The sequence below is a fragment of the Scyliorhinus canicula genome, chromosome 13 (assembly GCF_902713615.1).
Source record: "Scyliorhinus canicula chromosome 13, sScyCan1.1, whole genome shotgun sequence".
Classification (NCBI taxonomy): Eukaryota; Metazoa; Chordata; class Chondrichthyes; order Carcharhiniformes; family Scyliorhinidae; genus Scyliorhinus; species Scyliorhinus canicula.
The window spans coordinates 149,099,566-149,171,654 of NC_052158.1; the positions used below are offsets into that span (position 1 = coordinate 149,099,566).

At 46.3% G+C, this 72,089-nt stretch overlaps 1 protein-coding gene and 1 long non-coding RNA gene across 2 annotated transcripts in view; both read left to right on the forward strand.

Moving 5' to 3' along the window:
* Positions 1 to 27,550: 27,550 nt before the first annotated feature.
* On the forward strand, positions 27,551 to 54,173 carry LOC119976308 (P2Y purinoceptor 1-like). Its single transcript, XM_038816749.1, has 2 exons — positions 27,551 to 28,375; positions 52,135 to 54,173. Exon 2 carries the CDS (start codon positions 52,180 to 52,182, stop codon positions 53,191 to 53,193), a length of 1,014 nt encoding a protein of 337 aa, XP_038672677.1. The 5' UTR covers positions 27,551 to 28,375; positions 52,135 to 52,179; the 3' UTR covers positions 53,194 to 54,173.
* Positions 54,174 to 68,651: 14,478 nt separating this feature from the next.
* The window catches only part of LOC119976309, a 7,508-nt gene continuing 4,070 nt past the window's right edge, over positions 68,652 to 72,089 (forward strand). Inside the window, exon 1 of the long non-coding RNA XR_005462907.1 lies at positions 68,652 to 68,824. This is a non-coding gene — a long non-coding RNA (uncharacterized LOC119976309). The remainder of the gene's footprint in view (positions 68,825 to 72,089) is intronic.

Here is a 72,089-nt window from a genome sequence, read left to right on the forward strand (position 1 = left end):
TTATCCCATTCCCTTTGGAAAATTATGATTGAATCTCCTTCCAGCATCCTTTCACGCACCACATTCCAGATCATCAAAAATAGCTGCTTTTTAAAAAAAAGTCTACACATTTCCCCTGCGGCTTTTTGCCAGTTTGTTACCAGCAGTACAAGATGCACTGCAACAACTCAACAACTTCTGTTCAGCCTGTTTGTGTTGACACAGTTGCCAGATAGTTTAATCCGATTAGATTTCGATTTATTGTCATGTGTACCGAGGTACAGTGTAGAGTATTGTTCTGCATGCAGTCCAGGCAGATCGTTCCATATGTGAAAATGCAGGATGTAGGATAAATACACGATGTATAGACACAGACTTCAGGTGAAACACACAGAATATAGTGCTATAACTGTAGAAAAGATGCATGGAGAGATCAGTTCAGTCGATAAGTGGAGTCTGGTAACAGCGGGGAAAGGCTGTTTTTGAATCTGTGAGTGCATGTTCTCAGACTTTGGTATCTTCTGCCTGATGGAAGAGATTGGAGGAAAGAATAACCCGGGTGGGAGGGGTCTTTGATTATGCTGCCTGCTTTCCCAAGGCAGCAGGAGGTGCAGACAGAGTCAATGATTGGGAGGTGGGCTTGCGTGATGGACAGGGCTGTGTTTACGACTCTAGTTTCTTACGGTCTTGGGCCGAGCAGTTGCCATACCAGGCTATGATGCAGCCCGATAGGGGCCGGGATTCTTCCTTTTGGGAACTAAGTCCCCGTGCTCACCGGAAAAGGGCGAGAATCACTCTGGACTTTTTCCTCGAATGTCCGGGGTGATTCTCCGTTTTCAAGGGGGCTAGTAGGGCCCCGGCATGCGTCCCGCAGCTCTGGCTGCCGGTCGGGCCCTGCTGTCCAGACCGCGCTGCCGCGCATATGCATGGCAGCCGCAAGGGGATGCGCGCGGAGGTCCACCTCAGCACGGGCACCGGCAACATGGTGGAGCCACATAGCAGGCCTGCTTGGAGGAAGGTCGGTCTGCCCCAGATCGCGATGTCAGGCGATGGGTGGCCCCCAATCGCGGGCCTGGCTACCGCTGAAGCCCCCCGGGAGTCAGATTCCCTCCCCCCCCCCCCCCCCCAACCAGGACTACCACCGCGGCCGCAGGTCCAAGCTCCCGCCAGGTGGTACCAGATGTAAACCATGCTGGCAGGAGTTCGGTCGGTCGCCTGCGGAAAATTGCCGAAGGAGCCTATTTCAGCGGCCTTGGAGCGGTGTGGCGGGAATTTCCCACGCCCCCGGCAATTCTCCGATCCGGTATGGGCGAGGAGAATCCCGGCCAGGATATTTTCTATGGTGCATCTGTAAAAATTGGTTAGAGTCAATGTGGACGTGCTGAATTTCCTTAGTTTCCTGTTGTACTTTCTTGGTCGCAGCGTTGATGTATGGTTATAAATTCCTGCTGATCGCCAAATAAATTCCTGCTAATGCACTTAAATCTCAAAATGTAATGTTTATCTAACCAAGTAAAAGTAAGTCATAGATAATAACCTTTATTAGTGTCACAAGTAGGCTTACATTAACAAGGCAATGAAGTTACTGTGAAAAGCCCCGAGTCACCACACTCCGGCGCCTGTTCGGGTACACGGAGAATTCAGAATGTCCAATTCACCTAACAAGCACATCTTTCGGGACTTGTAGGAGGAAACCGGAGCACCCGGAGGAAACCCACACAGACACAGGGAGAACATGGAGACTACACACAGACAGTGACCCAAGCCGGAAATCGAACCCGGGTCCTTGGCGCTGTGAAGCAACAGTGCTAACCACTGTGCTACTAACCATAATGTGGAGATTCACCTGAAGAACGAGCCGTGCTCCGAAAGCTCGTGTTTGAAACAAACCTGTTGGACTTTAACCTGGTGTTGTAAGACTTCTTACTCTACTAACCATAGGCTGCTTTCCCCTTTGAGGGGGCGAGCTGATTGATGGTAATTTAACATGAGGATCACCACACCTCAAACAAGGAGTAAGGTTGAGAAGGTGTGGCCTTCATAAATAACCCCGCTGTTGTCCTCGCTCTGCATCACAAACCAGCTGCCCCTTGTCGGACTTGCTGCTGGCTCATTTCCTCTGTGCACAGTGGATATTGGGAGAGTTGATATGGAGGATGCATTGGGGATACGAAGGGTCGTATAAGCTGGGGGGGGGGAGGGGCATGAGGAGAGTAAGACTTTGGGGTCTGACATTCACTCCAACTGGGTCAGTATCCCAGTAAATGGAGATGGGTGCTTCAAGTGACCCAGCGGGAATCGAACTTCACTACGTGCCCACTTCCATTGTCTTCTTGAGCTTTCACTAGAGACACTTGGCCTAATTCCATCCAGCCGCCACCTCCCCAGAACAAAAATATGTTCCATGGTGGGGTTCAGTTTAAAGAAGAGCCGTCTGCAGAGTCAACAAGTTTCCCGACTCAACATCCTCACCAGCACCACAAACCCTTAGCCCTACATTGTTCTTCCTTCACAGTAGCTGAATCAAAACCAGCAACCTATGGAAAAGCACTGTGTGGGTGGAACTATACCACATGGACTGCACGCGGTTCAAGTAGGTAGCACATCACCTTCTCAAGGGCAATTAAGGATGGGCAATAAATGCTAGTGTTATAACTCCAATGGGTCATACAGAGTAGGGATGATTAACTACCCTATGGGTCTTGCAGAATATGAGCTCCTCCGTCAAGGGGCAGTGGACCATTAACAATCTCTGGCTATGTATATATAGTTAGCCAGTAAGACATCAACTAGAGAAGACCCAGTAGCGAGCTACTGGAGCTGTACATAATAGTAGTTGTGAAGTCAAATAAGTTTTTGTTTCAACAAACTCGGTGTGGATTCTTCGAGGCCTTTGCAAAAACTGGATTAGCCACTGACGTCCACGTTGCATGAATGAAAAAAAATAACGAGAGCCAATTTTCAACCGGCAAAGTCCCGCTAACAGTAATGTAAATAACCTGCTTCTGTGAATTTGTTCAAAGGATAAATAATAGCCAAGGCTTCAAGTAGAGCTCACCTGCCTTTCCTCCAATAGTGGCCGTGAGATCTCAGATGTCTACCTGAGAGCAGATTGGCCTCAATACCTGATCTGAGAGTCGGCAGTGCTCCAATCTCTCAGTGCACAGGAGCATCTGTATTGATTTTGCGTTCATGCCTCCGCAGGGGGATCTGATGCCGAAAGCATTCGGTTAATAGGCTGGTGTGTCGGCAGCTGAACCACAGGCAGCAGCTAATGCAGCCTAGCGCCTGGTTCATCAATGATAGTGAAGAATAACGGTGGCTTTGAAGCAATTGTTAATCCAGCCTTTATCCCACATTCCAGGCTGGATGAGGAATTGTGGTGGGAGTGGAGGTGAGGGAGAATGGGGAGGGGGCACAGAGGCGTGTGGGCAGCAAGAGAGGGTATGGAGGAGGGGAACAGCAGTGTAGGCTTGGATTGGCTTCCACCTGTACCCCGTTTGGATTGGACGAACTGGACTTTTGAGATACTTACCTCTGTGCCTCCTGCTGTGGAGATATCTGTCAGTAAGAGTTTCAATTAATATTTGCCGCAGAGAAACCAAACACTAGGAGTTCAACCTGTAATTCCATCTCTATCATACTCAGGCACCCTCCCAGTTCATGAAATAAATTGGCAAAAATATGACAGCCCGAGCAGAAGAAAGACACAATTTATATCGTCTGTGTAGGTTGCTGGCGTTTAAGCAGAGGGACGGTTAAATAGAAAATTGCTGACTTAACAGAGAGTTTAAGGGGTGGGGGGATTCCCTGGGGCTGCCAGCCAGTGGAGGGTATCCCAATGGCCCGATGTCAGGCAAAAAACAGCTTTCATGCCAGTCCTGAGACCCCAACCCCAGATCTTCTGAGTCCCCACCCTTACCCCAAGTAGGGGGGGGGGGGGGGGGGGTGACGCTGAAACGAGAAAGCAGCAGCTGTGTTTAAACCCTTCAGATCCTTGAGCAACAAACCATTCATTCATTTCCCTTACTATGCTGTGATTGACAGCTACCACACACGCACACACAGCTGTCAGCCTTGATTCATTCATCTTCCTTCATGGTTGAGAAACTCTCAAGTGTTCTCCCACAATGTTTATTAACACCAACCACTACAAAGAGGGTTACGTGCTGTCAGTCTCCACATGATTACTTCAAAAACACTCGAGCGTAAAGTAGGGTGATTGGAAAGCACTTAACTCTCTTTGAATGATTAATATTTATAAACATTGCGGTTAGAGCAGGTGAGTATCGGGAGGGTGGCGGAGCTATTGATTGCAGCATTCCTGATCACAGGGGCAGTGGCCAACACCCCAAACCATAAGCGGCGGAAGAGAGCAGGTCACACGCCCATTACTACACTGATATCCTTTGCCTCGTACGTCCGTGCTTTTGGCGCAAAATCACAAAGGAGAGATTCCTCCAATTTTCTAGCTGCCAGCAAGCAAGGCAACAGGACTGTGCAGAACTGAAAATTGATTGTTTTGTTATAAGGAACAGGGGGCCAGAGACCGTCAAGGATCTCACAACTGAATCTGTTGGAGAGAGCTGCTACAGGAGAGTCCATGGCAGGACAAAGCAATGTTGATGTGAGCTATATACAGAGAACTAGGGCCTCTGCTGAACAACCTGTTTAGAAGAAACTGAAATCAGGAACAAAGAAGTAGAAAGATGATTTCTTGAGGTATGGCTTTGTTAATTGTGCCAATGCAAAGCATGATGCAAAGCCCATGTGTGTTACATGCAGGGAAGTGCTTGCAAATGAGAGTTGAATGCTATCTATGTCTATACCTTGCAGACATCTTTTCAACATCTAAACAACAACACCTCCTCCACGATAGTCCTCAATACCGGGGCCCCACAAGGCTGCGTACTTAGCCCCCTACTATACTCCCTATACACACACGATTGCGTGGCAAAATTTGGTTCCAAGTCCATCTTCAAGTTTGCTGACGACACGACCATAGTGGGTCGGATCTCGAACAATGACCAGTCAGAATACAGGAGGGAGATAGAGAACCTAGTGGAGTGGTGCAATGATAACAATCTCTCCCTCAATGTCAGAAAAACTAAAGAGCTGGTCATTGACTTCAGGAAGCTAAATACTGTACACACCCCTGTCTGCATAACGGGGCCGAAGTGGAGATGGTTGACAGCTTCAAATTCCACATCACCAAAAATCTGTCCTTGTTCACCCACATCGACGCTACCACCAAGAAGGCACAACAGCACCTATACTTCCTCGGGAAACTAAGGAAATTCAGCATGTCCACACTGCATCACAGCCTGATATGGCAGCTGCTCGACCCAAGACCACAAGAAATTTCAGAGAGTCATGAACACAGCCCAGTCCATCACACGGACCTGCCTCCCATCCACTAAATCTATCTACACCTCCCGCTGTCTGGGAAAAGCAGGCATCATAATCAAAGTCCCTCCCACCCGGCTTACTCACTCTTCCAACTTCTCCTATCAGGCAGGAGATACAAAAGTCTGAGAACACGCCCGAACAGATTCAAAAACATCCTCTTCCCCGCTGTTACCAGACTCCTAAACAACCCTCTTATGGACTGACCTGATTAATACTACACTCCTGTATACTTCACCCGATGCCGGTGTCTATGTATTTACATTGTGTTGCCCTATTATGTATTTTATTTTCATTTTATTTTCATGTACTTAATGATCTATTGAGCTGCTCGCAGAAAAATACTTTTCACTGTACCTCGGTACACGTGACAATAAACAAACAAACAAACAAACTCTAAGCAAACTGATCCTTAAATTGCAAGGAAAGGATGATGATTGCTTTTGGTCCTGTGAAGAAATACATGCTTTCCAAAAGCCATTGAAAGTTTGGCAAGTACGAGTACAAAGCCAAAACTATTACATATCCCACACGACGCTAAGGCACATCAAAGCAAATAGTGTTCGAAAAGTAACATCAATAGACCTTATTCAGTTGCAACTGGCTGCGTTGATCAACAGTTTTTGTCACTACTAAGACCATAATGTACAGGAGCAGTATTCGGCCATTCAACCCATCGAGTCTGGTCCACTATTCAATCATGGCTGATATATTCCTCATCCTCATTATTACTCCAGAAACCTTCTTTTTAATCAAGAGCACCAGGGGCAAAATTCTCTCCTACCCGATGGGGCGGGGGATCCCGGCGTAGTGGAGTGGCGCCAACCCCTCCGGCGTCAGGCCTCCTCAAAGGACTGGAATACTCCGCACCTTTAGGGGCTAGTCCCGTGCCGGAGTGTCTCCCGCTCCGCCGACTGGCGCCAACTGCCTTTGGCGCCACGCCGCCCAGCATCTGGGCTGGCCGAAAGGCCTTCACCGGTTGGCGTGAGTCCGCGCATGCGCCGAAGCGTCAGCGGCCGCTGACGTCACCACTGGCGCATGCGCAGTGGAGGGGGTCTCTTCCGCCTCCGCCATGGTGGAGGCCGTGGCGGCGGCGGAAGAAAAAGAGTGCCCCCATGGCTCAGGCCCGCCCGCCGATCGGTGGGCCCTGATTGTGGGCCAGGCCACCGTGGGGGCACTCCCCGGTGTCCGATCGCCCTGCGACCCCCACCCCCACCCCCCCAGGACCCCAAGGGCCTGCTCGCGCCACCTGCTTCCGCCGGCACAGAGGTGGTTTAAACCATGTCGGCGGGAGAGGCCTGACAGCGGCGGGACTTCAGCCCATTGCGGGCCGGAGAACCGCCGCGGGGGGGCCCGATGATCCCACCCCTGCCGATTCCCGGGTGGCGGAGAATTCCGGCCACGGCGGGGGCGAGATTTACGCCGGCCCCGGGCGATTCCCCGACCCTGCGGGGGGTCGGAGAATTCAGCCCCAGATTTGAGCTCGAGGTGCTGTTATCTACAGGACTACAGACCGAGAGCTGGAAGGTGGAATTAGACAGAATCATTATTTTTATGAACATAAGAACTAGGAGCAGAAGTTGCAATTTAGCCTCTCGAGCCTGCTCCACTGTTCAGTATGATCATGGCTGATCTCATCATGGCCTCACCTCCAACTTCCTACCCGTTCTCCATAACCCTTTAACCCATTACTAATTAAAAATCTGTCGAACTACTTTCTAGAGAAGTTTCAGATGTTGAAATAGAAGAGATGGGTTAAAATTCCTTTTGGGTTTCAGGCTCCAGGGTAAATTTGGGGCAGCATGGTAGCATTGTGTATAGCACAATTGCTTCACAGCTCCAGGGTCCCAGGTTCGATTCCGGCTTGGGTCACTGTCTGTGCGGAGTCTGCACATCCACCCCATGTGCGTGGCGGGACTCGCCCGGCGCCCCCGGGATTCTCCCACCCGGCGTGGGGGGGAGAACTGCGCCCCTGATATACGCATTGCCCTCTGCTCCTGTGAAACTAATTGGAGTGAGAACATGAGGACCAAGCAGGTTCACCTGTCACAGTAAAGGTCAGCGAAAATGGTGCATTGCAAAGGACGGCTGACCTGGGTCGCAAAGCTTGGCAGGTGGGTCCTGGGATTAAAAAGCTTGAAAAACACTCGTGTAGAGGAAACAACAGACACCAAGATGCCACCGGCAGCTGTTTTTGGGTCTTTGACAAAGTGTCTTGGGGCCACTCTGTCCCAGTCCGGACGGAGCTGGTTCTGATCAAAAGTGATGTTTCCATGGTTACAAAGTTGATTGGCACATGACATTGATGTGTGACAATTGTAACACATTTTACAAATATCTGAACAGTTATATGTTTGTGATGCTGGACGATCAATGCTTTTACGATTTACTTTTCTCTCCAAAATTTCCCATCTGTTCTGACACCTTCCTCGGCCAGGAACTTGCTCGACCAGATGTCCATGTCCGAAGTTCCAGCCAACATTGTGCACTTACCCTTGGAATGCGTCCATACAGAACTGTATGGGTCACCTGGCTGCTTGCCAAGGAACAAGGACCTCCAGGGAGCTCCTCCTCCTCAATTTCTCCTATCAATGGTGGAGTGGTGTTCAAAAAATGAGCCTTTCGAGAGCTTCAGGGTAAAGCGTGGACAAAAGACCCATTGTTCATTCTGGCAGACTACCCTGCCCAATTTAAACGTACTATCATCCAACACTCAAAGTTGACGATGACATGGACTCAGTGAGATATCAATCATTTTGTAATACCTGCACGATTCATTAATGATACAATAATTCCAGCTCAATTGGGTGTTTTATGTGAGTTTTACCTTTGCAGAAACTGTAAGCAATAGAAAATGAATATTGTGCATGAATCAGCTTGGATTTTACATTAATTGCAGCTTTCAAGATTAAAATCAGCAGATTGTGTTGTAACTGGGGCTGCAAGCCAGAGAAATTAAGTTGAGATGCGGGTCACAGAAATAATACAGTGCAGAAGAGGCCCTTTGGCTCATTGAGTCAGAACCGCCACATGACAAACACCTGACCTGCCTACCTCATCCCATTTCATAGAACCACTGCAGTGCAAAAAGAGGCAATTTAGCCCATCGCATGTGCACCGGCCCTCTGAAAGAGCCCCCTACCCAGGCTCCCGCCCTATCCCTGCTACCCCTTACCCCACCTAACCCGCACATCCCTAGACACTAAGGACAATTTAGCATGGCCAATCCACCTAACCTGCACATCTTTGCCAGCACTTGGCCCATAGCCTTGAATGTCAATCTGTAATAGGATGGCCCTAATGGGCTGATCCAATCTCTACATCAGGGGAGGCAGTGGCGTAGTGGTATTGTTAGTGGACTGGTGAACCAGAGACCCAGGGTCATGCTCTGGGTTCAGCATTCAAATCCCAGCAGGGCAGATGGTTAAATTTGAATTCAGTAAAAATCTGGAATCCAAAGTCTAATGATGACCATGATTGCCATAAAAACCCATCTGGTTCACTAATGTCCCTCAGGAAAGGAAATCTGCCGCCCTAACCTGGTCTGGCCTACATGTGACTCCAGACCCACACAGTGATGCGGTTGACTCTTAACTGCCCCCCACTGAACCAGCCCAGCAGGTCACTCAGTTTCAGGGCAATTAGGGGCAGCTCAGCCAATGATGTCCACACCCCAAGAACGACTTTTTAAAAAAAATGGGGTTATCACCCCACTGACTGACATTTATCCCTGATTTACAACTTGGAGAGGATATTTGAACTATTTTCAACATTTACTGGGAGCTGTAGTTCAGGACCAGAGATCGTTATTTGTGAGAGAATGACGGTCTCTACGAAAGGATGACATCTCATTTCCGTTCCCTCCAGGAATTAACAGGCAACATGTACAGACTGGGTCAGAACTTGAAGACCTGTTCAGTTCAGGATTAGGCCGGCTGATGTGAACTATTCTTCCTCATGTCTCCTCTGCCATTTAATGAGAGCATAACTGGTCTGTACTTTTACTCCATCTGCTCACCTTCGACTTATAATCCTTAAAACGCCTACTAAACAAAAGCTATCAGTTTCAGCTTGTAAATTCCCTGTTAACCCCCAGCTTTGGCAGTTGTTTGCAGGAGGGAGTTCAATATTTCCACCATCCCACTCGAATGGCAGGGCATTGGGAACCTAAGCAGGGGTACTGGGAAAGACAAACAAGGGCAGGAATAAAAGTAAGAACAGTAAAATGCCAAAACGGTAGACTCGGTAATTGAGGACAAGAGGCAAAGAGGGCCACAGTGCAGAGAAAAGTTAGGACGATTGAAAATGGCAAAGCCTAAAAGTTTGTATCTTTTTTTAAATTCATTTATGGGATGTGGATGTGACTGGCTCAGCCAGCATTCATTGCCCACCCCTAGTGGCCCTTCAGAAGGTGACGGTGAGCTGCCTTCTTGCACTGCTGCCATCCCTGATGTGTAGGAACTCCCACATTGCTGTTAGAGAGGGAATTCTAGGATTTTGCCCCAGTGACAGCGAAGGAACGGCGATATATTTCCAAGTCAAGGTGATGAGTGACTTGATGGGGAATCTCCAGGTGGTGGGGTTTCCAGGTATCTACTGCTCTTGTCCTTCTAGATGGTAGTGGTCATGGGTTTGTAAGGTGGTGCCTAAGGAATCTTGGCGAATTCATTCAGTGGATGGTTCACACAGCTGCCATTGTTCATCGCTGGTGGAGGATTGAATATTTGTGGAAGGGATATCAATGAAGCTGGCTGCTTTGCCCTGGATGGTGTCGAGGTTCTTAAGTGTTGGTGGAGCTGCACTCATCCAGGCAAGTGAAGAGTGTTCCATTCCACGACTGACTTGTGCCTTGTGGTTGGTGGACAGGCTTTGGGAGGTCAGGAGGTAAGTTATTCATCGTAGGATTCCTAGCCTTTGACCTGCTCTGGCAGCCACAGTATTAATATGGTTGGTCCAGTTCAGTTTCTCATCAATAGTAACCCCCAGGATGTTGATTGTGGGGGACTTAGCGATGGTAACGCCATTGAACGCCATTTGATGGTAACGCAGCACGGTAGCATAGTGGTTAGCATAAATGCTTCACAGCTCCAGGGTCCCAGGTTCGATTCCCGGCTGGGTCACTGTCTGTGCGGAGTCTGCACGTCCTCCCCGTGTGTGCGTGGGTTTCCTCCGGGTGCTCCGGTTTCCTCCCACAGTCCAAAGATGTGCGGGTTAGGTGGATTGGCCATGCTAAATTGTCCGTAGTGTCCTAAAAAGTAAGGTTAAGGGGGGGTTGGTGGGTTACGGGTATAGGGTGGATACGTGGGTTTGAGTAGGGTGATCATGGCTCGGCACAACATCGAGGGCCGAAGGGCCTGTTATGTGCTGTACTGTTCTATGTTCTATGTTCTATGTTCTATGAATGTCAAGGGGAGATGGTTAGATCCTCCGTTGTAAGAGATGGTCATTGCCTGGCACTTGTGTAGCATGAATGTAATCTCAATGCACAAAGCATTCAGGCTAAGGTGAGTACCAAAGATCAGCCGATTAGAGGTCTCAAAGGTTTGCCAGTTGGCATAGGTGGGTCCCAGAAAGATAAGTTTGAAAAATACTGTCCTAGGGGATCTTTACTCTCAGATTGTTCATTAAACCTGCTTCCTTACACCTTACCAGATCTAAAATAACCTGATCCTTAGTTGGATCCATAACCTATTTCTCTGGGAAACCGTCCAAATACATTCTCTGAATTCTTCCTCATCACTACCTCTGATTTTCCCAATCCATATGAAGATTAAAGTCACACATGATTAATATATTGCCTTTTTACAGGCCCTCATTACCTCTTGATGTATTCTGCGTCGTACAGTACAGCTATTGTTTTAGATTACCTACACCAGTGTCTTCTACCCCTTGTTATTTTACCTCCATCCATATGAAGTCTATACCTTCCTTTCCAAGATTATTTCCTAGATAACAAAGACACCTATGTCAGATTCCTATTTATCGACTACAGCTCAGCCTTCAACACCATCATTCCTATGAAACTCATCTCCAAACTCCGTTGCCTTGTCCTCGGCTCCTCCCTCTGCGACTGGATCCTGAACTTTCTAACCTATAGGCCACAATCAGTAAGGATAGGCGACAATACATCCTCTGCAATCATCCTCAACACCGGTGCCCCACAAGGCTGTGTCCTCAGCCCCCTACTATACTCCTTATACACCTATGACTGTGTGGCCAAATTCCCCTCCAACTCGATTTCAAATTTGCTGATGAAACCACCCTAGTGGGTTGGATTTCAAACAATGATGAGACAGAGTACAGGAATGAGATAGAGAATCTGGTGAACTGGTGCGACGACAATAATCTCTCCCTCGATGTCAACAAAACGAAGGAGATTGTCATCCACTTCAGGCAGCATAGTGGAGAACATGCCCCTGTCTACATCAATGGGAACAAAGTAGAAAGGGTCGAGAGCTTCAAGTTTTTACGTGTACAGATTACCAACAACCTGGCCTGGACCCCCCACCCCCCCCCTCATGACGACACTATAGTTAAGAAAGCCCACCAATGACTCTACATTCTCAGAAGACTTCTTTCTGGTTGTATTACAGCTTGGTATGGATCCTGCTCTGCCCAAGACCGCAGGAAACTACAAAAGGTCGTGAATGTAGCTCAAACCTTCACGCAAACCAGCTTCCCATCCATTGACTCTGTCTATAATTCCCGCTGCCTCGGAAAGACAGCCAGCATAATTAAGGACCCCACGCACCCCGGACATACTCTCTTGCACCTTCTTCCAGGAAGAAAAGTGTCAGGAAAAAGATACCAAAGTTTGAGGTCACGTACTATCCGACTCAAGAACCGCTTCTTCCCTACTGCCATCAGACTTTTGAATGGACCTACCTCGTATTAAGTTGATCTTTTCTTTACACCTTGTTATAACTGTAACATTATATTCTGCAGTCTCTCCTTCCTTCCCTATGTGCAGCATGCATTGTTTGTACAGCATGCAAGAAACAATACTTTTCACTGAAACTAATACATGTGACAATAATAAATCAAATAAGCAAATATAAAAAATAAAAATTCTTGCTATTGTACTTATTCCATCTCATGATGTGCAAAGCATGCCCACGTTAAAAGATGTCCCACACCAGGTGTCTACCTAGATGAAACCAGCACCCCTCCCTCCCCTCCACACACACACACACACACACACACACATGCAGGCAAGCCTTGTGGCGATCGGCAAGAGGTGACGTAGACAGGACTGTGATGAGATCTGGAAGTCCTTAACTTCGGACCGACAAATAGGCAGTGGAGCTTCATTCAGTCATCACACTCTTGGAATAGGAATGAGAGAGCATTTCAGCAGCTTTCCCCATGCATGAGCAGCCCTGTTCAGGATTAACTCTGCTCACCCCTCATAAGGAAAAGGCCAGAAAAGGTGCCCTTAAAATAGCGTGTTCCATCCTGACAGGAAAACATCCCGTAGGCTCATCTACCTGTGGTCAGAAAAACAAAGTTAAACTCAATCTCGGAAGCGGGAATGTACGAACACTCATGGATATTGAGCACAACCAGAATGGTGCACTTCCCTTGTTGCCAGTGAACTCAGGCACTTCAGCATTGACATTGATGCCCTGCAAGAAACCCAAAGAACAGGTGAAAGGCAGCTGAGGCAAGATGGTGGTGGTTACACCTTCTTCTGAAGAGGAAAACCCACGGATCAGCCCAGTGTGCATGGAATTGGCTTTGACATCAAGAACAAACCGGCCAGGCGAGAAACGGGTTTGTGGACGACGTTAAACCCATTGCTGTGGTCCGATCCGCCGTTGGCGGCGGCAGCACAGTACATGCCCCGCACCGATGGGAACATGTAAATCAATATTCATGCATATTCATGGCTTGAACCTGAGCCTCCCCCACTGTGATGCTCCGACCCCCTTCATTGGGCTTTTGTTCGAGGTTGGCTAATTGCAACCCTGTTGGGGTGGAACCTGAGAGGGTCATATTGAGTTCAGGACTCTGATGAAATGTCCCTCTGCCACTGCCAGGCTGCAGAGCCGTGGACCCCAAAAGGTCCTGGAGTTTGGGTTCCCGCTCCCCCCAACCCTTCAATCAGACATCTCCATCAGAGCTGTTAGAAAGCCAAAACACACCACAAGGCTTTAATCAACCTCAGATGCCGTGACCTGCAGGGCTTTTATTCACTCTCAAAGAGAAATAGGCTGTAATTGACAGGGTTATAGCTACCAGACATCCGGGTCTCTGTTTACTTTCTTTCCTTTCACACTTGAATGCATCTCACTTTGACCCTAACCACAATGTTTATAAACATTTAGGAGTGTGTTGTGACTTCTGTGTGAATGTGCTGAACACTCAATTTGGCTCTGTTTCTTTTCTAAGCTCTGGAGTCGCCAGGTGTCGTTAAGACACCGCCACAAGCTTCAAGGTGAAGTTCAAAGCAATAAAACCGTACACCAATTAGTAAGTCCAAACAACTGAGTTTATTATAAAACAATTATAATAACTACCCATGCACACGCTAAAAGGATTAAACTTAATCCTACCGCTAAATAACTAATACTTATCTCGAAGGAACTGCTGGGTCAGGGAACAAGGCCTCTTGCTCTGCTCTGGTCTGCAAACTTCAGGTTGGTATCAATTAAAAAGGGGGTCAGGAGTGCCTATCTCTGGTAGCGGTCGTTGGGAGGCACTTACTTGTTGGTGGCTGCTGTCCGAAGGCTGGAGCAAGAGACTGAACCATGTATGGGACCTGCCTTTTATAGGTCCCAGGGGATCTGCACCCCTTTGGGCGGACTCCTTTACCTGCTTGGAATCGATTGGGTCTCTTTCCAATCGATATGTTTGAACCCCCCAATCATGGGGCAGTTCCTCGGTCACTGGGGCGGTTCTTGGGACTTATTGTTTTGGGCTTCTCTGGCGCCTAAAGTCTGGCCTTCCATTGAATGTATCGATTTGTGTCTAACTTGTTTCCACTGTATCTGGGGATCGGCCAGTATCGCCTCATTAGTATGTTAACTGGCTTCTTTTCACAGTGCTGTCTGGTTTCTGCAATAGTCAAAACTGGTTTCTGCAGCCGTCCCAATATACGATCGCTTTGCAAGCTGCTTGCTTTACAACATGCCCATTTTCCCTGCATTCCTTGCAATCTTCCATTTTGTGTTGGGCAGTGGCCACCCCCGGTGGCTACAAGTGAAGTTTAACTTCCTCTTTTTCTCAGCAGAAAGTACTTAACTGCTTTTTGTGTGGTCAGGAACTGTCAAGCATAGCTAGATGTTTATAAACATTGTGGTTTTATCTCTGATATGGGAAGGTCTTAGATATGGGTGGTCTCCTACGGGGGTCTCTGATATTGTGGATCTCTGACGGGATCGCTGATACGGGTGGTCTCTGATGGAGGAATCTCACATAAGGGGGATCTCTAATGAGGTTCACTGATATGAGAGTCTCTTATGGGGGGGTCTCTGATATCGTGGTCCAATGGGGGACTGATGGGGGGAATCGCTGGTGGGGGGGGTCTGATTGGGGTCTCTGATGGAGGTCTGGTGCGGTGTTATGGGTGCAGTGGGGATGACCCAGCAATTCTTATGGTGGGGGGGAGGGGGGGGGTGGGGTATGATTTATATATCATGGGCGGGAGTGAGGTCAGCCACTGGACCTCAGTATCATGCCGCCCATGCAAAACGGCGGGCTGATAGCGGGCTTTGGAATGGAAACACTTGAGCTGTCCGCAATGTATAATTATGCATGGAAAGGGGAAGGGCATCGCTCCAGGGTGCCGCTCCAACACCTAGTTTGAAACATCATGTAGAAATGTCATTGAAAAGGCCAAGATATTGATATCTGGACCCCCATTATAGAAATGAGGGTTCAGAGATATGGGCCTGACTATCTGTGATGGACCAGTAGGGGTTTGATTAATGCAAGGCCCTAGGGGCTTTTCACAGTAACTTCATTTGAAGCCCACTTGTGACAATAAGTGATTTTCATTTTCATTTCATTTCATATTCTGCTTTGTAAATCTTATTGTGGTCAGGAAATGTTGTTCCATCTTGACTGAAGGCTCTAGCAATAGTGCACCCCGCGGGGTGTTTGAGTACTTTGTTGGGAGGGAGGGTGGGTTGCAGTCTCTGGGCATTAAGTCTCATATTCCGGTATTGTGCTTTACACAATAGGTAAATGCTCAGTTGGACCCTTAGAGGGCAGCAGTCACCGTCTGTTACAGAAACTTGTTTCGCAGCTTGATTACTGTTATTCCCGACACAAACCACACGCAGTGTCATGATTTTCAATTAGAAAATCTGCATTTTTAAATCTTTGGTGATTTACATGCTGAAGTGCCTACCCCAAACCCCACCCCCCCCTCCCCACCCCCTCCCATTCTTTCATCAGAATCTCAATCAGCTCAATCAACACTTTCTAATCATTTCTGGCCATCTCTCCAATAACAGCATATTCATACAAAATATTGTACTTTGCTGGCTAGATCAGCATTGATTACCCGTCCCTAATTGCCCTTGAGAAGATGACGGTGAGCTGCCTTCTTGAGCCGCTGCAGTCCCTGTGGTGTAGGTACCCCCACAGTGCTCTTAGCGAGGAGTTTTGATCCAGCGATACTGGAGAAAAACTATTCCAAGTCAGGATGGTGCGTCTTGGTGGGGTACTTGCAGGTTGGTGTAGCGTGAGGCGATCGACAAGGCATATTCAAACATAACAGAGGTTTATTGAACAAAGAAGACTGGCATACACCGGACAGCACAACTACTACACAGGTCTTGTTCCGTGGATCCGGGACTATCTCGGGCCAGCCCTCACCAGCCAGGTCCATGCCTAAACACTTGATAGGCCAACGTTCACGTGCTCTATCTCCATTGGGTCAAGGCCCATCACGCAGTCCATGAAATACTATCCCTTAAAGGGGCCACACTACCGCATTCCCCCCTCCCCCCCCATAAGTTCCCTTACAGATCCTTGAAATACAAAAACAGAAAAACTCTTATTTACAGTTATATTCAGACCAAGAGAATTGCAGCAAGGGAGTTCAAAACAAAGTCAATAAGGTAAGTCTATCAGCTGACGTCTTATCGACTTAGCCGGGGTAACTCGAGTGGTGGTATGCAGGGTGGAATTGTACGAGAGTGAGAAGGCTGCTTAGCAAAGCAGTAATGGCCTATTAGCTTGTTTCTTCATTGATGCCTTGAAGGTTTCGTCAGCTCTTTCGGCCAGCCTGTGCTGGTGGTGTGGTTAGGGGATGGGGGTTCGGGGGAGTGGGGGGGGGTGTCCTGCCTTACATGCTGGATCCTGCTGCTTAATCAAGAGTTGGAATTCTTCAGCTGTGAAGTCAGTGATGTACCATCAATTGTACGCGAGGCGAGTGATTTACCAAAGTCCGGCTTTAATAGACTAGAACACAGCTCTGCGATCGTCTACAATGGAAAGGACGATCGTCAGACGTCTGACCATTTATACCTCGTTAATAGAGGCGTGGTTAACTCAGCCTCTTGGCCAATTGGTCGAGAGGCACATGACCGACCAGGGCCAATGGTAAGCCGACGTTCTGGCCCAATGGCAGACAGGTATGCAGATCATATCACCACAGGCAGTAATGTTGCCTGAGGCAATCACTTTGGGTAGGCCGTAAATGGCAAAGGTTTGACCCAGCTTGTCCACTATGCTGCTGCCGTAGTCGAATGCATAGGCTGGACATCTAGCCACTTCGAGTGGCCATCTGCGACAATCAAAAACATTGTGCTGAAAAAGCGACCCGCAAAGACTATGTGGAGTCTTGTCCACGGACGCTCTGGTCACACCCAAGGTTGCAAACTTGTTACAGGCAGAAGGTTGTGATCACACCGATTAACCATACTTTCCAAGTCACCGTCAATCACTGGTCACCATATGCAAACCCAACCTTCATTTTACATTGCCCTGGGTGAACACTGCAATTCTGGAAGAAGAGACCGCCACTCCGGGGGCTGGCACTATCATTCTGCACTCCTACAGGAGAACCCCGTTCTCATAAGTTATATCGTCCCTTCATTGCATATAGGGACTGATCTGTTCTGACTCCTCAAAATGTCAGCCTGTAAAAACCATCCTTTTAACTGTTAACAAAACAGGGACAGCGAGTCAACGGAAAACTTTGGGCCCCGTATCTAAGGAAGGATGTGCTGGTCTTGGAAAGGGTCCAGAGGAGGTTCACAAGAATGATCCCCGGAATGAAGAGCTTGTCATATGAGGTACGGTTGAAGACTCTGGGTCTGTTCTTGTTGGAGTTTGGAAGAATGAGGGGGAATCTTATTGAAACTTACAGGATACTGCGAGGCCTGGATAGAGTGGACGTGGAGAGGACCCTTTAATACAGAAATGAGGAATAATTTCTACAGCCAGAGGGTGATGAATCTGTAGAATCTGTAGAACTCTTTGAAATGAAACTGAAAATGAAATGAAAATCGCTTATTTTCACAAATAGGCTTCAAATGAAGTTACTGTGAAAAGCCCCTAGGCGCCACATTCCGGCGCCTGTTCGGGGAGGCTGGTATGGGAATTGAACCGTACTGCTGGCCTGCCTTCAAAGCCAGCAATTTAGCCCAGTGTGCTAAACCAGATTCTTTGCTGCAGAAGGCTGTGGAGGCCAAGTCACTGAATGTCTTTCAGACAGGTTCTTGATTAATAAAGGGATCAGGGGTTATGGGGAGAAGGCAGGAGAATGGGGATGAGAAAAATATCAGCCATGATTGAATGGTGGAGCAGACTCAATGGCATAATTCTGCTCCTATGTCTTATGGTCCATGAAAAAATTTCAAAGTGTTATTTTGGGCGCATTTGGCCAGGTGTTTTGCGACGGCTGCAATGTCGAGATGGAGATCACTATTCAGCGGCACTTTTCCCATTTTTGTGGGCCTTTCGGAGTTTCTCCCCTGTGGTGGCCACATTTCAAATCTTTCTGGCACTGATTTCATCTTATCTTCAAGCAGGTGTAAGCCCTTCACGTCAACTCTGAAACCTAAATACGTGACTTCACCAGCCTGAAACTTGCTCAATTTTTCCATTTAACCGATTACCGGTATGATGAATGTGAGACATTGGTTTATATATATTTTATTATATGTACCTGGGGCAGTAACGTTTTAAAAAGCCTATGTTAGGATGTCTAAGTATGTGCTGCAGTAACTGTTTTATTAAAACCCTGGCTTGAAAGACAGACAGACTTTGTGGCTGGAAAAGGTGCAATTAAAATGTTGTAAAAAGGAGATCATCTTTCTTTTCAACCTGTGCTTGTTTACAAAGGGAAGTCTAATGGGTTTTTGATATGATTTCTGGGGATTCCCCGGGAGTAGATAATTAGAGACATTACGTTTAAACTTAAGGAAGTGGGTCAAGGGGCTAGAGTGGAATGGAGATGATGTAATTAATGAGAGAAGCCAGGGCATTAACAGGCAGAGTTTGAGTTTAGATTTGACTATAAGCTGAACATCAGCTACTGCAGAAGGCTGTCAGTGGTTCAACATTAATCTGTCAGGACCTCGCTCTCTTTAATCAGCCTCTCAAAATATACCTCTATCCAAAAGATTGGCAAGAAATCCTGCATTGCTAACTCTAGATAAAAGGGTTTTTTGACATCTGATGGGTTTTGCTTGATTGGAGATAAAGAAGATATCAGTTAGAAGTGTTTCTTTTGATTGATTATCATTGTTTATTGATAATTAAAAGCTATGTTTCTGTGATCTTAACATAGTTTAATACTGTTAAGAACAAAGTTTGTTTTTATATACAATACCACTATGTTTGCATGGAATCACTTCTGGAGGGAAGTATCCTTTCTTTATAGGTTTACAAATTTTTAAAAAGCATTGGCGTTCCTGTCCGGTATCCAAGCAAATGTTGGGATCTGGTCCAGGATCATAATACCTGCTCCTTTAAAACTCTTGTGGTCTTCTTCCAAATTTACTCTGTGTTCCACTGGTGTTGCCCCCCCCACCCCACCCCCCCCTCCCACTCCCCCTCGTAAACTCCCCCTCCATCCCCTCACCAGGACATAATCAGAATTCCCTGCAAAAAGCTTTCCATTGTGCTTTGGAATATCGCACATGACGACAAAATGCCAAAAAGGCAATCTTGCATTTGGAACATGCCTTTATGAGTCTTTATGGTAACAAACTTCTTTGGACCATAAGACACAGGAGCAGAATTAGGCTACTCGGCCCATCGAGTCTGCTCCGCGATTCAATCATGGCTGATATTTTTCTCATCCCCATTCTCCTGCCTTCTCCCCATAACCCCTGATCCCCTTATTAATCAAGAACCTATCTATCTCTGTCTCAAAGACATTCAGTTTTTTGGCCTCCACAGCCTTCTGCGGCAAAGAGTTCCACAGATTCACCACGCTCTGGCTGAAGAAATTCCTCCTCACCTCTGTTTTAAAAGATCATCCCTTTTGTCTGAGATGGTGTCCTCTGGTTCTAGTTTTTCCTACAAGTGGAAACATCTCTCCACGTCCACTCTATCCAAGCCTCGCAGTATCCTGTAAGTTTCAGTAAGATTCCCCCTCCCCCATCCTCCTAATCTCCAACGAGTACAGACCCAGAGACCTCAACCATTCCTCATACAACAAGCTCTTCATTCCAGAGATCATTCTTGTGAACTTCTTCTGGACTCTTTCCAAGGCCAGCATATCCTTCCTTAGATACAGGGCCCAAAACTGATCACAATACTCCAAATAAGGTCTGACCAGAGCCTTATATAGCCTCAGAAGTAGATCCCTGGTCTTGTATTCTAGCCCTCTTGACATGAATGCTAACATTGCATTTGCCTTCTTAACTGCCGACTGAACCCACATGTTAACCTTAAGAAAATCGTGAACAAGGACTCCCAAGTCTCTTTGTGCTTCTGATTTCCTAAGTATTTACCCATTTTGAAAATAGTCTATGCCTAGATTCCTCCTTCCAAAGTGCATAACCTCACACTTTTCCACATTGTATTTAATTTGCCACTTCATTGCCCACTCTCCTCGCCTGTCCAAATCCTTCTGCAGCCCGCCTGCTTCCTCAATACCATCTGTCCCTCTCCAAATCTTTGTCTTATCTGCAAACTTAGCAACAGTGCCTTCAGTTCCTTCTTCCAGATCATTTATGTATATTGTGAAAAGTTGTGGTCCCAGCACAGACCCTGAGGCCCACCACTAGTCACCGGCTGCCATCCGGAAAAAGACCCCTTTATCCCCACTCTTTGCCTTCTGCCAGTCAGCCAATCCTCTATCCATGCCAGGATCTTACCCGTAACACCATGGGCTCTTAACTTATTTAACAGTCTCCTATGCGACACCTTGTCAAAGGCCTTCTGGAAATCTAAATAAATCACGTCCACTGGTTCTCCTTTGTCTAACTTCCTCGTTACCTCCTCAAAGAACTCTAACAGATTTGTCAGACATGATCTCCTTTGACAAAGCTGTGCTGACTCTAAAATCTTACCAATGACCGAAGTCAGGCTAACCAGCCTATAATTTCCCGTCTTCTGCCTCCTTCCCTTCTTAAACAGCGGTGTTACATGAGCCACTTTCCAGTCCTCTGGGACCCTTCCTGCCTCCTGTGATTCCTGAAAGATCACCATCTTTGCAGGGGCTGGTTTAGCACAAGGCTAAATCGCTGGCTTTTAAAGCAGACCAAGGCAGGCCAGCAGCACGGCTTAATTCCTGTACCAGCCTCCCCGAACAGGCGCCGGAATGTGCTGATGAGGGGCTTTTCACAGTAACTTCATCTGAAGCCTACTTGTGACAATAGGTGATTTTCATTTCATTTCATTTCACCAATGCCTCCACAATCTCCTCAGCTATCTCTTTTAGGACCCTGGGGTGTAGACCATCCGGTCCAGGTGAGTTATCCACCTTCAGCCCTTTCAGTTTCCCCACAACCTTCTCCTTAGTGATGGCCACTGCACTCACCTCTGTCCCCTAATTCTCCTGGAGCTCTGGCATCCCACTGGTGTCTTCCACCGTGAAGACTGATGCAAAGTAACTATTCAGTTCCTCTGCCATTTCTTTGTTTCCTATTATTACTTCTTCAGCCATGTTTATTCAGTGGTCCAATGTCTATTTTTGCCTCTCTCTTACCTTTTATATATTGAAAGAAATTCTTCCTATCTACTTTTATATTAATAGGTAACTTGCACTCATATTTCATCTTCTCTCCCCTTATTGCTTTTTTAGTTGTCCTGCGCTCACTTTTAAATGATTCCCAATCCTCTGGCTTCCTACTAATCCTTGCCACTTTGTATGCTTTATCTTTTGCTTTTATGCTGTCCTTGACTTCCCTTGTCAACCATGGATGCCTTGTCCTGCCCTGAGCATGTTTCCTCCTGTTTGGGATGAATTTCTGCTGTGTCTCCTGAATAACCCGCAAAAACTCCTGCCATTGCGATTCCACTGTCTTCCCTGCTGGGCTCCTTTTCCAATCACTCTAGCCAGCTCCTCCCTCATGTCTTTGTAGTTACCCCTTATTTAATTGTAATATTGTTACATCTGACTCCAGCTTCTCTCTCTCAAACTGTAGGGTAAATTCTATCATATTGTGGTCACTGCTCCCTAAGGGTTCACCTTAAGATCCCTAATCAAGTCTGCCTCATTGCACATCACCAAATCCAGAATTGCCTGTTCCCTAGTAGGCTCTGTCACAAGCTATTCCAAAAAAACATCTCTTATACATTCCACAAATTCCTTTTCTTGGGATCCACTACCAATTTGATTTTCCCAGCCCACGTGCATATTGAAGTTGCCCATGATTATTGTGATATTGCCTTTTTTACTTGCTTTCTCAATCTCCTGATTTATTTTCTGCCCGACCTTCTGACTACTGCGAGGGGGCCCTGTACATAACTCCCATCAGGGTCTTTTTACCTTTGCGATTCCTCAACTCTACCCACAGAGATTCTATGCCTTCAGATTCTATATCGCTCCTTGTTATCAATTTAACTTCATTCCTTACAAACAATACAGCCCCGTCCCCTTTGCCCACCTGCCTGTTCTTTCGATACGACACATATCCTTGTATATTTAGATTCCAGCCCTGATCCCCTTGTAGCAACGTCTCCGTGATGCCCACATCATCATACCGGTCAATTTCAATGTGCGCAACAAGCTTATTTACCTTGTTCCGTATAACACCTAACAGCACATCTTTGGACTGTGGGAGGAAACTGGAGCGCCCGGAGGAAATCCACGCAGACACGGGGAAAACGTGCAGACTCCGCACAGACAGTGAGCCGAGCTGGGAATCAAACCTGAACCCCTGGCGCTGTGAAGCAACAGTGCAAACCACTGTGCTATCATGCCGCCCGCATGGTACGGGATAAGGCGGGAACGTTTCTGCTGGCTCCGGAGCAGATTAATAAAGTATTTGAGGAATTTTGTGGTGGAGGTCCTTTTATGGGTATAGGTCGGAGCCGCCGGAGGAGCATCTGGGGGGGGGGGGGGGGGGTAAAGAGGGAGTTTTTTGATCGGCTGGAATGTCCGCGGGTGGGAGAGGAAGATAGGGTCGGGTTGGAGGCGCTGATTGGGAGGATGTAGGCAGGGAAGGCGGCGTGGCCTGATGAGGTCACGTTTAAATTTCATGCGAAATTTAAGGACACGTTGGTGCCGTTAATGGTGGAAATGTTTGAGGATGCGATGGGTTATGTTCCTCCCCCCCCCCCACCCCCTGCCCGCCCACTTTCTGTTGCGTTGGCCATTGCAATGAGGAGCTCAGGGTTATGGAAGGGGATAGTGAGGGGAGGGTGGGGTGTCCCTATATGCTGATGATCTGCTGTAGCATATTTCGGAACCGAGCAGGTCGCTGGGGAGTATAATGGAGCTGCTCCAGAGATTCGGAAACAATTTCGGGGTATAAATTAAATTTAGGGAAAAGCGAGTATTTTATGGTCTCCCCGCCTGGAGTTGGAGGGGTGGGGTGGGGGTGCTGCCATTCCGCTTGGTAGCAACCCACTTTAGGTATTTGGGGGTGCAGGTGGCTCGGATTGGGGAGGACTGCGGAAGTTTAATTTCACTAGTTTGGTGGGGAGAGTGAAGGCCGATTTGCTGAGGAGGGACAGACTCCCTCTGTCGTTGGCAGGCTGGGTGTCGGCAGTTCGAATGAATGTTTTGCCTTGATTTCAGATTTGTTCCAATGCCTGTGGGTCTTTTTGCTTAACCCCTCCTTCAGGGGGGTGGACAAGCTGATCTCTTCGAATCAGGGATTTGAGCCGGGGAGGATGGACGCAATGTTTCAGGAATGGGACAAGAGGGGGGATTAAGGAAATGAAGGATTTGTTCCTTGGGGGTGTGATTCGTGAGCTTCGAGGGGCTGGGAGAGAAGTATGGGTTGGCGCAGAGGGGGAGGGTTCAGGTGTGGGACTTGGCGAGGAAGGTTTTCCTGATAGTGCCGGCTTCCTCGTTGCTGGAGGCGATGCTGGAGGCGGGGCGTTGGAGAGGGGGGTTGTCTCGGTGATCTACGGGAGGATTCTGGAGGATGATTGGGTTTCCATTGAGGCGATTGTGGCCGAAGTGGGACTAAGAGGTGGGGGTGGTGCTGGAAGAGGGATTGCACTGCGAGGTGCTGTGGAGGGTGAATGCTGTGACTTCATGTGCAAGGTTGGGGCTGGTACAGCTGAACGTGGTGTACAGGGGTGCACCTCACAAAATCAAGGATGAGCCAGCACGAGGGGTTAGAACATGTCTGTGAGCGATGTGGGAGTGACACTGAGAACCACGTTCATATGTTTTGGTGCTGCCCGAAGCTGGAGAGGTTTTGGAGGACGGTGTTCAATACAATCTCAGGGGTCTTATACGTAGATGTGGAGCCCGGTCCCCTGGAAGCCGTATTCGGGGTGTCGGATCAGCCTGAGCTGCAGGCGGGAGCACGACAGATGTTTTAGCCTTTGCCTCGCTGATCGCTCATAGGCAGCTCCTGCTGGGGTAGAAGTCAGCTTCTCCACCTTGTGCCTCTGCATGGCGGGGTGGGGGGGGGAACCTGCTGGAGTTTATGACCCTGGAAAAGGTGAGGTTTGAACTGAGGGGAGTGAGGAGGGGTTCTACAATTGTTGGGGTTTGTTTATCATACAATTTCGGGACTTGGTTACTGTTGACCGCTGGGGGGTGGGTGGGGAGGGAGGGGAGGGGAGAGTCGGGGGGGGGGGGGGGTTGTTTGGGGGGCTTCCCGTTGGTTTGGGGCTCTTTTCGTATTGTGAAAATGTTGAAAATTTATCGAATAAAAATACTTTAAAAAAAGGCACAGCAGGCAGCAGAGAACGTAGGGCTGGATTCTCCGCTGTCGGGATTCTCCATTGCGCTGGCAGCGCACCCACGCCCAGGGATATCTCGACAGCGTAGGGCTGCTCACAATGGGAAACCCCATTGGCCGGCTGGCAAGACGGAGATTCCCACCACTGGCGGGGTCGTGCGGAGAATCTCACCCATGAATCTCACCTCCGCAGACCGCGCGGGCACAAAGCGGCCACAATTTACGCTGGCAGCTCAATTAATCTCGGGTGGGACCGAAAACGGCCACGAATCCCGGTCCCACCTGCCGAACATGCATGTCGTGCATGAAATTCTGCTCCATGATCATTGCATCATGTGGTGACTAGGAGAAAAAGAAGCGGAGGGAAATTCCAGAGATGAGATATTACATAAGAGCGGTAAAGGGGGAAGTTAGAAAAGCATAAACATTTAATGGTAACTTTCATGTCAGGGCATGACAGAATAAAACCTTCCAGGACACGTATGAACAGTACAGTTTCATTTGTGTAATGTAGACTGTAACTGACCTTCCTCTTTTACTTCAAATATACATTAAAATGCAGTGTTGATTATACTGCTGACTAAATAAATATGTATTCATTTCCTTATTTTCCCAAGCAGCAATAAGACAGCATATGTCGGAGATAAGACTACAACCTTTATTCTACATTCCTCTATTATTCTGTTCCACACGACCTTTGATTGATGGCATACCACCAGATGTCTTTCTTTATTTATTCTTCGATGGGATGTGGATGTTGCTGGCAAAACGAGAATTTGTTGCCCATTCCTAATTTCCCTTAAACTGAATGCCTTGTTGGGCCATTTTAGAGTCAGCCATGGTGAGTGTGTGTGGGCGTGTGTGTGTGTGTTTGCTGGTGCCCAGCAGGGAGATGTTCAACACAAGAAACAGGAGGTGTGAACAGCGCCGGCCCTAGGGTTGCTGGCGTCCCGGGCAAGCTGAACTTCGGCGCCCTTGGGGGGGGGCGGGGCCGAGAGGGGGGGCGGGGCCGAGAGGGGGAGCCGAGAGGGGGGGTGGGGCCGAGAGGGGGGGGCAGACCCGGGGGGGGGGGCGGGGCGGGGGGGGGCGGACCCGAGGCGGGGGGGGAGCGGACCGAGGGCGGAGGGGGGCGGACCGGGGGCGGGGGGTGCGGACAGAGGGGTGGGGCCGCCCTGGGGGAGTGCGGCCACCCTGGAGGAGTGCGGCCACCGCGCATGCGCTGGTTGGCACCGGCCCAACTGCGCATGCGCGGGACCCGAGTCTCTGGCGCCCCCAAGCACATGGCGCCCCGGGCGACTGCCCGAGTTGCCGATGCCTTGAGCCGGCCCTGGGTGTGAATGGGTTCCATTCTAATTGAGCGCCATTCTGCTTAGTAATATGGGTGCTGGACATGACAACCCACGGTGTAGCCATCTGGGATGGCCACGTCCTGATTACAAAATGGACACATTGCAAAGCATGCAGGGAAAATGGACAATACTGAGGAAGCAAGCAGGTGCTGTAGCTCCCAGACAAGACCGATACTGCAAAGCCATTACCATACTAGTGAGCCATCTCCGGGGACAAAAAGGTAACATTTAAGTAAACAATACCAAGGCAGACACCCCGGCGCCAGAGGAGACTAGAATAAAGCAGGCCAATGGCCACCTAGGACACGCCCAGCAATCAGGGCACCCATCCCTTTATTGGAGGAAATCGATAGGAACGATCGAGGAACAGCCCAATTAATTGGACCCAAGTTCAAGGCCCGCCCAAAAGTTGGACACTAAGGGCAATTTATCACGGCCAATCCACCTAACCTGCACATCTTTGGACTGTGGGAGGAAACCGGAGCACCCGGAGGAAACCCACGCACACACGGGAGGGATATGCAGACTCCGCACAGACGGTGACCCAAGCCGGAATTGAACCTGGGACCCTGGAGCTGTGAAGCGATTGTGCTATCCACAATGCTACCGTGCTGCCCTGCATGCTTCATCCGATGCCAGTGCTTATGTCGTTACATTGTATATCTTGTGTTGCCCTATTATGTATTTTCTTTTGGTCCCTTTTTTTCCCATGTACTTAATGATCTGTTGAGCTGCTCGCAGAAAAATACTTTTCACTGTACCTCGGTACACGTGACAATAAACAAATCCAAACCAATCCAATCCAATCCAAGCACTTTTTAAGGTTGTGAAGTTTCCAGAGTCTACGACATTCCCAGGTAATACATTCCAGATTCTCATCACCCTCTGCCATTGTTTTTCCTTTTCACAATCTGCTGTAACTACTTGCAGGATTTAGCACATCCAGTTATATAACAGCAGATGTCTTTTGGAGCAAAAAGGGGCATTTTCCAGAGTTCAGGGAATGTAGGTAGTTGGAAACAAAGGGTGAATTTGTGAGATACTGCATCTAGGCCAGCATTAACAGCGAAGGAACGGCGATATATTTCCAAGTCAGGATGGTGAGTGACTTGGAGGGGAACCTCCATGTGCTGGGGTTGTCCTTCTAGATGGTAGTGAGTTTGGAAGGTGCTGTCAAAGGGGCGAGTTCCTGCAACGCACCTTACAGATGGTGCACACCGCTGTCACCCTGTCAAATCCTATTAAAATTCTATAAGTTTCCCTTTCGAGTCTAGGTGACCCATGGATAATCTGGACTCAAAACGTTCGCTCTTTTCTCTCCCTACAGCTGCTGCCAGACCTGCTGAGATTTTCCAGCATTTTCCCTTTGATTTCAGATTCCAGCATCCACAGTAATTTGCTTTTATTAATGAGCTGATGACAACAGGTCAAGAGTTGTGACTGGGGGGTGGGGAGGAGGGGAGAGAGGGACAAGAAACATGCACGGCAGGATGCTGATGCAGTTTTAGTTGCCGAGTGTCATTTTCATATTCAGACCTGGCCTCCTGCCTCAGGGGCTCCAATTGTGAGGCATCCTCACAACAGTGACTCAGAGCTTTCTTAAAGAACGAAGTGATTCCAACGAATAGTTAACAAAGAAGCGAGGGATGGGGAGATTAAAGAGTCAACGTGTTCCAACAATTCTCACTCAATCATTTCCTGCAGAATTTGCTGTAACGTCAATGTGTCCACTGTGGAGGGGTTGGGAATCTCACCCTTGAGGAAATGTCAGTTCTTGCAGCGGTCCCACACCAAGATTGGACTTTGTTTTACAACCGTTGATGCTGTGCCAACAATCATTGAAAAAAAAGGGCAAGAGTGGAAAGCTGAACCTGACACCTCTCTCTCTCTCTCTGTCAGTCTCGCTGCTTTCGCTTCCCCTGCTAGTGTCTCAGAGTCTCTAGGGGAAGGAGAGTGGAAAGCTGAAACGTGTGAAGTTGCTGAGTTTGGTGGGATTTGAAGGAAGGGCAGTTGTTGGACTGACAGAGGGAAGCTCTGCGTCGTGGAGGAGCCCCACTTAAACCAGGGGACCAGCTCTCAGCTGCGATTCGCGTCCCCTTCCCCCGGGGGAGGGGGTGCAGGGTGGATCTTACTCTGCCCGCCAGCCGGCTCGCGGGATGTGTTCAGTTGTTCAGTAAGTAACAGGACAACTTCACGTGGTTCTAAAGTGCCCGGGGCGGCGTTGCTGAGCGATGTCTCGCTCTCTTTGATTCACTCATCTGCCCAATCCGCTACATGGACACCGTGGCCGGAGTAAGAGCGAATCTGCGGCCAGGATTCTTCCTGTTTTGATTCGGACATGCCGAGTTCATGCAGAGTTTTCAGGTACACTTCACACATATCAACTGCCTGTCCGAAACTTGATACAGTTCAAGTAAAACTCCCGAGTTATACTGTAACTCCCAATTATACTGTAACTCCCAATTATACTGTAACTCCCAATTATTTTTTTTTTTTTTTTAAATTTAGATTACCCAATTATTTTTTCCAATTAAGGGGGCAATTTAGCGTGGCCAATCCACCTACTCTGCACATTTTTGGATTGTGGGGGCGAAACCCACGCAGACACGGGGAGAATGTGCAAACTCCACACGGACAGTGACCCAGAGCCGGGATCGAACCTGGGACCTCAGCGCCGTGAGGCGGTTGTGCTAACCACTAGGCCACCGTGCTGCCCATGTAACTCCCAATTATACTGTAACTCCCAATTATACTGTAACTCCCAATTTATACTGTAACTCCCAATTATACTGTAACTCCCAATTTATACTGTAACTCCCAATTATACTGTAACTCCCAATTTATACTGTAACTCCCAATGTATACTGTAACTCCCAATTTATACTGTATCTCACAATTATACTGTAACTCCCAATTATACTGTAACTCCCCAATTATACTGTAACTCCCAATTTATACTGTAACTCCCAATTATACTGTAACTCCCAATTTATACTGTAACTCCCAATTATACTGTGACTCCCAATTATACTGTAACTCCCATTATACTGTAACTCCCAATTACTGTAACTACCAATTATATACTGTAACTCCCAATTATACTGTAACTACCAATTTAATCTGTAACTCCCAATTATACTGTACTCCCAATTATACTGTAACTCCCAATTTATACTGTAACTACCAATTATACTGTGACTCCCATTATACTGTAACTCCCAATTATACTGTAACTACCAATTTTATACTGTAACTCCAATTATACTGTAACTCCCAATTATACTGTAACTCCCAATTTATACTGTAACTCCCAATTATACTGTAACTCCCAATTATACTGTAACTACCAATTATACTGTAACTCCCAATTATACTGTAACTCCCAATTATACTGTAACTCCCAATTATACTGTAACTCCCAATTATACTGTAACTCCCAATTATACTGTAACTACCAATTTATACTGTAACTCCCAATTATACTGTAACTCCCAATTATACTGTAACTCCCAATTATACTGTAACTCCCAATTATACTGTAACTCCCAATTATACTGTAACTCCCAATTATACTGTAACTCCCAATTATACTGTAACTCCCAATTATACTGTAACTCCCAATTTATACTGTAACTCCCAATTATACTGTAACTCCCAATTATACTGTAACTCCCAATTATACTGTAACTCCCAATTATACTGTAACTCCCAATTATACTGTAACTCCCAATTATACTGTAACTCCCAATTATACTGTAACTCCCAATTATACTGTAACTCCCAATTTATACTGTAACTCCCAATATACTGTAACTCCCAATTTATACTGTAACTCCCAATTATACTGTAACTCCCAATTTATACTGTAACTCCCAATTATACTGTAACTCCCAAGTTATACTGTAACTCCCAATTTATACTGTAACTCCCAATTTATACTGTAACTCCCAATTACACTGTAATTCCCAATTATACTGTAACTCCCATTTATACTGTAACTCCCAATTATACTGTAACTCCCAATTATACTGTAACTCCCAATTATACTGTAACTCCCCAATTTATACTGTAACTCCCAATTTATACTGTAACTCACAATTATACTGTAACTCCCAATTTATACTGTAACTCCCAATTATACTGTGACTCCCAATTTATACTGTAACTCCCAATTATACTGTAACTCCCAATTATACTGTAACTCCCAATTTATACTGTAACTCCCAATTATACTGTGACTCCCAATTATACTGTAACTCCCAATTATACTGTAACTACCAATTTATACTGTAACTCCCAATTATACTGTAACTCCCCAATTATACTGTAACTCCCAATTATACTGTAACTCCCAATTTATACTGTAACTCCCAATTATACTGTAACTCCCAATTATACTGTAACTCCCAATTTATACTGTAACTCCCAATTATACTGTAACTCCCAATTATACTGTAACTCCCAATTATACTGTAACTCCCAATTATACTGTAACTCCCAATTTATACCGTAACTCCCAATATACTGTAACTCCCAATTTATACTGTAACTCCCAATTATACTGTAACTCCCAATTTATACTGTAACTCCCAATTTATACTGTAACTCCCAAATTATACTGTAACTCCCAAATATACTGTAACTCCCAATTTATACTGTAACTCCCAATTTATACTGTAACTCCCAATTACACTGTAATTCCCAATTATACTGTAACTCCCATTTATACTGTAACTCCCAATTATACTGTAACTCCCAATTATACTGTAACTCCCAATTATACTGTAACTCCCAATTATACTGTAACTCCCAATTATACTGTAACTCCCAATTTATACTGTAACTCCCAATGTATACTGTAACTCCCAATTTATACTGTATCTCACAATTATACTGTAACTCCCAATTATACTGTAACTCCCAATTATACTGTAACTCCCAATTTATACTGTAACTCCCAATTATACTGTGACTCCCAATTATACTGTAACTCCCAATTATACTGTAACTCCCAATTTATACTGTAACTCCCAATTATACTGTAACTACCAATTTATACTGTAACTCCCAATTATACTGTAACTCCCAATTTATACTGTAACTCCCAATTATACTGTGACTCCCAATTATACTGTAACTCCCAATTATACTGTAACTACCAATTTATACTGTAACTCCCAATTATACTGTAACTCCCAATTATACTGTAACTCCCAATTATACTGTAACTCCCAATTATACTGTAACTCCCAATTATACTGTAACTCCCAATTATACTGTAACTCCCAATTATACTGTAACTCCCAATTATACTGTGACTCCCAATTATACTGTAACTCCCAATTATACTGTAACTCCCAATTTATACTGTAACTCCCAATTATACTGTAACTACCAATTATACTGTAACTCCCAATTATTCTGTAACTCCCAATTATACTGTAACTCCCAAATTATACTGTAACTCCCAATTATACTGTAACTCCCAATTTATACTGTAACTCCCAATTATACTGTAACTCCCAATTTATACTGTAACTCCCAATTATACTGTAACTCCCAATTTATACTGTAACTCCCAATTATTCTGTAACTCCCAATTATACTGTAACTCCCAATTATACTGTAACTCCCAAATATACTGTAACTCCCAATTTATACTGTAACTCCCAATTATACTGTAACTCCCAATTACACTGTAACTCCCAATTTATACCGTAACTCCCAAATATACTGTAACTCCCAATTTATACTGTAACTCCCAATTATACTGTAACTCCCAATTTATACTGTAACTCCCAATTATACTGTAACTCCCAAATATACTGTAACTCCCAATTTATACTGTAACTCCCAATTTATACTGTAACTCCCAATTACACTGTAATTCCCAATTATACTGTAACTCCCATTTATACTGTAACTCCCAATTATACTGTAACTCCCAATTATACTGTAACTCCCAATTATACTGTAACTCCCAATTTATACTGTAACTCCCAATTTATACTGTATCTCACAATTATACTGTAACTCCCAATTTATACTGTAACTCCCAATTATACTGTGACTCCCAATTTATACTGTAACTCCCAATTATACTGTAACTCCCAATTATACTGTAACTCCCAATTTATACTGTAACTCCCAATTATACTGTGACTCCCAATTATACTGTAACTCCCAATTATACTGTAACTACCAATTTATACTGTAACTCCCAATTATACTGTAACTCCCAATTATACTGTAACTCCCAATTATACTGTAACTCCCAATTTATACTGTAACTCCCAATTATACTGTAACTCCCAATTATACTGTAACTCCCAATTTATACTGTAACTCCCAATTATACTGTAACTCCCAATTATACTGTAACTCCCAATTATACTGTAACTCCCAATTATACTGTAACTCCCAATTTATACCGTAACTCCCAAATATACTGTAACTCCCAATTTATACTGTAACTCCCAATTATACTGTAACTCCCAATTTATACTGTAACTCCCAAATTATACTGTAACTCCCAAATTATACTGTAACTCCCAATTTATACTGTAACTCCCAATTTATACTGTAACTCCCAATTACACTGTAATTCCCAATTATACTGTAACTCCCATTTATACTGTAACTCCCAATTATACTGTAACTCCCAATTTATACTGTAACTCCCAAATATACTGTAACTCCCAATTTATACTGTAACTCCCAATTATACTGTAACTCCCATTTATACTGTAACTCCCAATTTATACTGTAACTCCCAATTATACTGTAACTCCCAATTATACTGTAACTCCCAATTATACTGTAACTCCCAATTTATACTGTAACTCCCAATTATACTGTAACTCCCAATTATACTGTAACTCCCAATTTATACTGTAACTCCCAATTATACTGTAACTCCCAATTATACTGTAACTCCCAATTATACTGTAACTCCCAATTATACTGTAACTCCCAATTTATACCGTAACTCCCAAATATACTGTAACTCCCAATTTATACTGTAACTCCCAATTATACTGTAACTCCCAATTTATACTGTAACTCCCAATTTATACTGTAACTCCCAAATTATACTGTAACTCCCAAATATACTGTAACTCCCAATTTATACTGTAACTCCCAATTTATACTGTAACTCCCAATTACACTGTAATTCCCAATTATACTGTAACTCCCATTTATACTGTAACTCCCAATTATACTGTAACTCCCAATTATACTGTAACTCCCAATTTATACTGTAACTCCCAAATATACTGTAACTCCCAATTTATACTGTAACTCCCAATTATACTGTAACTCCCATTTATACTGTAACTCCCAATTTATACTGTAACTCCCAATTATACTGTAACTCCCAATTATACTGTAACTCCCAATTTATACTGTAATTCCCAATTCATACTGTAACTCCCAATTATACTGTAACTCCCAATTATATTGTAACTCCAAATTATACTGTAACTCCCAATTATACTGTAACTCCCAATTATACTGTAACTCCCAATTATACTGTAACTCCCAATTTATACTGTAACTCCCATTTATACTGTAACTCCCAATTTATACTGTAACTCCCAATTTATACTGTAACTCCCAATTATACTGTAACTCCCAATTTATACTGTAACTCCCAATTATACTGTAACTCCCAATTTATACTGTAACTCCCAATTATACTGTAACTCTCAATTTATTCTGTAACTCCCAATTACACTGTAACTCCCATTTATACTGTAACTCCCAATTTATACTGTAACTTCCAATTTAGACTGTAACTCCCAATTACACTGTAACTCCCAATTATACTGTAACTGCCAATTATACTGTAACTCCCATTTATACTGTAACTGCCAATTATACTGTAACTCCCAATTATACTGTAACTCCCAATTTATTCTGTAACTCCCAATTACACTGTAACTCCCATTTATACTGTAACTCACAATTTATACTGTAACTCCCAATTACACTGTAACTCCCAATTATACTGTAACTCCCAATTTATACTGTAACTTCCAATTTAGACTGTAACTCCCAATTATACTGTCACTCCCAATTTATAATGTAACTCCCAATTACACTGTAACTCCCATTTATACAGTAACTCCCAATTATGCTGTAACTCCCAATTACACTGTAACTCCCAATTTATTCTGTAACTCCCAATTACACTGTAACTCCCATTTATACTGTAACTCACAATTTATACTGTAACTCCCAATTATACTGTAACTCCCAATTTATACTGTAACTTCCAATTTAGACTGTAACTCCCAATTATACTGTAACTCCCAATTTATACTGTAACTCCCAATTACACTGTAACTCCCATTTATACTGTAACTCCAAATTATACTGTAACTCCCAATTTATACTGTAACTCCCAATTATACTGTAACTCCCAATTATACTGTAACTCCCAATTATACTGTAACTCCCAATTATACTGTAACTCCCAATTATACTGTAACTCCCAATTTATACTGTAACTCCCAATTATACTGTAACTCCCAATTATACTGTAACTCCCAATTATACTGTAACTCCCAATTATACTGTAACTCCCAATTATACTGTAACTCCCAATTATACTGTAACTCCCAATTATACTGTAACTCCCAATTATACTGTAACTCCCAATTATACTGTAACTCCAATTATACTGTAACTCCCAATTATACTGTAACTCCCAATTATACTGTAACTCCCAATTATACTGTAACTCCCAATTTATACTGTAACTCCCAATTATACTGTAACTCCCAATTACACTGTAACTCCAAATTTATACTGTAACTCCCAATTATACTGTAACTCCCAATTATACTGTAACTCCCAATTATACTGTAACTCCCAATTATACTGTAACTCCAAATTATACTGTAACTCCCAATTATACTGTAACTCCCAATTACACTGCAACTCCCAATTATACTGTAACTCCCATTTATACTGTAACTCCCAATTATACTGTAACTCCCAATTATACTGTAACTCCCAATTTATACCGTAACTCCCAATTTATACTGTAACTCACAATTATACTGTAACTCCAAATTACACTGTAACTCCCAATTATACTGTAACTCCCAATTTATACTGTAACTCCCAATTATACTGTAACTCCCAATTATACTGTAACTCCCAATTATACTGTAACTCCCAATTATACTGTAACTCCCAATTTATACTTTAACTCACAATTATACTGTAACTCCAAATTACACTGTAACTCCCAATTATACTGTAACTCCCAATTATACTGTAACTCCCAATTATACTGTAACTCCCAATTATACTGTAACTCTCAATTATACTGTAACTCCCAATTATACTGTAACTCCCAATTTATACTGTAACTCCCAATTATACTGTAACTCCAATTATACTGTAACTCCCAATTTATACTGTAACTCCCAATTATACTGTAACTCCAAATTATACTGTAACTCCCAATTTATACTGTAACTCCCAATTATACTGTAACTCCCAATTTATACTGTAACTCCCAATTATACTGTAACTCCCAATTACACTGTAACTCCCATTTATACTGTAACTCCCAATTTATATTGTAACTCCAAATTATACTGTAACTCCCAATTATACTGTAACTTCCAATTATACTGTAACTCCCATTTATACTGTAACTCCCAATTATACTGTAACTCCCATTTATTCTGTAACTCCCAATTACACTGTAACTCCCAATTATACTGTAACTCCCAATTATACTGTAACTCCCAATTATACTGTAACTCCCAAATATACCGTAACTCCCAATTATACTGTAACTCCCAATTATACTGTGACTCCCAATTACACTGTAACTCCCAATTATACTGTAACTCCCAATTTATACTGTAACTCCCATTTATACTGTAACTCCCAATTATACTGTAACTCCCAATTATACTGTAACTCCCAATTTATACTGTAACTCCCAATTATACTGTAACTCCCAATTATACTGTAACTCCCAATTATACTGTAACTCCAATTATACTGTAACTCCCAATTATACTGTAACTCCCAATTTATACTGTAACTCCCAATTATACTGTAACTCCCAATTATACTGTAACTCCCAATTATACTGTAACTCCCAATTTATACTGTAACTCCCAATTATACTGTAACTCCCAATTTATACTGTAACTCCCAATTATACTGTAACTCCCAATTTATACTGTAACTCCCAATTATACTGTAACTCCAAATTATACTGTAACTCCCAATTATACTGTAACTCCCAATTATACTGTAACTCCCAATTATACTGTAACTCCCAATTATACTGTAACTCCCAATTTATACTGTAACTCCCAATTATACTGTAACTCCCAATTTATACTGTAACTCCCAATTACACTGTAACTCCCAATTATACTGTAACTCCAAATTTATACTGTAACTCCCAATTATACTGTAACTCCCAATTATACTGTAACTCCCAATTTATACTGTAACTCCCAATTATACTGTAACTCCCAATTATACTGTAACTCCCAATTTATACTGTAACTCCCAATTATACTGTAACTCCAAATTATACTGTAACTCCCAATTATACTGTAACTCCAAATTATACTGTAACTCCCAATTTATACTGTAACTCCAAATTATACTGTAACTCCCAATTATACTGTAACTCCAAATTATACTGTAACTCCCAATTTATACTGTAACTCCCAATTATACTGTAACTCCCAATTATACTGTAACTCCCAATTATACTGTAACTCCCAATTATACTGTAACTCCAAATTATACTGTAACTCCCAATTATACTGTAACTCCCAATTTATACTGTAACTCCCAATTATACTGTAACTCCCAATTATACTGTAACTCCCATTTATACTGTAACTCCCAATTTACACTGTAACTCCCAATTATACTGTAACTCCCAATTATACTGTAACTCCCAATTATACTGTAACTCCCAATTTATACTGTAACTCCAAATTTATACTGTAACTCCCAATTATACTGTAACTCCCAATTACACTGTAACTCCCAATTATACTGTAACTCCCAATTATACTGTAACTCCCAATTTATATTGTAACTCCAAATTATACTGTAACTCCCAATCATACTGTACCTCCCGAGTTATACTGTAACTCCCAATTTATACTGTAATTCTCAATTACACTGTAACTCCCTTTTATACTGTAGCTCCCAATTTTTACGGTAACTCCTGAGTTATATTGCTATTCTGATTAATACTGTAATTCTCAATTTATACTGTACGTCCCGAGTTATATTGTTTTTCCTGATTAATATTGTAATTTCCAATTTAGACTGTAATTCCCTAGTTATATTGCTATTCCAGATTTATATTGCAATTCCCGAGTTATATTGCTATTGTTGATAAATTCAGTAATCCCAATTTATACTGAGTTATATGGCTATTCCTGATTTATATTGCTATCTTAAATTAATACTGTAATTCCCAATTCGTACTGTAATTCCCAATTAATACTGTAATTCTCAATTCAGACTGTAATTGCCAACTGTACTTTAAATCCCAGGTTATATTGCTATTCCTGATTAATACTGCTATTCCCAATTTGTACTGTGATTCCCAAGTTATATTGCTATTGCTGATTAATGCTGCCTTTCCCAATTTATACTGTGATTCCCGAGTTATATTGCAATTCCTGAGTCACATTGCTATTTATGACTAATACAGTAATCTCAATTTATACTGTAATTCCTGAGTTATATTGATATTACCAATTAATACTGTAATTCCCAATTTATATTATAACTCCTCAATGATATTGCAATTCCTGAGTCACCTTGCTATTCCTGATTAATACTTTAATTCCTAATTTATACAATAACTCCCCACTTATATTGCAATTCATGAGTTATATTGCTCTTACTGATTAATGCTATAATTTCCCATTTAGACTGTAATGCCAGAGTTATATTGCTATTCTCATTAATGCTGTAGCTCCCAATTAATACTGTAATTCCAAATTTGTACTGCAGTTCCTGAGGTGTACTGTAATCCCCATGCTGTACTACCATCCCTGAGTCATACAGCTTTTCTGGAGCTGTATTGTCATTCATTAATTCGACTGTCATTTCCTGATTTATACTGTCAAATGATGCTGACATTTCCTCGCACGTTTTCCAACACAATTTGTGCTGCCACTCCTTGAGTTGTGCTGTCACTCCCTGAGTTATGCCTGTCATTTCACTGTCATTTCTAGCACCGTACAATTGTTATGGACAGGGGGGAGAGGCAAATTGGACCTGGTTATTTTCTCACTTCCATCTGTAATCAGAGGTGCTTAAATGTTTGCAATTGGCTGCGGCGTGTTTACCCAAACCCTTTGTTTGTAATGCTAATTTTCAAGTAACTCTCAACAAACTCTATTTCAGGTGAAATCAGGAGCATTTGTTATTCATATATTCAAATCCAGGGAATGGTTATAACTTCATATATATTCACACACACACAAGCATGCAGAAAGAAGATAGGAAAAAGGAGTTTTTTCAACTGTGAATAACTTTAGCAGATAAAGAACCAGACATATGGATATCAGTTTGCGTAATTGCCAGAGTTCAGAAAGTCAGAGTCCAGGGCGGGTTCCTTCACGTAGGAGTTACAGTTCAGGTGAGTTTAGTTATCTGGAAGCAGGACTTGCTTGAAGCCCTCTAAAGTGACACAATTCATTATACAGAGACTTCTGCTCAGCAGGCGGTGGGACGAAACTTTCAGAAGACCAATGTTTGACGCGCCTTAGCCTTGATACAGGGGCTTTTGGTCAGCCTAAAGCTTTGGCATTTGCAGGCCGGAGGTTAAAAGGCAAACTGAATTAGAACATAGAACATAGAACAGTACAGCACAGAACAGGCCCTTCGGCCCTCAATGTTGTGCCGAGCCATGATCACCCTACTCAAACACACGTATCCACCCGATACCCATAACCCAACAACCACCCCCCCCTTAACCTTACTTTTATAAGGACACTACGGGCAATTTAGCATGGCCAATCCACCTAACCCGCACATCTTTGGACTGTGGGAGGAAACCGGACCACCCGGAGGAAACCCACGCACACAGGGGGAGGACGTGCAGACTCCACACAGACAGTGACCCAGCCGGGAATCGAACCTGGGACCCTGGAGCTGTGAAGCATTTATGCTAACCACCATGCTACCCTGCTGCCCCTGCTACCCTGCTGCCCTCAATTGCGACTCTAGAAAAGCAACGGCTGGGATTCTCCATTTCTGAGGCTAAGGACTGGACTCCCCGTTTCAGCGGCTGAGTGCCGGCCTGAACGGAGAATTCGCCAGCTTTTTATGATGCCAAAATTGGCGCCGAATCCTCACCGATTCTAGGACCGGTGAGTGGCTAGCAGCAGAGCCGGCTGAAACTTCCAGCTCCTGCACCAAAAATGGCCAGAGAATGGCCGGATCCGTGGCCGCGCACATGCACGGCGGTGACCTGCAGCGGTTGCGCCGTACAACATGGCGCTGGCCGTGCGTGGTCCCGTCCCGCCATTGCAACCCCAGAGGCCGACCCATGGCTGCCCCCCACCAGTCTGCCCAGCCCTCGCGGAAGCCACCCTGGCCAGCGGCATCGAGTGTGACGGCACAGGACACAGTCCGCAGCCGCCACGCCGGGTTCCCACCCGCTGAGACCACACGTGTCCCGCGCGGTCGGGAACCCGGCCTACCAGGGGCGAAGCATCGTGCGAGGGCCTGCTGATGGTGCGCCAATGCCGTTGCAAAGGCGCGCAGCGTGATGACACCATTTCGGAGGGGGCGGAGATTTGCGAACCATCAAATGGGGCTAGCTCCACCGCGCCATGTAGAACATAATGGACTGCGATGGGAAACGGTGCCGGATTCACAGCTTTCACAATGACGTTCAGGAGGCTGACACGATACAGCCGCATGTACAAACTTCACTCCCCACGCACACCATCCCAGCCAAACGATATCAGTGAGGAGAGCAGCCTCGGGCTTTACAGATGCCGACTGGAAGCCCTTTTGGATGCAGTGGAGGAGCCGAGGATGACCCTGTATTTCCTCGGAAAGTTGTGCCTAGGCGCAGGTGGCAGAAGCCGTGAGCGCCGTGGGCAACAGTGTCCGCATGGGCTAACGGTGCCGGAAAAACTACACAGCCTCCTCAGGGCGGTCAGGGTGAGCAGGCAGCCCTGTGCCCCTGTCAGTAGCTCATGTCCCACACACACATAACCCTACCCCCCCCCCCCCCCCCCCGCCCAACAAGGAGGATGGCTGAACCCCCACCCTGCATCACATGCCGGTACCCATGCCAGCTGTCATGACCGGGTGCCCTGGCCACTGAGGCCACCAGCTACCCACCCCCTTGGCTGCATGAGTTGGACTGTCGTCTTCTGTTTACCCCCCCCACCAGGAAAAGGCCATGCACAACAGGCAGGAGCCGGAGAAGACAGGAGGGTGACCACTGGAACTGCAGCCCCTCACCCTGGCCGAGCAGAGGGCCCTAGACATGGTCAGCGGCCCAGAGGAACGGGAGGTCACCGACGTGGATCTCGGGCATGGGCGAGGAAGTGAGACCCCGCTTAGTTCCCCGTGATACGTGTGCCAATCCCCCCCACCAACCTCATCCTCACCACCCTCAGCCCCAAACCTCCATCAGCCCCACCCCATTCTTACCCCCACAACACCGTCACGCCAACACCACCGCACCCCCCCCCCCCCCCACCCCCACCCACACGCCCACCCCCACCACCCCCTGGCCAGTGGTCTAATCATGCGTCTTGCAGGACCTACTGGAAATGGGCCGGGTCCACCGGACATCCCGCGTCCCCAGGCAGTGCCACAGCCGGAGGCCCCCCCCCCATGAACCAGGCGCCAACACTGAAAACAGCTCAGACACTAGCCCTCCCCCCGAGAGTTAGCTGCTCGGGTTGGAGGTTGACAGTGATTTACCGTCACAGTTGTCGCCAACAGCCATCCCCCCCCCCCCCCCCCCCCCCCCCCTCCCACCCAGAGACAAACCTCGGTTGGGCACTTTAGTGAAGAGGCTCCTGGGACAATATCTGGTGCTCACCACACAGTTGACCTGGTACAGCAGTGGCGGTAGGAGGGCGTGGAGGTCAGAGAACAGGCCGAACCCAGGAACTAGCTGTCGTTCAGAAGGGTTTTGGGCTTCTGGAATGGACAGTCCCATTGATTGTGGACATGCAGTCGCAGAGCCAAGGGTTACATGAGGGGTTGTCGATCAGCACCCAGCACCTGCAGGTGCAGTTGGAGGATTCCAAACGCGTGCAGGAGCAGTCGGTGGAGCCGCCCTGCATGCCACCCAGGCCAAGACCGCACGGGTGCCGTCCGTGGTGGAGGCATTGGCGGTGAACCTGGAGGTGACCAGACCATCACAGAGGTCTGTGAGTCCTTGGTAAGTCTGCTCTCGGTGCCTGGAAGGACATTGTGGTATAGATGTTCAGAGCGACCATCATCTCTAAGACCACCGGGAGCGGATGTCCTCTCCCTTACCCCCGCGGTGCCAGGTGTGCCATCATCTGGCAGATATGTCGCACTGTCTCCCTGCTCAGCCAGAGTCTTCGATGGCATGCCTGGTCCAGCAGGTCCTCGAATGACAGGCGGTGCTGGTACACAAGTGGCCTCCTCCTCCGGCTCTCTATTCTGGATGGCTGCCTCCTGTTCCCCTGCTGCCCGCTCCACTGCTGCCCGCTCCACTGCTGCCCACTCCACTGCTGCCTGCTCCACTGCTGCCTGCTCCACTGCTGCCCACTCCACTGCTGCCCGCTCCACTGCTGCCCGCTCCACTGCTCCCCACTCCACTGCTGCCCACTCCACTGCTGCCCGCTCCACTGCTGCCCACTCCACTGCTGCCTGCTCCACTGCTGCCCGCTCCACTGCTCCCCACTCCACTGCTGCCCGCTCCACTGCTGCCCGCTCCACTGCTGCCCACTCCACTGCTGCCCGCTCCACTGCTGCCCGCTCCACTGCTGCCCGCTCCACTGCTCCCCACTCCACTGCTGCCCACTCCACTGCTGCCCGCTCCACTGCTGCCTGCTCCACTGCTGCCCGCTCCACTGCTGCAGCTTCCTCCTACTTGAGCAGCTCCAGCTCGTACAGCCATAAGGCATCCCCCAGGGTTGCAGCAACTGGCAAGAAGGCCACCATTGCTGGTTGAATTCCAATATCCAATATCTGCAGGGGGTGAAAAGCCAACATGTCAGCACGGTGCGTACCGCCGTGCCGAAAGGTCACCAAGCTACATGGCGGCCCCGTATGGCACTGCGGGCTCCAGGCATGGACCGCCATTACCGCGGTCTGCACGGCAGCCATCTTGCTGTGCGCCCCACTGACCATCCACCCTGGCCCCTGGTTCTGCAGAGCAACACTGACCATATGGGCGCCCCCACCACTGCATGTCCCCCCCCCCCCCCCCCCGCCCCCCTACCCACCCCAGCCAGGACATTCCAGTGTCCGGGGTCCGGGTTGGCAGCCTGCAGTCGCACCTCTCTGGGTCCTACCTCCTCTCCTCCTCCTTCATCAACCACAACACCAGTTTCACGATTTTTAAAAGCATAAGTGAACCATGCCCTTCGGGAACTCGGCCCATCGGAGGAGGAAAACCGCGGAGGCCCCGGAGAATACGGGGTTGGGCCCAGTCACGGTATGCACACGGTGTTTACTGTACGTGCATTTCGGACTGCATTGACGCCGCTGTCAAGGTGCTGGAGAATTGCCATTTGCCGTCAAATCGGTGCCTGTCACGATTTGGGTGTCGAAACCGATTCTCTGCCCACTTTCCTTTCTCGATTCCGGCGTCAGCTAACGGAGAATATTGCCCAATAACTTTGAAAAGGGCCAGAAGCTTATGTCATGTGATGTTGCCCATTAATGGTTGAGTGGCAGTTTAACAAGCAGCCTCTGTGCTTCTAAAATCATTGTTCAAAATTCATTGTTCACTTTTGGAGATAAATGGTTGCTATTAGCACCTCTGCAGATATAACGGGTGAAATTCTCCCACCCCGCCATGGCAGAAATTCTCTGCCACCTGGGAATTGGCGGGGGCGGGAATTACGCCCCGCCGATTGGCGCGACCTCCGCGCCGATCGGCGTGCCACCCGCGGCGATTCTCCGGCTCGTGATGGGCCGAAGTCCCGCCGCTGGGAGGCCTCTCCGCGCCGACGTGGTTTGAACCACCTCTGGTGGTGGCGGGATCGGCAGTGCAAGCGGGCCCCCCAGGGTCCTGGGGAGGGGGGGCGCGGGGCGATCGGACACCGGGTGGTCCCCCCACGGTGGCCAGGCCCACGATCGGAACCACTGATCGGCGGGCGGGCCAGTGCCGTGGGGGCATTCTTTTTCTTCCGCCGCCGCCATGGCCTCCACCATGGCGGAGGCGGAAGAGAATCCCCAGCGCGCATGCGCCAGTGGTGATGCACCGGTGCATGCGCGAACCGGCGAAAGCCTTTCGGCCAGCCCCGGCGGCGGGCGTCAAAGGCCGTTGTGCCGGTTTTGCCGCCAGTCGGCGTGATGCCAACCACTCCGGCGCGGGCCTAGCCCCTCAATGTGAGGGCTTGGCCCCCAAAGGTGCGGAGAATTCCGCACCTTTGGGGAGGCCCGACGCCGGAGTGGTTGGCGCCACTCCGCTACGTCGGGACCCCCCGCCCCACCGGGTAGGGGTGAATCCCGCCCAACAAGTTTTAAAGGATTCCTTTTGTTATAATCCAGGCTGGGGAGAGAAGTTCCCTGCTGGCCCCTCATTGTATTGATTGTAACATGTCTGCAAAATGTGAGCCATGAGTTTTCACAAGGATGAAGATTGAGTTTTTGCCCCATAAATGCTGGTGAATCATCCTAGAAACTGTAGCCAACTCGTACATCAGAAGACTACACACGCCCTCCTATTGTTCTCATTTAAAATGTGTTAGTGGCTGTCATTCTCAATCTAATCGTCTGTGCAGTCCATTGGGCACTTCTCCCGCGATGGAGACCACTGTGGGAATGCGGCGCGACCCGCCTGCTCCATGGCCCTCGTGCCCCACGCTTTAACAAACCCTGGTCTCGGACAAGGACTGCAGATTTGATTTGATTTGATTTGTTGTCACATGTACCGAAGTGCAGTGAAAATAATTTTTCTGCAACTGAGGGAATGTGCACAGTACGTAATAGTAGACAAAAGAATAATCAACAGAGTACATTGACAAATGGTACAACAACAAATAGTGATTGATAACAGTGCGGAACAAGGGGCCAAACAAATCAAATACATGAGCAAGAGCAGCATAGGGCATTGTGAATAGTGTTCTTACATGGAACAGATCAGTCCGAGGGGGAGTCGTTGAGGAGTCTAGTAGCTGTGGGGAAGAAGTTGTTCCTATGCCTGGATGTGCGGGTCTTCAAACTTCTGTATCTTCTACCTGATGGAAGGGTCTGGAAGGAGGCAGTGCCTGGGTGGGAGGGGTCTCTGACAGTGCTGTCTGCCTTCCTGAGGCAGCGGGAGGTGTAGACAGAATCAATGGGAGGATGGCAAGCTTGTGTGATGCGTTGGGCTGAGTTCGCCACACTCTACAGTTTCTTGCGATCTTGGGCCGAGCAGTTGCCATACCAGACTGTGATGCAGCCGGATAGGATGCTCTATCGCATATCTGTAGAAGTTTGTGAGAGTCGATGCAGACATGCCAAATTTCTTTAGAGACGTTGTTGGGCTTTCTTGACTGTTGCATCAGCGTGAGTGGACCAGGACAGACTGTTGGTGATGGTGACCCCCCAGGAACCTAAAACTAGCGGCCATCTCCACTTCGGAGCCATTGATGCAGACGGGAGAGGGGGGGGGGGGGGGGGGGGTGCGGAGGTGTCGTGCTACGCTACCTGAAGTCGATAATCAGTTCCTTGGTCTTTCTGACATGGAAACACCACTGCCTGCCAGTTGCCCTTCAAGCCACTCACCGTCCGAATTTGGAAACATATCGCCGTTCCTTCACTGTCGCGCGGTCGAAATCCTGGAAATATCGCTGAAACAGTTATTATCACATTACAGTCTGCAGGATCTTGCTGCGCACATGTTTGTCTGCCCTATTGCAACAGTGACCACACCTCAAAAATAATTAATTGGTTGCAAAGTACTATGGGATGCCCTGCAGTTATGAGAGCTGCTGTATAAGACTTAAATTTTTTTCTCATAAAATGCTTCTTCGTTCCAAACAATGGCGCTGCCAAAAAATGGTGACTGCTTCGGCGAGAGGCGGGTGTGAATAATGAAACATCCTGTCGTGACAGGTGGCGGTCACTGTGACTACTGAATCCTTTTATGCCTGTCACAGACATGCTGCGACAAACAGTCTCCTCTTGTGCTGTAAATTCCCGTGACGCTATGATAATTAACATGCAAGTATCGTTGCTCCAAACGACTCTGGAGGGGGATTGCACATCCTGCTAATCCTTGGTAAGCAACAGCTCCATTCGCGAGTGAATCTGCACCGACTATTTCTCCAAACCATGATTCAAATTCCCACTGGGAGAGCTGAACTAAGTTTGTCACCTCCCAAGCAGGATTTCTGGAGTTGAAGCTATGGCCCGGCCTTATCAGTGACATCTATTGTCCCTATTTTTAAATCCAGGGTGCAAGGTTTGTTTACGCAGCTGCAAAAGACAATTATAAAATAAAGGAAATAACAAAAAAAGATCTGCTGCCATTCTCAAAATGTTAATGACTAGGATATTAGTTGCAGCCTGTTCCTGGAGCAGTGGGTTTAAAAGTTCAATGTGAAAGAGTTTCTAAACATACGCTCACATTATGCATATCCCTTGCACATATTGGCATTATCCCAGGGAACACAGGTCAAATATTTATTGATGGCATTGAATATGGAGCTGGAAGCTCATCTTTATTTTAAATTTAGAGTGCCCAATTATTTTTCTTTCCAATTAAGGGGCGATTGAGCGCGGCCAATCTACCTCCCCTTCACATCTTTGGGTTGTGGGGGTGAGACCCATGCAGACACGGGGAGAATGCGCACACTCCAGACGGACAGTGACCCAGAGCCAGGATCGAACCCGTGTCCTCGGTGCCGTGAGGCAGCAGTGCTAACCACTGCGCCACCGTGCCGCCCGGGAAGTTCATCTTGGGATCAAGCGTGACACCAGCAACTCGATCTGAGGCACTTTCGAGGAGACAGGACTGGAGTCGGCAGCTCGGGAATGGAGTTTGGAGCAGCAACTCAAAACAATGGCCGGGTTTTACCAATCCCACCGAAGATAACCCCCCCATGACGGGGTCCCTGGCGCCATAGCCAGCGAGCGGCAAGGGGCCATTGACACTGGAAGGACTGGAATCCCGCCAGGAGTCAATGGTGTGCCTCCTCCACCGTTGTTAAAGCCGGCCAATGGCGTAGACTTTCCAATATTAACTTCAAGGTCCAGCAGCTCCGAAGCGTTGGCAGCTTGATGGGGGTTTCTGAAGCAGATTGGAGACAAGGCAGGCACTTCAACATGGATCTGCCGTCAGAGGCATTGACCTAAAACAAACATTCTGGCGTGCCGGCAAAACTACCCCTAATTAGGGCCTTACACATCTTCATTGACATCACCTCAGTGGAGTAGGAAGCTGACCCTCCTCCCAGCTGCCTGCTGGAACGCTCGCCGCCGCCCTTTCCACCCCTCACCACATCTCCAAGCTTTTGAAGATGGGAGCCAGGAAAAGCAAGCTCATAAAATCTGTTTCAGTCTGCACAGATGCTGCCAGATTGCTGCGCACATCCAGTATTTTGATTATTTTATTGGATTGCCACTCAGATTCATGGAGGATTAGGGACACCTGTGAATAATTAGTGAGGAAATAATCCGCCTGAAAAGACCTGAATTAATTCAAAACTGCAGAGGAAAGCTGTTTGGCTGTGGCATTCGCACTCTAGAAAATTGTCCAATTTGTCCACTGAAAGCTCTCACAAATAGCAACCCGATAACAACCAGAAAACCTGTTCTAGCGACGCCAGATAAGGGTTCAATGCTGATCAGGATATCAGGAGGATCTTAGGGGCTCCTCATCTCAATCCATACACCTGGGGCCTCTGTTTGACAACTCGTCTGAAAGGCGGAACCTTCAACCATGCAGCACTCCCTCAGCACGGTCAAGCTAAGAATTAATATGCAAATCTCGGGGGTGGGATTTGAACCCAGGACCTTTTGCTCCAGAGGTGAGAGGGCTACCCACTACACCTGATACCTATGCAATGAGCATCTTCCGAGTGAAGGGGTCAGTGGGAGGGAGATGCAGAGGAATAATAATTTCAATCCAGAACTTGGCTTTGGAGTCATAGAGTCAGAGATGTTTACAGCATGGAAACAGGCCCTTCGGCCCAGCTTGTTCATGCCGACCAGTTTCTATCACTAAGCTAGTCCCACTTGCCTGCATTTGGCCCATATCACTCTGTACCCACCCTGCCCATGTAACTGTCTAACTGTTTTTAAAGGAAAAAATTGTAGCCACTTCTACCACTGCCTCTGGCAGCTCATTCCAGATGCTCACCACCCTCTGTGTGAAATAATTTCCCCTCTGGTCTCTTTTGTATCTCTCCCCTCTCACCTTAAACCTCTGCCCTCTAGTTCTAGACGCCTCTACCTTTGGGAAAATATGTCGACTATCTACCTTATCTATACCCCTCATTATTTTATAGATCTCTATAAGATCACCCCTGAGCCTCCTACGCTCCAGGCAAAAAAGCCCGAGCCTATCCAGCCTCTCCTTATAACTCAGACCATCAAGTCCTGGTAGCATCCTCGTAAATCTCTTCTGCACTCTTTCTAGTTTAACAATATCCTTCCTATAATAGGGTGACCAGAACTGAACACAATATTCCATGTGTGGTCTTACCATTGTCTTGTACAAGTTCAACAAGACGTCCCAACTCCTGTATTCAATGTTCTGACCAATAAAACCTAGCATGCTGAATGCCTTCTTCACCACCCTGTCCATCTGCAACTCCACCTTCAAGGAGCTATGAACCTGTACCCCTAGATCTCTTTGTTCTGTAACTCTCCCCAACTCCCTACCATTAACTGAGTAGGTCCTGCCCTGATTTGATCCACTAAAATGCATCACCTCACATTTATCCAAATTAAACTCCAGTTGCCATCATCGGCCCACTGGCCCAATTGGTCAAGATCTTGTTGCAATCTTATATAACCTTCTTCACTATCCACTATGCTGCCAATCTTCGTGTCATCTGCAAACTTACTAACCATGCCTCCTACATTCTCATCCAAATCATTAATATCTATCTCATCCTGGACTCCATGAGTTTGAACCTTTCAACAACCTACCATGCAGTACCTTGTCAAAGGCCTTGCTAAAGTCCATGAAGACAACATCGACTGCACTGCCCTCATCTACCTTCTTGGTTACCCCTTCAAGAAACTCAATCAAATTCGTGAGACATGACTTTCCCCTTACAAAGCCATACTGCCTTTTCCTAATTAACCCTTGCCTGTCTAAATGCCTGTAGATCATGTCCCTCAGAATACCTTCCAACAACTTACTCACTATGGAAGTAAGGCACACCGGTCTGTAGTTCCCAGGCTTATCCCTATACCCCTTCTAAAACAAGGGCACAACATTTGCTACCTTCCAATCTTCAGGCACCTCTCCTGTGGCTGCCGATGATTCAAATACTCAGCTAGGGGGCCGGCAATTTCCTCCCTGGCCTCCTACAACATCCTGGGATACATTTCATCAGGTCCCGGGGATTTATCTATCTTGATGCGCTTTAATACCTCCAGCACCTCCTCTGTAATACGTACATTCCCCAGGACATCACTTTTTATTTCCCCAATTTCCCTAACATTCGTGCCTTTCTCAACAGTAAATACTGACGAGAACAATTCATATAGGACCTCTCCCATCTCTTGTGGATCTGCACATAGATGACCTTGTTTATCCATAAGAGGCCCTACCCTAGTCACCCTTTTACCCTTTATGTATCTGTAAAAGCTCTTTGGATTTTCGTAGAATCATAGAATTTACAGTGCAGGAGGAGGCTATTCAGCCCATCGAGTCTGCACCGGCCCTTGGAAAGAGCACCCTACTTTAAGCCCCATGCCTCCACCCTATCCCTTTTATTCCCGTAACCCTGTCTAACCTTTTTGGCCACTAAGGGCAATTTAAAATGGCCAATCCACCTAACCTGCACAACCTTTGCCTTATCTGCCAATACAATCTCATGTCTCCTTTTTGCCCTCCTAATTTCTCTCTTAATTCTACTCCGACAAGCCCAATACTCTTTAAGGGATCCACTTGATCCCAGTTGCCTCAGCATGTCATATGCCTCCTTCTTCCTTTTGACCATGGCCTCAATATGAGGAGTAATCCAAGGTTCCCTCCTTCTGCCAGCCTTACCCTTCACTCTAAGAGCAATGTGCTCACCCTGAATCCTAGTTAACACCTTTTTGAACGACTCCCACTTACCAGCTGTCCTCTTGCCTGTCAACAGGCACCCCCAATCAACTTCTAAAAGTTCCCACCAAATACGCTCGAAATTGGCCTTGCCCCAATTTAGAATTTTAACTTTTGGGCCAGAACTATCATTCTCCATAGCTATCTTAAAACTAATGAATTATGGTCACTGGTTCCAAACTGATCCCTCACTAACATTTCTGTCATCTGCCCTTCCTTATTCCCCAAGAGGGCATCCACATATTGAATGAGGAATTCTTCCTAAATACACGCAACAAATTTCTCTCCATCCATACCGCTAGTGCTACGGCAGTCCCAGTTAATATTGGGAAAGTCAAAGTCCCCAACTATTACCACCCTATTTTTCCTGCAGCTATCTGTAATCTCTTTACCTATTTGCTCCTCAATACCCTGCTGACTATTGGGAGGCCTTTAGTACAACCCTATTAAAGTGATCTCACCCTTCTTATTTTTCAGTTCAACCCATATAGACTCAGTGGACGAACCTTTGGATATATCCTCTCTCTGAACTGCCATGACACTGTCCCTAATCAAAAAAGCAACTCCTCCTCCTCTCCTATCTCCTGTTCTATCTCTCCTATAGCTTCTGTACCCTGGAACATTGAGCTGCCAGTCCTGCCCCATCTTTAGCCATGTTTCAATAATAGCTATAATATCCCAGTCCCACGTACCTATCTATGCCCTGAGTTCACCTGCCTTCCCCGTTAGGCCTCTTGCATTGAAATAAATGCAGTTTAATCTGTTTCTCTGCCATCGCCTTTTCTGCTTCCTGACTTTTGTTTCTATCCTCTCTTTACTACTCTCTGACTTCCTGTATTGGTTCCCATCCCCCTGCCACATTAGTTTAAACCCTCCCGAACAGTGCTGGCAAACAACCCCCCTCGGACATTGGTTTCCAGTCCTGCCCAAGTGTTGGCCATCTGATTTGTAATGGTCCCTCCTCTTCCAGAAATGGTTCCAATGTCCCAAAAATCTGAATCCCTCCCCTCTGCACCATCTCTCAAGCCGCGCATTCATCCTGTCTATCCTGTCATTCCTACTCTGACTAGCACATGGCACTGGTAGCAATCCTGAGATTACTATCTTTGAAGTTCCATTTTTTATTTTAGCTCCGAACTCCCTAAATTCAGCATGTAGGATCTCATCCCGTTTTTTACCTGTATCGTTGGTGCCTATATGCACCGTGACAGCTGGCTGTTCACCCACCCCCTTTAGAATGACCTGCAGCCGCTCTGAAACATCCAGGACCTTTGCACCTGGGAGGCAACATAACTTCCTGGAGTCTCGTTTGCATTCGCAGAAACACCCCTTACAATCGAATCCCCTATCACTATAGCTCTACCGCTCTTTTTCCTGCCCTCCAGTGCAGCAGAGCCAGCCACGGTGCCATGAACCTGGCTACTGCTGCCTTCCCCCTGGTGAGCCATCTCCCCCAACAGTATCCAAAGTGGTATACCTGTTTTGGAGGGAGATGACCGCAGGGGACCCATGCACTGCCTCCCCACTCTTCCTCTGTCTGAGGGTCACACATTTCCTATCTCCCTCAGTATTCTTTATCTACAGTGTGACCAACTCTCTAAACATGCTAGATATAACTTCCTCAGCATCGTGGATGCTCCAAAGTGAGTCCATCCGCAGCTCCAGAGCCGTCAAGCGGTCTAACAGGAGCTGCAGTTGGACGCACTTTCTGCACGTGAAGGAACCAGGGACAGTGTACATGTCCCTGAACTCCCACATCGCACAAGAGGAGCATGACATGTGTCTGGGATCTCCTGCCATGTCTTAAACCTTAGGTTAACTTATACAACGACAATGCCAAAAAACATTAAACGAAAAACAAAAAAAAAAGATAAATGAAAAGAAAAGAAAAACTACTTACCAGTCACCACTTCTTACCAGACAGATTCAAATTTAGCAGGCCCCCTCTTGGCCAATCTAATCACAGCCCTCCTGTGACATAACTCTTCAGTTTCTCCCCAGTCTCTACCTCAGATTCAGCATTTACCCACTAACCTTCCCAAGATGCTGTCGGTCCAATCACTTGTCTCCGCTCCGCTCCTGAAAAGCCTCTCTCAATTACAACCCTGCTTCAAATGACCAAGTTCCAATTCTCACTCGGGCTCTCTCACTCTCTCAGGCTGTCTCAACTTCACGTGAACAAAGCTTAGCAAGTACTCTTTGGAGGTAACATTAGTCTGAATTGTTATAGCTGCTTTGAGAGGAACTTCAACAAAACAAACAGATTTTTTACTAAATTTGACATGCAGGCACATATGGTGACACGAGGCCAGATTTTCAAAAGCTTTGACAAAGAAGTAGATTTTAAGTAGACCCTTAAAGGAGGAGAGAGAAGTGGGGAGAAGTGAGGTTTAGAAACGGAATTCTTGAGCTCAGGAGCATGGGGACTAAGCCATGCCCACCTCTGGCATGGTTGTGAAAATTGGGAATGTATCAGGTAAGATTTGGAGGAGTGCCCAGCCTTTGAAGGTTGTAGAACTGATATAAGGAGGAATGAGGCTATTGAGGAATTTGAACATAAGGATGAGAATTTCTGTTCGAGTAATTGCTTGTTTGAGAGCCAGTGTAACAGTAAAAGCTCACTAACATGAGAAATTTAATCTTTATTTGGTTGCTTTTTCAGATGGTCTTATTTCTGGAGGAACGTCTGCCCTCCTGTCGACTGTGAATGAAAGGCTTTGAAGTGGATACAATGGTGCAACTGCCACCCAATGACTGCTCTGTCAATGAGGAATTTGAGTCTTGTTATCTGCCCATCATGTACCTTATAGTCTTTGTCACTGGATTGATCGGAAACAGTGTTGCTCTCTGGATGTTCATCTTCCACGTCAGGCCTTGGAGTAGCATCACCGTGTACATGTTTAACCTCGTCCTGGCCGACCTCTTCTACGTCTTCTCCTTGCCGGTTTTGATTTTTTACTACCTCAGGGAAAGTGATTGGATCTTTGGGGAGGTCATGTGCAAACTGCAAAGGTTTATTTTCCATGTTAACCTGTACGGCAGCATTTTGTTCCTCACTTGCATCAGTGTCCACAGGTACATGGGGGTGGTCCATCCCATGAAGTCGCTGGGCAGGTTGAAGAAGAAATCGGCCACCATTGTGACCGTGTGCCTGTGGGTGATAGTGATGGCCAGCATTGCGCCAATTCTGTACTTCTCCCGGTTACGCCAGGTCACCAACGCAACAAACGTCTCCGGACCATACTTGGACACAAATAGAACGATAAGAAACATATGCTACGATACGACATCTAAAGAGCTCCTGCACACTTATTTCATTTACAGCATGCTGACTACCTTCTTTGGTTTCTGTGTCCCCTTCGCCACCATCTTGGTCTGTTATGGATTTATCGTGAAGGCGTTAATATGCAACGACATGAGGACGCCTCTCCGGGAGAAGTCTGTGCGTCTTGTCATCATCGTGCTGGCGGTCTTTGCCGTTGCCTATCTGCCCTTCCATGTGATGAAGAACCTAAATCTTCAGTCTCGTCTTTATTACCAGGGGGTAGAAACGTGCGACTGGAACAAGAGGGTCTACGCCACCTATCAGGTGACCAGGGGTCTCGCCAGCCTCAATAGCTGTGTGGACCCGATCCTGTACTTTCTGGCAGGAGATACTTACAGGAAGAAACTCACTTCTACAGCCTCGAGAATCATCAAAAAGAATGAGTCTGTGGTCTAGGAAAGCAAACTGTTCACTCCATGACACCAGTGGACCAGTTATAAAATGATAATGGTGATTCTTGCTTAACCGACACTTTACATTTATGTAACACCTTTAATGTAGTAAATATGTCCTCAAGCACTTTCTAGGAGCATTATCAGAAAAATGTGTCACATGAGGAGGCAGTAGGACAGGCGAGCAAATGCTTGGTCAAGCTGGTATATCGAAGGAACATCTGCAAAGCGGAGGGAACGATTGGAGAAGTTGGAGAGGGTAAAGGAGGGAATTCCAGAGCTTAGTGTCCAGGTACAGCCGCCGGTGGTGGAGTCAAGGAGATCAAGGTATGTGTAAGAGGCCAGAATTGCAAGCCAGCAGAGATCCCGGTATCTCGCAGGACAAGATGAGGTTCCAGAGTTAGAGAGAGGTGAGGCCGGGCAGGGATTTAAACATGGGTGAAGATTTTAGAAATGAGGCGCTCTCTGGGAGCCAGTGTGGGTCATCAGGCACAAGGCAGATGGGCAAATCGGAGTGAGTGCAAGTGAGCCCAAGAGCGGTGGAGGTTCGCATGAACTCAAGTTTGAGGAAGTGCTGGGGGTTTGGTGAATGTTTAGTTTGGGTTGACTGTAAGGATTCTGTTTGAGATCTTTAATATCGAAAGCTTTAAATTAGCGAAGTATAATGAGTGCAGTAGCCCATAATTAAACATTCAAACACCCTATGTATTTGCCTACTTATTCTTTAACCCAATCACAGTTGTCCTTGGTGCTAATTTCAAGTTTTCCATTTTAAGATGGGAACAGCATTATACAAGTTTGAAAATATGGACTTGCTGTCAATGATATTAAACTTTGAATAATTGGGCTTGATCTGTACAGGGAATATTTTGCCTTAATCCTCGACGTTTACATTCTTGCATAAAATTCACAGCTTCACAAAGAAGTAAAGAATAGAGCTCATGTACTTGAATAACTGATTAAATATTATTTTGCTTATTTATTCTGACTGAGAGTCTCCTCTGTGCTGAGTGTTTGCACACGCACCTGTCTACTGTTGATTATTGCACTATGTCCTGTTGTTCCTTCACTACACAGAATGTACAGCACCAAAACCATTTAAATCATTTAAGCGCCGCCATCCACGTCATTTAGGCGGCGCCACTTTGATGCGGGCACCAAGGCCCGGCGCGTGAAATTGACGCACCGCCGCTCCTAGCCCCCTGGGGGTGGGAGAATAGGGGGCGAGGAGCGGCCTCCGACGCCGGAGTGAAACACTCCGGTTTTCACTCCGGCGTCGGCACTTAGTCTCCCGTTGGGAGAATCGCGCCCCCCATTGACAAGCCGCGGGAGTATAGAATCCCACCACCGCCGCTGAGAAACTCGCGGTCGGCAGTCCGGAGAATCCAGCCCCTGATCTACGTCAGTGTTTACTTTGCACATCAGCCTCCTTTCACCCCTTTTCATCTCACCCGGTCATCATGTTGTTTCTCCCTCATATGTGTATGTAGCTTCACCCTAAAGGCATCTCTGCTAATCACCTCAACTATTGCTTGCGGCAGCAGCTTCCACATTCTGAGCACTCACCGAATAAATAAATATCCCTTGAATTCCCTGTTCAATTCTGTACAACAGACTTGGATTTATATCTCTTGGTTCTGGTCTCTTCCCTCCCCACCCCTCCGACCCCAACAAGTGGAAACATTCCCGCCATGTGATCCCTATCAAGCGACTTTGTGATTTTAAAGAATTCTATCAGGACGGCCCTCAGTCATTTCTTTCCAGTAAACAGTTTTGGTCCCTTTATCTAAGGAAAGATATACCGGCATTGGAAGCAGTCCAATGAAGGTTCACTAGGTTGATTCTGGTTGTGGAGGGATTTTCTAATGAGGAGAGGTTGATTAGGTTGGGCCTGTACTCATTGGAGTTTAGAAAAATGAGAGGTGGTCTTATTAAGACATATGGGGCGGGATTGTCCCAGGCCCGCGCTGGGCCGGAGAATCCCCACAACCGCGCCACGCCGCCCCGATGCCGGCACGCGATTCTCCGCGCAGGGTCGGCGGGGTGGCCTGTGGAGGGGGTTCCGGCCCTGGGTGGGGGGCGTCCGATGGGGCCTGGCCCGTGATCAGCGGGCCTGGCCTCCAGTTCTGTGCTCCCAGCGGCCCGTTCATGCCGTTGTGAAACGCGATGGTGTTTCCGATGGCGTGGACACTCTGCCGCCGAATGGGAGAATCCCGCTCATAGGGATTCTCCAATAATGGGAATGTGACCTCACTCTAGCATCAAAACACGGGTGAATCATTCTGGACTTTCCTGAAGAAAGTCCAGAGGGATTCCCCCTACTAGAGGGGGCTAGTAGGGCCCCGGATAGTAGTCCTTGCAACTCCGGCTGCCGATACGGGGCCCTGCACTTCCAGTCGGGGGTCCGTCCATGTGCATGGCGGAGGCCTGCGTCGGCCGCCCTGCACGACATGGCGGACCCACACCGCGGGCTGGCACCAAAAAGATAGGCCCACCCGAGGTTGCGCGTGTCCGCAGATTGGTGGCCCCCCCGAACTAAAGCCTGGTCATCTGTGAGCCCGCACGCCCCGGGTGAAGGATCAACCCCCCCCCCCCCCCCCCCCCACCAGGATGACCGCGGACTGAGTCCGCAGCTGCCAGGCCAAGTTTCCGCGAGACCCACGCGTCAGGAACTCGGCCAGTTACACTTGGGGAATTGCCGTGGTGGCCTCTATAAATGGCCCCCGACCCACGGCGTGGTGTGAATCGCGCGCACACAATTTGCGCCGATTCTCTGGGGGCCGGCGTCACGCCACATTTCGAGTCTGATGCCCATTATCCGCCCCCATGCCGATCGCAATGGCGTGGAGACTCAGAGAATCCCACCCATAGGATTCTCAGGGGGTTTGACAGGGTAGATGTTGAGAGGATGTTTCCCTTTGTGGGATAGTCAAGGACCAGAGGGCATAAGCTCCGAGTAAGGGGTTGTCCACTTAAGACAAAGATGAGGAGGAATTTCTTTCTTCAGAAGGTAGTGAATCTGTGGTATTCTTTACCGCAGAGGGCTGTGGAGGCTGGGTCATTAAGTATGTTCAAGGCTGAGATAGACAGATTTTTAATCTAAGGGGGATCAATGGTTCTGAATACGGGAAAGTGGAGTTGCGGATTATATCAGATCCGTCATGATTTCTTCTCATGATGGAGCAGAATCGATGGGGCGAATGCGTACATCTTCTCCTGTGTCGTATGGTCTTATGAAACTAGGTCCAGCTTATTATAGTTGGCGTATGTATGTAAAGTAGCCATAGCCCCAGATGACCATAGGCTGCTCTTCTTTTTGAGGGGGAGAGCTGACTGATGGTGATTTAACCTGAGGATCACCACTACCTCAGGCAAGGGTTAAGGTTAAGAAGGCAGGGCCGCCATGAAGTAACCTCAGCCAGTCTGGGAATTGAACACATACTTTTGGCCTCGCTCGGCATCATAATCCAGCTGTCCAATCTACTGAGCTAAACCTGCCCCCGAGGTCAAAAGATTGGACACAATATAAAGAAAAGCAAAGAATGGCTAAAAGATTAATGTATTTCAAGAGTATTACATTTAATCCTTTTCTAATTGATGCAAAGTCTTAAAAGACTTTCTCAAACATTCTTCGAAACAATTTACGAGTCCACAGATGTTTGAAAGACATCACAAATCTTCTTTACTGTACTGCTTCCAAGCCAAAGTTAATTACAGGTGAAACATTACACTAAAGACGTGTCAGGTTCTTCAAGCAGAGGTGAAAAATATTAAGGCAGATACTGTTCAAAGAAGAGAAGGGATGTCTGCCCAGTGTCTGAAACATCCCCAGCATCAATCAACACCAGGGCGGCACAGTAGCACAGTGGTTAGCACTGTTGCCTCACAGCTCCAGGGTCCCAGGTTTGATTCCTGCTTGGGTCACTGTCTGAGCGGAGTCTGCACGTTCTCCTCACGTCTGCGTCGGTTTCCTCCAGGTGTTCTGGTTTCCTCCCACAAGTCCCAAAAGAGGTGCTTGTTAGGTGAATGGGACATTCTGAATTCTCCCTCTGTGTACCCGAACAAGCACCGGAATGTGGTGACTACGGGCTTTTCACAGTAACTTCATTGCAGTGTTAATATAAGCCTACTTGCAACACTAATAAAGATTATTATTATTAGGAGGGAGAAATTAGAGTATTAAAGAAAGCTAGCTCGAAATACAAAATCAGACAGTAAGAGTTTCTACAGGTATTTAAAAAGGGAATGTATAAGTAAACTGAGCACTGGTCCTCCAGAAGGTGAGTCTGGGAAATTAATAATGGAAAATAAGAAAATGGTGGATGAATTGCCCAGATAATTTGCGTCTACCTTAACTGCAGAGGACTCAAATAATATCCCCAAATTAATTGTGAATCAAAAAGTAAACGGGAGGGGGGAACTTAATTCCAATCACCAGGGAAAGAGTACCGAGAAAATTATTAGAACTAAAAGCTGATAAGTCCCTAGGTCCTGATAAATGTCATCTCAGAGTCTGAACAGAAATGACTGCTGAGATAGTGGATGCATCGGGTTTAATTTTCCAAAATGCTCTAAATTCTGGAAAGGTCCCATTAGATTTGAAAATAGTGAACATCACTCTTCTGTTCAAGAAAGGGGCTGGAGACAGAAAGTAGGAAACCACAGGCTAGTTAGCTTAACATCTGTCATAAGGATATCGCTGGAATCTATTATTAAGGAGGTTAAAGTGGGGCTCTTTAAAATTTTAATGCAGTCAGGCAGAGTTAACATGGTTTTGTGAAAAGAAAATCATGTTTGACTAATTGTTGTTGTGTGAGGAAGCAACAAGTAGTATGGATAAAGGGGAACCTGTGGATGTGCTATACTTAGATTTCCAGAAGGCATTTGACAAGGTGTCACATCAAAGATTACTGTACAACTTAACAACTGATACTGCTTGGGAGACGTATGTCAACATGGATACAGAATTGGTTAACTCATCGGAAACAGAGAGTAGGCATAAATTGGTTATTTTGGGTTTGTCAAGATGTGACGAGTGGAGTGCCACCAAGCCTCAACTATTTATAATTTGTATCAATGAATTGGATGAAGGGATGGAATGAGTGGTTGCAAAATTTTCTGATGACACAAAGATTGGGAGGAAAGTAAGTTGTGAAAAAGACATCAAGGGTCTATAAAGGGATATAGATGGGTTAAGTGAGCGGGACATAATTTGGCATATGAAGTATAATGTTGGAAAATGTGAATTTATCCCCTTTGGCACGAAGAATTGAAAGAAGTACATTATTTAAAGGGAGAGAGATTTCAGAACTCTGAGTTACAGAGGGATCTGAGTGTCCAGGTGGATGAATCACAAGAAGTTACTATGCAGGTACAGCAAGTGATTCGGAAGGCAAATGGATTGGTTAATGCAGGGGAAATGAAATATAAAATCAGAAATGTTTCCTACCGTTGATGAACCACACTTGGAGTACTGGGTACAGTTTTGGTCTCCTTATTTAAGAAAAGGTATAAATGCGTCTGGAGCTGTTTCAGAGGAGGTTCATTTTACTGATTCCTGGTAGAGCGGGGTTATCTTATGAGGAAACATTGAACAGGTTGGGCCTGTACCCAAACAGTAACTTCATTGCAGTGTTAATGTAAGCCTACTTGTGACAATAATAAATGTAATAACTCCAATTGGCTTTATTGGTTGGCCAATTGGAGTATAAGCTCCCTCAATGATAGCTCATTGAGGGGGCCCATATAATCACCTGTGTAGGCTTTGTGAGCAGTCTTAAGTTGACTGGACTGCTAGCAGCACTGTTTGTAGCTGCTCCTGTAATATCGTTATTGTAAATAAATATTAGTGTGGTGACGGAACTCCTGCCTCCCGTGGATTACTACAGTGGGGACGAGGTAAACTACGAATTTTGCGGAGACCAGCTGCTGCACTCGGAGGGTAAGCCTTGCCATTTTAAAAATGCCGTTTTTTGGAAGGTTAGAGGCATTCGACCCGGTTATTGAGGACTGGTCCCAGTATGTGGAGAGAATGTGTTACTTCTTCCGGGCAAATGATATACTGACGGACGAAAGGAGACGGCTTATCCTGCTGTCGGCTTGCGGACCCTCCGCTTTCGCCATTATACGTAGTCTGACTTATCCCGATGCGCCGGACACGAAAACTTTCCAAGAAGTAACGGAATTGGTGAAAGAGCACTATGACCCAAAACCACCCCTCAGTTTGCGTAGGTACAGATTCTACACAGCGAAGCGGGAAGACAGGGAGTCAGTCATGAATTTCTTGACCCGCCTGAGAAGGCTGGCGGAAAAATGTGAGTTCGGCCCGACACTAAATGAAATGCTTCGGGACCGGTTAGTGCGTGGTATAAACAACCTCACAATACAGAAACGCCTGTTGGCGGAAACGGAGCTAGACTGCAGGCAGGTGTTACAGCTCGCACTGTCCCTAGAAAAGGCAGCAAGTGGGGCGCAGGAACTACAGGGCATGCCAATGGAGGTAGATACCTGTGAGAGGGACTACCACAACGAGTCCTGCTACCAGATAGCCGCTCTCAGAAATAACCTGAGGAATAGAGGGAAAAAGGAAAACCCCAGAACTGCCCCCAAGTCTGCCAGGACTAACTGGAGACAGAGTGAAGTACCGGCTGAGGCTCCCCCAACAGAGAAGGACCGTTTCTGGCACCAGACAGAGTGGGGTAACAATGACAGAAACCCTAGAAAGAGGTGGCAAAAGAGGAATAGCAGGTGGGGACGCAGGGAAGTACACAACCTGGACGCCCCATCCTCCTCCGAAGGGGAACAATTATATAATATTACAACGAAGAAAGCAGAACCCATTAGGATTACCCCACGGGTGAACGGGCGGCCGACAATAATGGAAATAGACACGGGTGCGGCCGTATCAGTAATGGGAGTGGCAGCATTTAGAAAAATCAAAGATGGACTCCAGCCACTAACCCTAACAAAAACATCGACGAAGCTTAAAACCTACACGGGGGAACCCCTGGAATTTCTAGGCACGACTCATGTACCTGTGGAATATGAGAAACAATTGCTCAGATTACCGTTGACGATAGTAGAGGGCTCTGGACCGAGCTTAATTGGACGGAACTGGCTGAAAGACCTGAAATTAGATTGGGTGAAAATTTTCCAGAGTGGAAGCGTACAGTTGAGTGGAGTATTCCAAAAATACCCGGAGGTCTTCCAGGAAGGTTTGGGGGAAATCATAGGCGCCAAAGCAACTTTGCACATGGACCCAGAAGCCCTTCCGAAATTTTGTACGGCCAGGCCGGTACCTTTTGCATTAAGGAAGAAAGTAGATGACGAAATAGAAAGGTTACGGCGCGACGGCATTATCAGACCAGTACAGTTCTCGGAATGGGCAGCGCCGGTGGTACCAATTTTGAAGCCAGACGGCTCGATACGTCTCTGTGGAGATTTCAAACAGACAGTTAACAAATACGCACTGCTGGACAAATACCCAATCCCGAAAATAGACGACCCAAATTGGCAGGTGGGCTTTTGTTCACAAAACTAGACATGAGCCACGCCTACCTGCAGTTAAAACTGGACAAGGGCTCCCAGAAGTTCTATACGATCAACACCCTGAAGGGTCTTTTTCGTTATACTAGGCTACCTTTCGGAGTGTCATCAGCCTGCGCTATATTCCAGCGTACGATGGAAAATATTCTGCAGGGACTACCGCAGGTGGCGATTTATTTGGACGATATCTTAATCACGGGTAGGACAAACAGGGAACACTTAAGGAACCTGGAGGAAGTGCTCAGGCGTTTTGCAAAGGCAGGCGTACGGCTAAAATGGAAAAAATGTGTTTTTCTGGCCCCACAAGTGACGTACCTGGGATATAAAGTAGACGAGTCGGGCTTACACCCATTAGAAGACAGAGTAAGGGCAATAAAAGAAGCCCCAGCTCCCACCACAGTCCAGGAGTTACGATCATTTCTAGGGTTGGTAACCTATTATGGAAAATTTATTGAAAATAGGGAGTCCATCCGAGAACCCCTCCACCAGCTACTAAAAAAGGGGCAAGAATGGAAATGGTCCACCCGCCAAAACCGAGCATTTAGGGACATTAAGGAACAGCTGTCATCCGAAAATGTCCTAGAGCATTATGACCCAAGGAAGGAGTTGGTGGTCACTTGTGATGCATCCCCCTATGGGGTAGGAGCCGTCTTAGCCCATAGAGGAAGGAATGGGGAAGAATGGCCAATAGCCTATGCTTCGAGGACCTTGGCGATGGCTGAGAGGAAGTACGCCCAAATCGAGAAGGAAGGACTGGCGGTGATGTTCGCAGTAAACAAATTTCACCAGTATCTGTACGGACGGAAATTCACCACAGTGATGGACCATAAGCCATTATTAGGGTTACTAAAAGAAGACAAGTCAATACCCCCGATTGCATCACCTAGAATCCAACGCTGGGCGTTGCTACTGGCGGCATATAGATACGTTCTGGAACACAGACCGGGAAGGCGAGTAGCACATGCAGATGCTTTGAGCAGACTTCCCCTCCCGGACACTCCGCCGCAAATACCAAAAGTAGAGGAGACAGTAATGACTCTAAGTTTTTTGGACACCCTACCAGTAGACAACATATTCGGTTGTGGATGCAAAAAGACCCAGTTTTAGCCAAGATGAAGCATTTACTGCTAACAGGGGAACTGGAAAGACCAGTGGAGCCCCAGATGCACCCATACTGGAGCAGAAGGGACCAAATAACTGTAGAAGACGGTATCCTATTATGGGGAGCCCGGGTAATCGTCCCAGCTCAGGGCCCTCAGGCAATCTTAACCGAGGTACATCACGGACACCCAGGGGTGTCTAAAATGAAGATGCTAGCTCGAAGCTACGTTTGGTGGCCAGGTTTGGACACAGACATAGCAGCATTGGTACGTCGATGCCAGGAGTGCCAACAGGGGCAAAGAGTGCCACCAGCGGCGCTATTGCACCCGTGGGAATGGCCAGGCAGACTGTGGACCCGCCTGCATATTGACCACGCCAGCCCTTTCATGGGCTCAATGTTTTTGGTGATAGTGGACGCCCACTCCAAATGGTTGGACGCCCACCGGGTAAACACGGCAAGCACAGCATCGACAATTGAAAAGCTCAGGGCCTCGTTTGCAACACATGGACCTCCGGAGGTATTGGTGTCGGACAACGGAACGGCATTCACAAGTGGGGAATTTGGAAAATTCCTGAAGGAAAATGGAGTCCGTCACATCAACACGGCCCCTTACCATCCAGCGACCAACGGCCTGGCAGAGAGAGCGGTCCAGACACTTAAAGCGGGACTCAAGAAGCAGCCGGCAGCGTCAATAGACACAAAGCTCTCCCGCTGGCTGTTTGATTACAGGACTGCACCACATTCCACAATGGGCATACCGCCAGCTGAACTCTTAATGGGAAGGCGGCTGCGAACGAGGCTGAGTCTCCTTTTCCCAAATTTAACGGGGAAAGCGGAGAAACAACAGGAGGCCCAACGCAGGGGGCATGATAAAAGTCGGCAGCAGAGACATTTCCAGGTGGGGGCACCGGTTTGGGTCAAGAATTATGGGAATGGACCAACGTAGGTCAAAGGCACGGTAGAGTCCCAAACAGGGCCCATATCCTATGAGGTTTCAATAGGAGGTAAGGTGCTGAAGAAACACCTAGACCAAATAAGGGCAGCGGAACCACACCTGGAGGCAGGCGAAGCAGGACCGCCTCAAGCTGGGATAGCCCAGACGGAAAGGATACCCACACCCCAGCCCCGAGCAATTTCTCCAGACCCCGTCATCCAGTCATCAGAGTCGGAGATGGACACACTCGACGAGGCCGTCGCGACATCTCTCCCCGAGGAGGAGGAAGAGCAACTTCCAAGGAGGCCGTCAAGGAAAAGACGGGCACCTATAAGGTACACCCCGCCCACTTCGGAGAACGACCCGGCGGACGACACAGAGGTGACAGACCCAGACATGAGGAGCAGGAAGAAGCTCAGAGGAATGCCAGCTAGCAGGAATTCCTTAGACCTTGGGGGGGGGGAGGGGTGTAATGAACTTCAATTGGCTTTATTGGTTGGCCAATTGGAGTATGAGCTCCCTCAATGATAGCTCATTGAGGGGGCCCATATAATCACCTGTGTAGGCTTTGTGAGCCGGTCTTAAGTTGACTGGACTGCTAGCAGCACTGTTTGCAGCTGCTCCTGTAATATTGTTATTGTAAATAAATATTGGTGTGGTGACGGAACTCCTGCCTCCCGTGGATTACTACAATAAAGATTATAAATTATATTGTAAGTAAGATCCTACGGGGACTTTGCAGGGTAAATGATTAAAGGATAATTCCCCCGTGGTAGAGACCAGAATATTGGGGACAAAGTTTAAAGATAGGACATTTAAGACAGAGATGAAAAGATTTTTTTCTCTCTCAAAGTGTCATTGTTCTGTGCAATTCTCTTCTCACAGGAACATTGGAAACAGTGTCATTGAATATTTTTAAGGCGGAATTAAATAGATTCTTGACTAATAAGGTACTCAAAGGTTATCAGGGAGAGGCAGAATGTAGAGTTGAGGCCCCAATCACATCATGGAGGGGCCCGAATAAATGGTCTCCGCTTGTTTCCAATTTGTATATTCAGATACTCATAATATGGAGACCAATATCTCTTCACAGTAGTCCAGATTTGGAAAGGGATTCCTCCTTCCAGTTGCTACTGCAGTGAGCATAGGAAGACATGGACCCTGCTGATGGCAAGCCCTTACCACGGGTTCCCCAGTCGCGGCGGGTATGAACAACAGGAAAAACCCGCCACTGACTAATGGCAGATGGCCTCCACCACCACAAAACGCGCCACGGGGAGGGCGGAAAATCCAGCCCATGGTACCTCTGAACGTGACAATGCAGAGATCAAAGTCGCAGTGGGTTCTCGTGCATGGTCATACTGAATGTGCAACTTAAAGCTGTGTATTCTAGTCCCATGCAAGAGACTGGGGCACTAAATCTTGGTTGATTTACCCAGTGCAGTACTGAGGGAGGGCTCCATTGTCAACGGTGCTGGCTTTCGAATAAGACGTCAAATCAAGGCTGAGTCTGCTCTCTCTCATATAGACATAGAAGATCCCACAGCACTACTGTGAAGAAGATCAGTTACGTTATCCCAGATATGAAGGCTAATATTTATGCTCATAAACATCACAAAAACAGATTGCCTGGTCACCTTGTTATGAATATCTGGTTCATTATTCACGTTAATATTTTACAGGTAATGTTTAGTTCTGGGAAGATTAATATTTCATAGAATTTACAGTGCAGAAGGAGGCCATTCGACCCATCAAGTCTGCTCCGGCTCTTGGAAAGAGCACCCTACCCAAGCCCACACCCCCACCCTATCCCCATAACCCTGTAACCCCACCCAACACTAAGGGCAATTTTGGACACCAAGGGAAATTTAGCATGGCCAATCCACCTAGCCTGGACATCTTTGGACTATGGGAGGAAACCGGAGCACCCGGAGCAAACCCACGCACACACGGGGAGAATGTGCAGACTCCGCACAGACATTGACTGACCCAAGCCGGGAATCGAACTTGGGACCCTGGAGCTGTGTAGCAATTGTGCTAACCACTATGATACCGTGCTGCCATGCGATAAATGAAACTAAAGCATCTTGGAGTCTATTACCATTAAATGCTTGGGCTAGTGTTGATACTGAAAAAGTAAGAGCCATCTACACTACTTGTGAAAAAGTGTGGTGCAGAGGTATGTTTTATTTTGGCTGTTGGAGCTAAATTAATTTTGCTCTAAATTAGTATTCAGTGAACCCTGAAAGGCTATGTCATCATGGAGCTGGGTGGAATTTAAGGCTGGTTTCAATTATTCTTATATTTGTTGGGGTTTTGTTGCAGTAAGGACCTCATGTGGTTTGCAACTCACAGAGGAGGCCTGAGAGCTGCCAGCAGACCCCAGGCTGTTTGGTTCAGAGACGTTCTGGGGAGCTAAGAAGGTAACAGAAGCTCATTGGTTGTGTGCCTGGCAGTTCAGGCTGAGAGAAGCCCTGGGAGCCAATCGTAGCATGGCGCAGCTGTGAGCCTGGAGTTTGGATAAACCTAGGGGAAGTGCCACCTTAGTGACGATAGCCATTCTGTGAAAGAGTTGGAAGTGTGCTGCTAATTAGAGGCAGAATTACAGCTTTGTGAATCCCGTGGGGCACCGCCTCAGGAGGATTGAAGCATCGGGAGCTGAGCAGTCATTGAGGCAGTCTGAGTCCGAGTGGCCTTTGAGGGAATTCAGAGGCCAGACCTTCGAAAGTGAAGAAGTAAAATCGCTTGTGAGGGAGGGAGGGTTTTCCTGTGTTTTTGTGACTCACAGTCGTCACTGACATCTGGGTGGGTTGCTGAGAAATCTGGCTTGTGCCATTTAAGATGCAGTGTGGTGTGTTCACAGTTTGCCTGTTAATTCATATTTACTTCATGTTCATTCTGAATGTTAGAATGTAAGATAAATATTGTGGATTCTTTTACTTTTCTGACTTCTTATAGTAAAGTTTAATTAGTTTGGGCAGCACGGTGGCGCAGGTGGTTAGCACTGCAGCCTCATGGTGCCGAGGTCCCAGGTTTGATCCTGGCTCTGGGCCACTGTCCGTGTGGGGTTTGCACATTTTCCCCGTGTTTGCGTAGGTTTCGCCCCCATAACCCAAAGCAAAATGTGCAAGGTAGGTGGATTGGCCACGCTAAATTGCCCCATAATTGAAAAAAATGAATTGGGTACTCTAAATTTATTTTTAAAAAGTTTAATTAGTTTGATTAAAACTGTGGAATCTTGTGGTTTTATTCTCCTCATGGGTAGCTGGGATTTCAAACGTTGCCTACTTTAAACAAAAAGTTATTGGCCCCTACCTGAGGTTTGTTGTGCACAAATTGGTTGCCATTGTTGTGACACTACAACAGTGACTATACTTAAAAAGTAATTAATTGGCTAAAAATAATACACCGTGGGACATCCTGTGATAGTGAAAGATACAATACAAAGGCAAACCTTTCTTAAAGACAAAAGTAGCAGCTTTGAGATGTTCTGCAGAAAGGTCTAGTAAATTGTTTACAAATGACACTGTTGAATTTGAAAATGGAGAAAGAGAGACCATCTATTTCTGACAATCTTCTTCTCCTTCAAAATTGGATGCAGGACTGACTTGGGTCATTCAACAAGAAGGAGGAAAGCTTCAAAGAAAATAATAAGGGGTATCATTTGTTTTGGCGATGTGAATCAGCTATCATTTACAGCCAGATTTACATTCCATCCAATTTTATTTTGCATTGTGACGACTAGGTCAGGAGGACCTCTTCTTGGTAACAGTGAAGGTTTTTAAATTTTATTTTCTCCATAATCTCCCAAAATCCTGGCCTAAAGTTATTCATTACTAACCCCCCCCCCCAAAAAAAAAGAACAATCAATGACACACAGATATCAGAAGTAATAAAGTTAGAGCCCAATTAAAAGTTGGAAGAATATACAAGTCAGTCCTTTCCTTGCCTTTGTGGCCCAGATTGTTGAACATTGCGGCCATTTGAAGTCAGCTGGATTCCTGCAAAATCCTGGAGTTAACTTGGTTCTGGTCTGAACTTTGTTGAAGACATTCAGCTTCAGAGAGAAAGAGGAAGAGAGTGATATCTTTACCGCTCTCTTCCAGCAATGTTTTCAGATGACCGTGAGGTTACTTTCCCCACCCCCTGATTCTGCTTGCCAGAACTGCTTTATAAAACTTTTGTCAGTATATTCCCAGGAAGGAATTCAATTCACATGTCTTGCAGTCATCAGGTGGGATGTCCTGACGCTGCCAACAGCTGGGATTATCCGGTCCTGCTGAAAATTAATGGACTTTTGGCTAGGCTGTCATATCGCCTGCAGTGTGTCCCACCACAGCAGGTTCAGGAAATCGCAACCATTTTTGCAGACAAAGGAATCCAATTTTTCAGTCTTTTCATCTCCGACACAATTCAAGATAGTAATCGACGGGAGATGGGATTGCTTCATCTGAATATCAGATGAGTGCCTGGCTGGTTAGCAGTTCACTTGACCATGAGAGAACTACAGCTGATAAAAGTCCAACACTCTGCATTTTTAGTGCATTCCTTTCAAGAGAATTCCTATTTTTTCATAGAATTTACAGTGCAGAAGGAGGCCATTCGGCCCATCGAGTCTGCCCCGGCTCTTGGAAAGAGCATCCTACCCAAGGTCAACACCTCCAACCTATCCCATAACCCAGTAACCCCACCCAACACTAAGGGCAATTTTGGACACTAAGTGCAATTTATCATGGTCAATCCGCCTAACCTGCACATCTTTGGACTGTGGGAGGAAACCGGGGCACCCGGAGGAAACCCATGCAGACATGGGGAGGATGTGCAGACTGCCCACAGACAGTGACCCAAGCCGGAATCGAACCTGGGACCCTGGAGCTGTGAAGAAATTGTGCTATCCACAATGCTACCATGCTGTTTCACACCTCTCCACCCCAGGTGTGAAATTCCATCTAACAGGTATGCAATCCGATTCATACTGAGGCTTTCCAGTTAAGCGGTTAACTTACAATATCAGTAATCAGGTGACTCGTGGCAGCCGTTTTTGGTTTGTTGTCTATTCATATTTGTATTAAAACAGATCTTCTTTAATTAGTCCAATATAAGTTGGCGAGTTGGTGAGGTTTCCATCGTCATGACACTATTGACTTCAATTGGAATCGAATATCAGGCGAGATTTAAACTGGCTGCCATTTTGCGATCACCTGTTTAGCCCAAGGCTAGTTTATACCCCTGTACCCCATCATAGACAAATCACCACGGTAACCTATCAATCATATTGACAACTGCTTCTTCAAACAGAGTACAGGTAGGAAGGAGGAAGAGGCACGGAGCAAGCATTACACAGCTGGATTTCAAATCAGGAGAGCTTGACTACCATCTAGCATCAACAGAAAATGTGATCATAAACCATCAGATTGTCATGAAAGTAAAAATAGTTCACCGCTGTTTTTAAGGGAAGTGAACCTACTGCTATGGACTGGTCTGGGCCTGCATGTGACCCCACTCCCACACTAACTTTTAAACGCTCTCTGAAATTGTATCAAGCTGCGAGATAACTCACTGCCAGCTTCTTAGGGCTGTGAATGGATGGTCAATAAATGGCAGACATGCCAACGGCACCCACTTCCAAGAATGAATAAATAATATTACAGGCAATTTAGCCAATCAGGTTTGAAAGCAGCAAATGCCAGCACCCACGATTCTCGTGAACAAGAGGATTGATTCAATGTGCCTGCCCAGTGTGCTTAATTCAGACAGATACTCAATATGTGAACCTCATGCCATTATAAAGCTGAGCTCTTGGCAGAGTCACCTCAGGATAAATTCTGGCTTGGATCACTAGGTGGAGCACTTCTCATCCACAGATTAACTGGTCCAGATGTTCAAAGAGAAACGCACACTTGGTATTGGCTCATTAGGACAAAAAAATGACAAGACCTTTCAGCTGATCTCACCTTCCTTCTCGAAGAATGAGTTACGGATGCCCGTGGGGAGGGAGGAGGAAGAAGAAAATCGACATCCACTGCTGTTAAATGGCCAATATGTAGATGAATGGTAAGTCATTTTAAAAGGTTTTGAGAAGGCAAACATTGAAAGGTTGTATTCAGAAGTTGGCGAATCAATAACATAAAGTCAGAACGTTATCAGACGCAGAACAGAGGGGTAAGTTAGAAGATAATGATTTCACGCTGACGAAAGGGAATCCCTTAACAACCAATCTCCCCTCTAACGTCTGATTGTGTGCAGATGAGTAGTTCCTTCTTAAAATACATTAATCTTCCTTTAAGATTGGCATACCACCCTCTATGCATCCATTTTAAATGAGAGATTGCTTGTACGTGGTCTGTTTGTTCCTCAAATGTTACGGTGTCAATTGCTGCCTGACTATGCACTCAATGCAATTTAGTGGAAACATGACTCAATACTTTACCATCATTTGAGTGAAAACTGCGCAGATATTTGAAAAGGCAAACTGTTAAAGGACCAAGGAAAAAGACAGGAAAATGGGACAAGAACTGAAAGCCAGCTAGAATCAAACAACCTCCTTTCACATTGCAATTTCGATCACCCCCACGAATGGTATGTACAGGAAATATAATGAAACACTGATTTGCAGAGGACCTCTGTTTCTTTCTTTAAAAACGTTAGCCTTCTGCAAAATATTGCATTGTGGTTATTTAAAAATGAAGATAATTATTTTTATAGTTAAGAAGTAGAAAACATTTTCAACCAATGGACTCCATTTCAGAAGACACTGGATGAGGGTAGATGCCTGATGGTGTCCGCTGGGCCAAAGCGAGTGGGCATCCTGCAACGTGTTTCTCTCTACTATTGTTTCCACTGCCATCCATGGCTCTCCACGCACGATGTCCCACTTTATTGGAGGCAAGGCCAGTTTCAGTGTGATACCAATGCCGGACCAGTCCCCGACAGTTACTGGGATACTGGACAGAAACCCAGGGCGGGCTTCTCCGTCGGTGGACCCTCCGTTTCGCCGGTAGTGCACTCACGCCCACGGATTTCCCGACGGCGTGGGGGTGCCCATAATGGGAAACGCCATTGGCCGGTGGCGGGAGAGAGAATCCCATTGCCAGCATCGCACCATAAAACAGGTGTGGCCCTCAATAACTTATTTTAATTTTGGAAGACTGTGAGGAAAGGATACTTCACTCCAGGAGTTATGTTGCACGAAATAGGGATATGCTATATTAAAACAAACTTTATTATAACTCAGTATTAAAATATCTTTAACATCACACAAGAAAATAACTGACAATTACCCCTTAAACAATGCTAACTAATACAGTGACACAAGAACCCTTAACTGCGATCTTTATTCCCACTCAAGACAACAAAATCATCTCAGGTCACAATCCACTTCTAAATACAGAAGCAGACTCATGAACACTTGCTGTAAAGAAATGTCTTGGATGCTCCACATTGAGAAAGAGAGATCTTTTGAGACTACTCAAAAGAACGAGACCTGACATTGAGCAATAAAGATGAATGAGGTAGATTTTCAACTTGCTGCCAGATTGAGCTCGATGAACATAAAAATTTAAATAACGGCCGATCAAATGGAATGTTAGCTTTATATTTGGGCTTCGGGTTTGAAATCTCACCCATTTAAGGGTGAAAAGAAAAAAAAGTAAGTAATTTAACAATTCTCTACATTTCTTCTTAATGAATCAATTTATCTGAGGAATAAATTGTGGGCAGCACGGTAGCATAGTGGTTAGCACTATGGCTTCACAGCGCCAGGGACCCGGGTTCGATTCCTGCTTGGGTCGCTGTCTGTGCGGAGTCTGCATGTTCTCCCCGTGTCTGTGGGGGTTTTCCGGGTGCTCCGGTTTCCTCCCACAAGTCTCAAAAGCCGTGTTGTTAGGTAATTTGGACATTCGGAACTCTCCCTCTGTGTACCCTAACAGGCGCCGGAATGTGGCGATTAGGGGATTTTCACAGTAACTTCATTGTAGTGTTAATGTAAGCCTACTTGTGACAATAATAAAGATTATTATTATTATTAATAAAAAGGGCTGTATATCAGCGAAGCTCCTTTGACATTGCACATAGAGCAAGTTAGTGAATTTCCGGTGGCATTTCTTATGGATCAAGTTAATGATAGCACTCTGCCATTGCCCCTGGATCAAAGTGATGAAGGCGGCAAGTGGCACAGTGGTTAACTTAAATTTTTATTTTTTTATTTTTTTAAGGGCAGCACAGTGGTTAGCATTGCTGCCTACAGCGCTGAGGACCCGGGTTCGAATCCCGGCCCTGGGTCACTGTCCGTGTGGAGTTTGCACATTCTCCCCGTGCCTGCGTGGGTTTCACCCCCACAACCCAAAGATGTGCAGGATAGGTAGATTGGCCATTCTAAATTGCCCCTTAATTGGAAAAAATTATTGGGTACTCTAAATTTAAAAAAAAAACTTAATTTTTTAAATAATCTTTATTGTCACAAGTAGGCTTACATTAACACTGCAATGAAGTTAGCACCGTTGCCTCACAGCATCAGGGACCCGGGTTCAATTCCAGCCTTGGGTGACTGTGTGGAGACTGCACTTTCTCCCCATGTCTGCGTGGGTTTTCTCCGGGTGCTCCAGTTTCCTCCCATAGTCCAAAGATGTGCATGCTAGGTGGATTGGCCATGCCAAATTTCCCCTTGATGTGCAGGTTAGGTGAGGTTACGGGGATAGGGCAGGGGAGTGGGCCCAGGTATGGTGCTCTTTCAGATGTTCGGTGGAGTTTCGATGGGCCGAATGACCTCCTTCTGCGCTGTAGGGATTGTAAGATTCTAGCGAAGCTCTTGTGGCATTGCTCAAGGACACGATTAGTGACACCACTATGCCATTGCCCCTGGATAAAAGTGATGAATGCATGTCATTGTTCACATACAAAATTCATGAGGCTTTCCTGGCATTGGACATGTGTAAATTGCAGTGAATGTTTAGTGACATTAATCATGTAGAACATTCGTGAACCTTTGGTGGCATTGCTCATGGATAGAATTAGTGAACCCTATGTGGCATTGCTCATGGATAGAATTAGTGAACCCTATGTGGCATTGCTCATGGATTGAATATAAAGAAATAAATACGTGCTCCTCATATATTACAGTGTCATAAGTAAATCTGCAGAGGTCACTATTAATTGATGAATATTAATTAGAAATAGTATAGATGAGCACCTCAAACATTCATAACAAATAATAACTAAATGTTATATGTAATCATTCAAAATAACAATAGGCATACAAAGATAAAATGTTACTATATTTAATATATCAGGTCATGTTAAATTACAAATCTATATACAAATA

What these genes read in the sequence shown, in the direction of transcription:
- LOC119976308 (XM_038816749.1), top strand. Translation starts at nt 52,180, where the DNA reads ATGAAAGGCTTTGAAGTGGATACAATGGTGCAACTGCCACCCAATGAC.